The sequence below is a fragment of the Panthera onca genome, chromosome D1, assembly GCF_046562875.1.
Source record: "Panthera onca isolate mPanOnc1 chromosome D1, mPanOnc1 haplotype 2, whole genome shotgun sequence".
In the NCBI taxonomy this organism is placed as follows: Eukaryota; Metazoa; Chordata; class Mammalia; order Carnivora; family Felidae; genus Panthera; species Panthera onca.
Window position 1 is genome coordinate 18,584,051 of NC_138348.1, and position 65,914 is coordinate 18,649,964.

General features: G+C 53.8%; 1 protein-coding gene across 1 annotated transcript; it reads left to right on the forward strand.

The window, feature by feature from the left end:
* Positions 1 to 10,088: 10,088 nt before the first annotated feature.
* ALX4 (ALX homeobox 4) lies at positions 10,089 to 54,893 on the forward strand. The gene is made up of 4 exons (XM_060606444.3): positions 10,089 to 10,552; positions 42,730 to 43,040; positions 48,800 to 48,928; positions 51,278 to 54,893. Exons 1-4 carry the CDS (start codon positions 10,090 to 10,092, stop codon positions 51,605 to 51,607), a joined length of 1,233 nt encoding a protein of 410 aa, XP_060462427.3. The 5' UTR covers position 10,089; the 3' UTR covers positions 51,608 to 54,893.
* Positions 54,894 to 65,914: the final 11,021 nt, after the last annotated feature.

Genomic DNA, 65,914 nt, shown 5'->3' on the forward strand with positions numbered 1-65,914 from the left:
CATCCTGGGGACAGAGCTGAAAAAGGAAAATCGGTCCTCTTGAGGTGATGAAAATGTTTTGGAACAAGACAGAGGTGGTGGTTGTAAGACATTTCGAATGTACTAAATGCTGCTGAATGGTTCCCTTTATAACGGCTAATTTTATGTTATGTGAATTTCACCTTAAAAAAAAAAAAAGGAAAATAGGCATCAATTCTACTGTGGGTGCAATAATTAGCAAATTTTTATTTTATTTTATTTTATTTTGTTTTATTTTATTTATTTATTTATTTATTTATTTTAATTTATTTATTTATTTTAATTTATTTATTTATTTTAATTTATTTATTTATTTTAATTTATTTTATTTTATTTATTTTATTTTATTTTATTTATTTTATTTTATTTATTTATTTATATTATTTATTTATTTATTTATTTTTATTTATTTATTTTATTTTATTTTATTTTATTTTATTTTATCCCCCAGAAACTGAAACCATGTCAGTTAGCTCAGAAAGGGAAAGGGTGAGCCCCGCGAATTATTTTAAAGGAGACAAATGTTGAAAGGATTTGACTGGCCACACTTAGGGACCAGAAGAGCCATTGAAGGGCGAGTCCTGTGGCCCCAGGAGCAGGGCAGAATGAAGAACTCCAGGAACCCAGCGACCAGGTAACCTGAATGTGATGGCACACTGAACTGTGTGTTCCTCCAAGCCCCGCAATCCTGCCACCGTCAGGATGCAAATGAGAACTGGGGTCAAGGAATCGCCTGCCCACGTGATCTCTTCCCTAGGAAACAGCAGTAACCACCGCCATTTCACAGATGAGGACACTGAGGCACAGAGAGAACTGACTTGCCCACGACTGCACATCCGCACCCAGATCGGGGATTAGCAACCAGTTCCGCCCGGCTCCAGAGCGCGCGCGCATTTTCAACTACCCCCTCGGACAAACTCGACTCCGACCTGGAAACGAATGCAATTTAGACAAAGTAGCTAGAAGCGGGAGCGCTCCCGAGGATGGCAGAGCAGCTGGGGAAACAGGCTGAGAGGAAGCTTGCGTCCGAGGCCCCACAGCGCGTCACTCACTGCGCAGCAGCCGCTTCGAGGACCGAGGGGCCAAAGCCTGTCCCAGGGCCCACTCTGCGGGGGTTTATTTCCCGTGTATTTCGGGCGGGTGGCTCCTCACCCTGGCCTCGCTCTGCCTCGCTCAGTCTCCAGCCCTCGGGCGAGGACGGAGGGAGAGTGCGTTGCTCGGATGCACAGAGGAGTGCGGGACCTGAACAGGCACCCAAAAACTGAGGGAAAGTGCCGCCACCTCGGGGCCTCGCCTCTGTCCCCTGGTGGCGGCCCAAACCCGGCGGGAGACTCTAGATGTGTTGTGTCTTTTATCTCAACTGCCTTGTAGTTTTCCAAGTCGGCACACTCCAGGCCCGGGGCAACCGGGAGCCCCGCTGCCATAGGCTCCCCCTAGGGCTGGGTGTTCGGGAACCACCTAGCAGGAGCAATTCCGCCCTTACCTCGGCAGTCAAGGCCCCTTCTTCCCTTCCCCCCCCCCCCCCCCCTTCAGCTCTGGGAGGAGAGGTCGACTGGAGGAGGTGTAATCCCAGTTTGCCCACAGATGTGCGCTCTGGGCCGGCTCCGGCCCCTGCCAGGGGAGTGCGGGGAGGCCAGCTGTGCTGTGCGCCCACAGGTCCCAGGGAGGGAAGAACAGCAGGCAGCATAGGAGAGAGAGAGAGAGGGTCCAGGTCAGACCAAGGTCCTCAGATACAACCCTGCGGGATGGAGAGGGTAAGGAGGTTGGGAGGCAGCTGGTGAGAGCAGGAGGCAAGAGAAATAGAACCACCACCACCACTTACTAAGCACCTACTATGTGCCAGGCACTGTGCCAAGCTCTGTAGCTGTTTCTGCTTCTGCCTCCGGTTTCTAGGGTTGCTCAAATTTTTCTCTCTGGGATTCTCCCTCCCACCCTCCTTCCCCTCCTCCGCCTCCTCCCTGCCAATCACAAGCCTCCGGATTATGGGATCAGAATGTGCGCTCTGGCTGCCGCCTATGACAGGTGCTAGGGCCAGGATCCCTCCCTCCGGAGGCAGGCCTGAGACTGTCAGGGTGGGGGGTGGGGTGCAGGCCAGGGATGTAAATGCCAGACCCCCTCCCCCACCCCCACGGTGAGGCCCCAGCCTGCTATGGCTGCCGAGCCAAAAATACCAGGCCTGGGAGGGAGCCCAAAGCTCCCAGTATGAGAGTCAACTTGACCTCTGCGGGCAATGTGACTCCTGGCAAGGGGGGTCACCTCTCTGGGCTTCCATTTCCCAGGCTATAGACAGGGATTCACACCCCACCTCATAGCACAGTGAGCTCACAGAGAGAATCAAGGGAGGTGAAGTGCCAGGTGGGGTGGAGCTGGGACGTGGAGGGCAGCGCTCCCCTCCTCCCCTCAAGACTCCCCCCACACTCACCCCCCAACACACACAGCACACACCCTTCACCAACCACTGGCACCCACTGCAGGAAGGGCAGGACCCTGGGAGCTACGAATTCCTTCAGCCTTTTCACTCCTGGTGCTTTGACAGGAACCTGACTGATCCACGGAGGAGCTATGGTCAGAGAAGAGGATGAATATGACCCATTTCCCCAAAGGTGGAAGGACAGAAACCCCAAATGGTCATTTCCGGTGCTCTAAGGCTGGGCTATGATGTTTAAAATCACAGGGTCTCCAAAATGGAAAGGAGGTGATCACTGTTGTTACCGGAAAATGCTTAAGCCTGTGTGAGTATGATCTCACTTCATCCTTACAGCTATTCTATGAAGCCGGTACTGTTATCCCCATTTTGCAGAAGAGCAAACTGAAGCTTATGAAAGCTGTCACTTAGCCCACACTACACGGCCCCAAAGTGGCAGAGCTGGGATTCAAACTTGCATCTAAAGCTGGTCTCCGGACCACTAACGGAATTGCTGTCAGGGCACCTTGCCGCCTCCTCCCTCCCCACCCACCCCGCCTTTTCCAGCCCCCTCCCCATTGCCACGGACAGGCAGACACGATGTGAGGGAGGCCTCCGATCCCCCTAGCCGTCAACACTTCTCCACCGTTGCTCATGCCTCTCTCTTCTGATCAGAGTAATGGGCACAAAGTTCCTAGTGCTTCCCTGGGTTGGCTGAGCAAGGGCAGATCCTCTCCTCCCAGCAAGCACCTCAAGAAACTGAGACCTCATTTCTGCCCTTGAGATGCCTGGGGACCCCTGTGTATATGAGGCGGTGTGCTTGGGCCTCCGTCTTCCCATGGCCAGTCTTTCCCAGCCACTTTTTGAAACCTTAAGGACTGCCTTTCAGGAGAGAAAGGATGGGGAGAAAAAATGCACAGGGAGCTTCAGTCTAAACACCTGGCTGGGGGGGGTTGGCGTTTGACATTATCTGTAGATTTAAATTATCCGTGTCCTCCTGGGCTGTAACCAATATTCAGGGGGTGCCCTGGATCAGAATTCGGCTGAAGACTTCCGGTTCTAACAAGGTCCTCTCCGGCTCAGGGGCGAAGGCAGTCGCCCCCAGCAGAGTGCAAACCCCCTCTCGTGAGCTTTTTCCCACGGGGCTCCCCAGATGCCACCTGCGCTGGCCCTCAGAGCTCTCTTCCCGCCTGGTGCTCGAGAGGGGAGGGCAGGGAACCCGGCTGCGTGGCGGGGCCTACGCCTTCAGACGGACCCGCAGCCCCGCGCGGGGAAGTGGAGACACCCGGGGCCCCGAACGCGCGCGGGGGACAGACCCTGGAAGCGCGTCTGGATGGGCAAAGGTGTGCGGCCCCGCGGGCGCAGGCGGCGGGGTTGGTCCTTTGTAAAAACCTCCATCCCTCCCGCTTTGTACTTCTTCGACGCCCCAGACCGAATTGAATCGTGTGTGACAAGAACTCTAGAACGACTGGCTTCTCCGTCCGCGCCACTCGCGTATTAATGCAGAAAGCTATGCCCCTGGATGCAGGCTTCCTTTCGACCCCCTGGCTCCCGGGCCTTATTAAAAATAGTGCAGGAGGTGACAGGGAGGTGGTTGCCCTCGAAGGCCCCTCCCCGCGCCGAATTCCGAATTCCCGAGCGTGCGCAGCCTGGGACCGATGGGGGTCCGGGACATCGGGAAAGGCTAAGCACTGAAACGGGGTAACAAGTCCTGCCAAGCAGGAAGGGCAGGCGGGGACCTGGTCTCGCGCCCTCTGGCTGGATCCTCCCGCGGGTTCAACGCTCCTAAGAGACCCCCACGCCTTTCGCAGGGCAGCTGGGCGCACTTTGGCCCCCGCCTGCCGAGTCCTGCGCCCCCCTTCGCCGCGGCCTCGGAGCTTCTGGAGAACCTCGGAGGGACAGTGCCACCCTCCTTGCCTCCGCCCGATAGGGGGCGCGGCTGGCCCGAGGGCAGCGCCGCCTCGGGAGCGGAACGCGCAGGTGCCTCGGTGTCCGCATTCGGGGAGACTGGGGCGGGGTCTGGGAGGCTGGATGTCGGTGGGTCGGCGCGTGTGGCTGGGGCTGGCGATCGCGCTGAGACCCGGCCCGGCTCACTTCTGTCACGCCCGGCACCTTCGGCACCGGGGAAGTGAGAGCCGCTCGGCGCACCCTGCAGGCCAAGGGCTCGGGAACCAGTGGACCCGCCCGTCCCCAGAGATCTCTGAGAACCAGACTGGGTTACAGAGATCTCTGACAATGCAAAGCGATCTGAAGCACGGGTTCTGAGGTAAGATCCCTGAGTTAGAATCCCAAGTCCTCTGCCTTGCTGATGACGGGAACCAATTGCTTCACTTCTCTGTGCTTCGGTGTTGTAATGACTGTAAAATAAGAATAATAGTACCACCATGGGGCTATTGGGAGGACTGCAAAGATCTCAGTGTGCAAGAACTTACTTGTAACAGTTGTGCACCACATTGTTGCTAATATTGGTATTTCCAGAGCGTGAGGTTTGTGCACAGGGGTCTGCAGGGCAGGAAGGGCTCCTGTGCAAGATTTATAAGAGTCCTGTCCTCCCCAGTTTATAGCTTGACTCTTCCTGCCCATTCTGCAGGTGTCCAAAACGTCCTTTCGTCGGGCCCCAAACTTCCAGTGTTTGTTGCCTCCTGCCACTTACGGAGGAGGGGCAACTTCCAGCCAAGTAGAGTAAACACTCACTGAGGTGGGTATGGTCCTCATTTTACTCACACTGGAAGTTGAGGCTTGGGGCAGTCAGAAGTCACATAGAAGATAAGCCAGTCTGCCAGCCAGGGCTGAAGTGCCCAGGCCCTGAGCTCCACTGTCTGTCCAGTGGGGTGAGAGTGCAAGGGTGAGGGCGGGAGGGGGCGGTGTGGGGGAGAGCTCTGACCAAAGGAATGGCTCCAAATCCACCCTTCCCTCGGAAAGAAAGGTGTGTCTGCTGTGCCTTCTTCCCCCCCCCCCCCCCCCCAGTCCGGGACCTTCTAACCAACTCATTCCTACATGCCTGATCTCAAGAGTTCCAACCTTGAACCAGCGGGACTGGGCAGCTACCCTCCAGTCCCGAAGCACACTCTCCTGCTATTCATTCCTTCATCCATCCATCCATTGGTTTATTCACTCCTTCAGCCATTCATTCGAAAGATATGACTGAGCGGTGCTGTGTGTGAGGCACAGTACTCCCAACTGTCGGAGACAGTAGCCGTGAACTCACGTTCCAGTAGGAAGACAAACAATAAACCAAGTAGATCAACGAATGTGGGGATAATATCAGCCCGGGATAGATACTATGGAAGAAGTAAACAGGCAAATGTGACAGAGCAGTAGCTGGGGTGGTGAAGGAAGGTCTCCCAGAGGACCGGGCACTGGACACTCAGCCTTGACAAAGAAAGGCTTTTCTTCAGCATTTCCCTTCCCCCAGTTGTGTGCAGAGTCCTCAAAAGAGGGGAACTGCTTCCAGGAGGGCTGAGCGGGAGCTGCAAAAGGGAGGGAAAGGGGACGGCGGCGGGGGGGGGGGGGGGGGGGATGTGCCTGCCAGGGGTGGGGGTGCAGGACTTAAAGCAGAGGGCCCTGCTGACCCCCATCATTCCTGGTATGCGGTGAGGTAACGGGAAGTACAGAGATATGGCCAAGCCAGGGTGTCAAGGGCAGCTGGGGCAACTTCAAGACAAACAGCAAGCGAGGGGGAGTGTTGGCTGCAGGAGAAAAAACTCACCGGGAGAGCAGAGGCTGGGCCAAAACCTGGCTTCAGATGGCTGGCAAGCCTCTAGTGGGGGAACCGAGTGGCTTGGCTTTTAGCAAAGGAAGGATGGATGGATGGATGGATGGATGGACGATGGGCAGATGGGCGGGCTGGTGGACGCACAAATGATTGAATGCACACAGACAGAAACAACCAGCTACTCTTATTAGTGTTCTCTCCTGAAAGGTGTGTTTGTAGGGACTTGAGAGAGCGGGTCGGTGATGGTTTTCATGAGGGAAACCATATTGTCACCAGATCCCAGGCAAACCCACACACAGGCACTCGCTTCCTCGCTCCCAGCCAAGTGCTCACTCTTTCTGAGTCCATCCATAAGATACAATGTAGAAAGGTAGAAGGCAGTGGTGCCGGTTCCAAGAAGGAGCTCGGTGCCTAGGAGGGGCTCCAGCTGAGGGCACCATATGCTGTGTCCCGAGTGCTCAGGGTTTGGAATTCCCCAGGTAGCCGAGGAAAGGGCTGAATAATGAGGCAGTAATTCAACAGGTAACAAAAGCGCAGGTGGGTAGGTGGTGAGAGGCAGCGCCCACAGAAAGCTTCCTGGGACTCGGGTTTTCTGGCACTGAGAGCATGCCGTGGGGCAGAGGTTACCGGAGAACGTCGCGGTTACACCTGTGCCTGCCTTGCACCCATGCATTTCGATGCTCGTGCTCTTCTCTTCTTCATGCCTGGGCCTGGAATCTTGGGGGAGAAGTGGAAGAGGTTGCTGCCACCATGTAGGTGTCCAGGCAGCTCCTGGGTACATGGACGAGGGCAGCCTGCTCCTTGGGCACTCCTTGGCAAAGATTCGCCAGGACGCTGCTGGACCGCATGCCGTTTTCGATGGTCCATTCAACACGCATTTTATGAGGACCTACGATGTGTCAAGACCGGTAGCAAACAAAACAGGACGGGCCCCTGTGCTGAGTGAGCTCACTATTTTCGTGCAGCCTCAGAGGGGCCTGCTCTTAATTCTGTCGCTTAATTCCTGAGGAGGGGGAGGGAGAGCAACTGATTGCTTTTGGCTAAAGGAAACCAAAGACCTTGAACTAGTAGGAGCTAGTATGGCAAAACGGGCAGTGGATGGAACCCTGGGTCCACAGCTCGGGCTTTAGTATTTTATTTCACAAATATCTGTGCAGCACCAGGCGTGCTCGAGGCTGACCTCTAGGAGCCTCTGACCAGTGAGGTCAAGATTCACACTGACCCAGGGCGCCTGTGTGGTTCAGTCTGTGGAGCGTCCGACTTCGGCTCAGGTCATGATCTCACGGCTTTGGGTTCATGGGTTCGAGCCCCACATCGGACTCATGCTGACGGCTCAGAGCCTGGAGCCTGCTTTGGATTCTGTGTCTCCCTCTTTCTCTGTCCCTCCCCCACTCACATTCCGTGTGTGTGTGTGTGTGTGTCTCAAAAATAAATAAACATGTTTAAAAATTTTTTTAAAAAGATTCACACTGACCCGATCAAACTAGACAACAAGGTCCAAGAAAGAGACTCAGCACGTGGGAGAACCAAATCCCATTGGGTGGCGTGGGAAGGCTTTCTGGAGGAAGGGACTCTAGCTGGACCCCAGATCATTAACGAGACAAAAGCACAGGCTCCAGATTGGGGAGTTCTAGGCAGAGGAAACCCCTAAACTGCTGTGCACAGGCAGAACTTGGCAGTTTCTAAGAACTGAAAGAAATTGGACAGGAACATATGGGACAATGGGAAGCTCATCCACTTCTTACTATCTGAGGCTGGAAAATCAGACGGTTTCTCTGAATTTCAGTCTACTCATCTGCAAAATGGGTAGGACAAGGTGAGCATTGCCACACACTGTTTGGGGGTGGGGGTGGGGATTGGGGCATGACCTGCGGATGGCTTCTGGCACAATAGGTGCTTAATAAATATAAGATGACTTATATCTGCATGGCTTACGTCTGCGGGCCAGAGCCGCTCAGGTCCCCATGGGCGGGGGGAGGGGGAGGGGTTCGGACCCGCGCACCCCTGGCCTAGGTTTTCGGAATATCTTTATTAACGAGCACTTCAAGGTAAGCCGCGATGGAAACCAGATGTGGGATTGAGCAGTCGGCGGCCCGGAGGCAGAGCAAGGAGCAGAGATACCAAGGGAGTGGGGTGGGGGTGAGGATTAGCCCGGATGAGGTTGGGAGTAGAGGCACAACCCCCCCCCCCCAGGTCTTTTTTCTTTGGGATATGGTAGGTTCAGAAAATGGATTTCCGACCCACGTGCCTGGGTTCACGATGCTCAGGCCCTCTCTCGTTTTACTTTGCCCCTTTACTGCTCACCCCATCCCCAGCCTCCCTTGAGGTAAGTCCTCAATCCGCGGATTTTTCCCTGCAGTTTGTCATAAGCTGCTCTGAGCCGTCTCCTTCAAACTGACTCATTCCCCAGTGGGAGACCCGTCTCCTCTGCGCTTGGCGTTTTCGCTGCCCCCGATGCCATCCCTGGACCATGGAGGGACTAGCCACAGCGTGGTGTCCAAGGCGGGCCTCAGCCAAGTGACCACACCTGTCTGAGCCTCGGTTTGTTCATCGAAAATTGGGGGCCCCAACTTCCCACCACTCACGGTTGTTGTGAGATACAGTCGATGACTAACCCTGGGGAAAGGGCTGGACGCACCTTAAAAGTTCTTTTCCCTTGCTGTGACTGGTCCCAGTGTGCCCCGCGTCGCCTAGGGAAACCACAACCCATCAAATCCAAGCCATCGGTCTCAGGTCGGAGACAGTGAGTGTAGAGAGAGAAGAAGCTACCTCACCCTTACCCCAAACCCCGAGCAGGTGACAGTGTAAAGACCAGGTGCAGCCAGCAGGTCTCCCAACCCCTTGCTCTCAACCCCAGACCAAGACCGGAAAGTCCCCTGGGTTTTTGCAACCCCTGGGTGCAGTGCTGGGGAGAGAAGGGCTCTGTCCCAGGAGGGGAGGGAGGGGACCGAGCTGTAAGGCTTCCCCAACTTGGCCCATGGAGGGTCTCTCCGGTGCTTGAGTGAACACAGGCCCCTCTGCACCCAGACCCAGCGCCCTTCCAGGGGAGGGAAATAGTTAATAAGACAGGAAAGTGCCCCCCCCCACACGGACTAGTGCTTGGTGTGCGTGTTAATTTCACGGAGGGACTACAAATGGGGAAGAGGGGTTGGAAACAGAGGAAAAGGCACCAGCGGGAAGGCCCAGAGCTGCACCCACAAATTTGGAGGCAAGTGTCCAAAGGACTCACCCATATCGGGAGGCTAGAGACCCTTCAGACTCCACGTGAAAACCTGTTGGGTGTTTTTGTTTCTTTTCTTTTCTTTCTTTCTTTTAATTTGTCACTAAAGTTTTGCCTGCCCCCCTCCCCTAGGCCAAATCATGGACCCACCAATTCTCTGCCTAGCCTCAGGAGTCCTGGGGGTCCCGTCACCTCTCCGGGCCTAGAATCCCTAGAATCCGAAAGGCCCTCGGGTGCCTCCAGGTTTAATCCCTAGCGAACCAGTTAGTAGCATCTCCTTAAGAGAGAGGAAGGGAGGAGCAGGGAGTGGAAGGAGAGTAGGGGTGGAGGGAGAAGGAGAGAAGGAAGGAGAGAGTCTTGGGGGGTGGAATTCACTCTCCCCCCCCCCCCTTCAAAACCTTAAGAGAGTTTGGGAGATCTGGTCAACTTTCCCAAACATCTGAATCTTTTTACAGCCCTCGGTTCTTTCCCTGGGCCAGCTGTGGGGAGAGAGAAGGAAGAGAGAGGAGGAGGAGGGGGGAGAGAGAGAGGGAGAGAGAGGGAGACATAGAGAGAGAGAGAGAGAGAGAGAGAGAGAGAGAGAGAGAAGCGCAGGGGAGGAGGGAGAGCGAGCAGGCCGGCGCGGAGCGCAAGGCCACCGCCTCCTCGCCTCTCCAAACTCCCGGCCAAGGCGCGCGGTGGCGTCCTCGCGCTCTCGCTCGCGCCCCCGCCCGTCGCCCGCGCAGGCCAGGCATGAATGCTGAGACTTGTGTGTCTTACTGCGAGTCGCCGGCTGCTGCCATGGACGCCTACTACAGCCCGGTGTCGCAGAGCCGGGAGGGCTCCTCGCCTTTTAGGGCATACCCCGGCGGCGAGAAGTTCGGCACAACTTTCCTATCGGCCGCCGCCAAAGGACAGGGATTCGGAGACACCAAGAGCCGGGCCCGCTACGGCGCGGGGCAGCAGGACCTGGCGGCACCCCTGGAGAGCGGCGCCGGGGCGCGGGGCTCCTTTAACAAGTTCCAGCCCCAGCCTCAGCCGCCGGCCCCGCAGCAGCCGCAGCCGCAGCCGCAGCCGCAGCCGCAGCCGCAGCCGCCCGCGCAGCAACCGCATCTCTACTTACAGCGCGGCGCCTGCAAGACGCCCCCGGACGGCAGCCTCAAAATCCAGGAAGGCAGCGGCGGCCACAACGCGGCCTTGCAGGTCCCCTGCTACGGTGAGTGCACGTGCGGGGCGCTCAGGGCTGGGGACCCCGGGACCGAGGCTTCGGAGCCCTTGAAGCCCACTTGGCTTTCGCGAGGCCGGACTCGGCGGGCTGGGGAGGCGCGGGGCCGAGCAGCGGGGCGGCTCTGGGTCGGCAAATAGGAACCGACTGCTCCGAGGGGACCATGGGATCCGTCCTGCCACCTTCGTATCCTCCAGCCGAGGGCTCGGAGCGTTTGGGCTGTTAAAGACGACCTGGAGTTTGTTTCTCCCCGTCTTCGCCGAACCACTCGCTTTGCGCTGCTCTCGGGGCCGCCTCTGAAGCGGACGCTTCGCCGGGGCTCCGGGCGCGCCGAGGCCAACAGTCCCGGCGCAGCGCTCGCGCGCGGGGCTCCGGGGCTGCGGAGGCCTCGCTCCCCGCAGGCCTGGAGGGAGGCTCCTCGGGCGGCGCTGCAGGTGGGAGCGTCGCAGGTGCCGAGCCCTCTGGGAGCCCGGGGCGCAGTCGGCGAAGCGCGCCCGGGATGCCCTGGCACAGGGGGCCACACGGGTGCTGGGCTCCCGACGCCCGGAGTCATCGAAGACCCCAGTTCGCCACCCCACAAACCCACACGCCCCGCAAGCGCGGCTCGCCGCGGAGAGACAGGCCGGCTCACGCTCCAAGCGTTTCTCCTGTGGCCAACCTGGGGGGCGACTGGCCTGGGAACAACGGTTTAGGACCGACCCTCAAGAAGTCAGGGAACTGCAGACCCCGAGGCGGGGAGGTGCTGGGGGAAGAGGGAAGGTTCTGGGTCCTGATTTGGGCCCCCAGGGAACCCGAGGCCTAAATGACCTCCAAGCCCCCTTGAGCTCACAGGCAGGACGTCGCAGGCCTGGGCCCCCAGAGGGTGGAAGATCGGGCTGCCTGAGACCAGAGCAGCTCAGGAGCCTATAGGCCTTCTCTCCCACGGAATCCGGATTGATGAGCCCCAAGCCAGCAGAGAAAACAACCCAGAAGGGAGGGACAGTTTTTCCCTGGGCTAGGAACCCTGGGTACACACTCTCCCTGAGACCTTGGCCTTCAGGCAGGGCCCTGGAGCTCAGCTGGTCCTGACAGAGCAATGACTTTGGTTGCACGGGCCCAGGCTGGATGGAGGGACCAAGGTTGGATGGAGAGACATAGGACATGGTGGAGGCCTCGGTGACTAGAACAGCCTCAGGAAAACAGCCCATGGCACACACTTTCCTACGTTCAAACTAGCTTTCCCAGAGGCTCTGAACCAGTTCCTTAGGTGGCTATTGACACAAACATTTTTACACAATCATACACTTGAGTCTGCGCGCACACACAGCCTCTTCCTCGTGAGCCAACATGGTCACACACAAATACACTCACTCGTGTGGCCTCACACATAGTCACACACTCCCAAACCCAAAGGACAGGACTGAGAGCAGATTTAGAAAGTTCCGGTGGCCTTTCCCCACTTCCTCCACCTTTCCTCTCCACCTTCCTGTTGGAATGAGATCAGGCACTCAGATCACAGACACTCACAGCTCCACACAGGTGCTCCTTCCACACTCAGGCAGGCAGGGGCTGTCAGCCCTTGTCAGCAGGCACCCGCCTGCCAGCGCCTCGGCTCAGGCTCCCTCCTCCTGGCCTTGCCCAGGCCCCTCCTGGTCTCTGTCGCAGAGGACTATTAGGCGAGAGCAAATCACGGCCTGGGGGACCCGTGGAGGTTCACTGTGCAAAGCCAGGGGCCTGATGTGTTTTCTCTCCCACTGCACTGGATTTGCATGTTTTCAAAAATTCACCAGTGAGGCTTCTGAGGAGGAAGAAGCGTTACATAAGAAGAGGTCCCAAGCTGCCTCCAGCCTCTTCTTTGGAAGATGCCTTCAGGTCCAGGGGGGAGGGGGGGAGGGCTGGCCCCCTCTGGACACCCTCTTAGAGCCCTGCTGGGCCCCCACACACCAGCCTGGCCCTTCCTCTACTTGCCTTAGCCAGTAGAGCAAGTAATTCCTCTGAAGCCCTTTTCCTCATCTGCATCACAGGGAGAGAATGTTGATAACTTACATCACTGGGCGGTAAGTGCCCCCCAACCCCGCAAGGGAGCAAGGGAGAGAGCAAGAGTGTAGTGTACCCTCCTCCAGGTTTCCATCCTCAGCCTCTGTGCTGTTGGGAACCTGTGAACACCCAAGTCTTTGCCCCTGCTCTGGGCAAAGCCATAGGCTGCAGGCTGGCACGAAAGGCAGCCCAGCATCAGCTACAGGACCCCCATGCCCCTGCTGCCTGAGATGGAGGGCAGAGCCACAAACAACACACAGCTCTGTGTATTCTTCCCTGGCCAGGAGGTTTCTGGCCCCTATAAAAAGGAGATTAGGCACATTAAGTCCGAGATGGGAAACCTAGACACCCAGAGGTGAGGCTCTGCCCTTTACAGAGGCTGCTAGGAGGAGGGCCTCTAGAGATGGCTCTGTGGGAAACTGAGGCACACCTTGGGGACAGTTCTCTCCCACGCTTGGAGGGTGTGGACTCAAAAGGGGGTAAATGAGGTTCAAAGAAAAAAGCCTGGGGATATTCCCAGGAGCTCGGGAAAGGCGGAAGTGGTCAAGGCCTCCCGCACTAGGCTCTACCGCGGTTGCTGTCGGGCTGACCGCGGGTAGCTTGGACTTGGAAACCTCCCTCCCCGCTCTGTTGGTCCCGCGGCTGGAAGCCGGATTCTCGATCTGCATAACTGCAACTAGCCGGAGGCGATGCTCGGGAGGCCTCCTCCGGGACCTCAGCCCCGGGAACCACTCCTCGCGTCCGAGCGCCCCTGGGCGAGTGAGGTGCGAGCCTTGGGGGCTGCGCTAGGGCCATGCGGAGAGAGCGCGCGGCGGCGGCGGGGAAGCCGCCTCCAGTCTCCGCCCGCCCGGTCTTCTCGGAGTTGCAGAAAGTGGAGGTGAGAATCCTCTCAAGCTGCAGGCCTGAGATGAACAAGATGACTCCGCAGTCCCCCCGGGTGCAGGGCACAATTTCGATTTTACGAACGCGCTTGCTGCAATTACGACCTCGCCGGGTGCGCACTTCGGCCTTCGAAGTCCTTGCTGGTCCCTGGCCCGTCCTTCGGCCCTTGGGCCCCAGCAGACACGCCAAGTTGGAGACCCTACGTTTCCCAGCGGCACAAAGAACTTCCTCGTCGCGAGAGTGAGGTCCCCGGCGCCTCGCCCCCAAACCCCGGGCCGCCTCCCCGAGCCGCGGCCGGCGCGCCAGGCCTCGGCCACGCGCCCCGGGACGCTTCGGGGGAGCAGCCCTGCTCCCTCCTTCTCTTTCGCTTTCGATTCGGTGCACGAAGGTTTTCGTTGCTAGCCGCTACCTTGCCATCCATTCGGCCCTGGCCCCGGCCCCCCGAGAGAGGCGCACGGAGCTCAGAGGTCGGGAGACGCGGGCCAGGCCCGAGACCCCTGGGGCGCGGCCGAACCGCTGCTCCGGATTGTCGAATTAGACGCAGCGTTTGACTACTAAGGGTATTTCTTTCCCCGCGCCGACACAGTCCACACAGCACCAAATGTGTAAACTCCGCCCGGATCGTATTCGAAGTTAGTCAAAGGACCGGCGTGCGGTTTTGTATAAGAGAAGCCCAAAATCAGACAGCGAGAAATGGAAGAAGCAGTTAAGAGCCCTGGGTGATTGTAGGGTGATCGAGAAAAAACAGCACCCTGGGAGCTGTGTCGTTGCCGACCCCCGCGCCCTCGTCAATTTTGGAGGAGGTTGAGAAGGAAAATGCTTTTAATGTTTTACGTTGTTAATTTCTATAGCCACCAGCGTGCCTCGACAGTCGGCCTAAACACACATGAATTTAAAGAGAAAAACAGAAGACCTAGATTAAAGGGTCAGTAGTTTAAATCAATTGATGTGCAGTTTTCTTTGTGATAATTTATGTGCAGTGCAGAGGAAAGTTCGAAGAATTGTTCTGTCTGTCTACGCTGGTGTAACTACCATCTGAATCAAGATACAGACATGCATATGGACACGAAAATTTGGGGGGGAAACTTTTGTGTGTGAGTTGTTTTAAGAAAATTTCAGAAGAGACTTCGGAGAGCTGGGCAGCTCCCCTCCCCATCCCCCCCGTTCACGACGGTTGTGTTTCTTGAGTAGGGTGACCTTGTACACCCGGGCATTTGCACCACCCGGACTGGAAAACTTACCGGCTGCACCAGAAACCTTAATGCAGCAGCGGGGCTATCCCAGGGTTGCCTAAGCCCCGGCCCCGGCGGGCTCCGAAACAGAGCCGAGGTAGGGAAACAAGTTACAATACCATTGATAAAATTTCGCCCAAGTCTCTAAGGACTTTCGTTTTGGAGAGCAGCTGGGCACACTTTTCCTGGGACCTACCTTTAGCTCGGCCTCGGCCGCTTTTTTCCTGCGGCTCTGTGCGTGGCTTCGTTTTGATGGCAAATGGAAATATGAAATGGAAAATGGAAATAGGGAGACCTTTGCAGTTATGGGGGTGAGGGCGCCGCTCCTCTGGGTTCGGGCTTCTCCGCTGGCCCTTGGACCAGGGTGCTTGAAGCAGCATGCGGGAAACCTGGCCAAGCGCCCGAGGGAGGGTCCGGGGGCTTGGGTGGCAGAATGGGGAAGCCGTGCTTGGTGGTGAGTGTTTTGCTGCACAGAAACGGGAGAAGGGAAGACGGGCTGTGACCGAGTGCTTGGCTAGAGAGAGCTCCCTGTACCCGAAGTCCGCTGCCACGACCCTTCCCTCCCCCACCCCCTTCTAGACCCAGGCACTGTTTTGGGTGGGGCAGTGAGAGCTCGGTTCTGCGTCTGGGACGCGCCTGCCAGGCGCCATCTGGCCACGTGCTCCTGAAGCTACGGGGTTCCCCAGGCTTCGCTAAAGTGACAAAGCGGGTCACCAGATTAGGAGGACAGCTATGTGCTTACTGCTCCGTGAATTCATAGTTTAAGACACCGGGTTCCCCTTGCTCGGGGGCTCCGGGCACCACGCGCCTTCCGCCGGGCTGGATTAGACAGAAGGGACCCTCTTCCAAACAGTTCCCTTTTGCGGAAGAAAGAGGCACCTCTCTCCAGCCAGCAATCCCTCCCAGACCCCGGCTTGTGCTTCTCCGGGATCAGAGCTATTTGTGGCCACCAGGCACCTCCCCTCCCGAGGTGCAGCCCCCCCTCCTTCTTCTGTGGTCTACAAATGTGCAAATGGGCCACACCCCCACCTCCTTGCAAAAGATTCTCCTTAGGGTACAGGGGTCAAGGTAACCTGGGTCAGCAAGTCCTCCGTTACCTGAGAGCCAGTTTCCCTATAAAGGCTGACTCAAGGGTTTCATAGGAGCTTCCAGTGTGTCCAGAGAGGTGTTCTGGGGGCCCCAGACACCAGACCTGCCCACCCACCTCCCATGCCCAGCACATTATGTCACCTTAGCAGAGACTCTCTTCTCTACCCCCATCCCACCCGGAAGCCACCACCAGCACCAAGGAGGAGAGGGAGGGGTGGAGGCTCAACTCAAGAGTTGAGGCTTGATTGAGGGGAGGTCTGGAGGAGCAAAAGGCTGGGGATCTGGGTGGCAATTCAGGGTAGCGGATAGTTTCAGGTTTTGGCTCCAGAGGCAGATAAGAGGGTCACCGCGGAGCTCCATTGCACCCAGAGTGCCTTTTTGGAGAGGAGGGTTTCTGGGAAATACTAGGGTGTGTGTGTGTGTGTGTGTGTGTGTGTGTGTGTGTGTCTGAGACAGAGAGTGTGCGCGAGAGAGGCACCACCACCTGCCAAGTACCTGTCTTTCCCTGCCACTGCCGGGTGCCTCTGCTTGAGAACGCAGGCTCAGCTCAAAGATGCTGGGTGTGGGCGTAGCTGCATGTTCCAGAAAGAGGGAGAGCCGGTGCGCAGTTCATTGGACTCTTAAAGCAGATTGCCTTAAAGCGGATTCTCCTTCCAAACTCGGGGCTGCAGAGCATGGGCGTCAGCCCCAGGGCCCTTGCAGATGGACTGCTGGCGACCGGGGTCAGGGCAAAACAGCTGGTTCTCTGCGCCCCCCAAGGGCCCTGGTGAAGATTGAGGGTTTGTGGAGGTTTGGGTGGGGACACTAAGGCCCAGAAGGGTACACATGCTGGGTAGGGTGATGGGGTATACCGGGGCGGGTCTCCACTGCTGTGTGTTCTACAACCCGCATGACTTTGGGAAAACCCTTACCCATCCCCTCCTGGGTCTGAATTTTTGAAATGCAGGAGTTTGGAAAATTTCCAAAAGCCCTCTAGAGGTTTCTGTGATGGTCCCAGTCTGGACCCGCCTTCGCCCCGTTTCCCTGCCCTCCCCTCCCTTACTTATGTTTTTGTGCAGGAGAAATTGGATACAGTGGACAGAAAAGACTTCACTGGAAGCACAAACGGGTCTTGAGGGTTCCCTGAAGTGAGCTAAGAGGTAGGGGACAAAGTGAGCAGCAGTCCCCAGGATAAGTGGGCTGGTGGTCCTGGAGGGCCCGGTCAGATGCAGGTTCTAGACTCCAGGTTGTGTTTAAATACGGAGAAGAACTAACTGCAGAGGGTCTTTGTATCCACAAGTGGCCAGGCTGAAACTGAGGCTCAGGGGTTCCTAGCCCCTCCAGTCTGCTCATGTCCTCTGTCTCCACTTACCTTCCTTCTCTCCACATTTACTGAGCACCAACTAGGTGCCAGCCTTTCTCCTAGGAGAGAACAGAGCGCTTGCCTGCTGTCTTACAGCTTAGATCCTTCCAGATGTAGATCTGTGGGCATGATAAATGTTTACCGGCTGGGAGGATGAACAGAGAACTGAGGTCTCATTACGAGTGTTTCTCAAGCGAGGATAAGCCACCTGTGAGCATATCCCAGTATCTTTGCCTGTGTGAGTGGAGGCCTGGGGGGTTTATGAGCACGTGCACAGTGTGAACTCGGGCTGGCGTGTTCCCCTGTATCGATTGGGTCTGAGTCCTGCTGTCCAAATGCGTTTCAGGAAGTGGCCTTGTGGACTAATTTGTGTGCACTCCTGTGTGAGGGACGTGCATAGACTTCCTCCCACACTTGCACCTGTTGTACGTAGGGGAGCTGCATGCGTGGTAGGGGGAGCCAGTGTGCCAGTCAGGGACACCCCTTAGGGCCTCTTGTGTCAGGCATAGCCTCTGTCGCCAGGGTCACTTGCTGGGAGACAGTTTCTAAGCGCCTGTGCCTCAGCCACTGTTCTCAGCTTCCCAGGAAGGCTGACTCACTGGGTGGCAGGAGAGTCCCCATGTGGCCAGGAGACACAGAGCCCTAGAGTCTTCCTGGGGCCCTGGCAGGGTCCACCATGAAGAGACCTCCTCCAGCCCTTGAGTATACTCTGTGTTCCGGGTGGCTCGCCGTGGAGGAGAAACCATCATGGGTGACATCTTTATGCACGTTCCCATCCCATTTAGCAGATGAGCAAACAGAGACCCGGGGAGAAACGAAGCCCTGTAACCAGGTTGGTGGGAAGGCAGAATGCACCGCTGGGTTTTCTCCCTTCCCCTGCGGCTGTGCTACTAGGGGCCGGGGAGGCAGGGGCTGTGCTGCTAGGGGCCGGGGAGGCAGGGGTTGAGGGAATGCCTGCTGGGCTCACCCACTCTCTTCCTCTGCTGTGGCTCCTCCAGAAGTCACACACACTCTCTGTGTGCAGCAAATAGGGCAGATGCTACAGCCCCACTCTCCTGAGAAATGAGGTGGCCTCCACCCTGAGAGCCTGGGGAGTCAAGGCAACAGGAGAGCACTGGTGGAGGTCCCTTTGGGACTGCAGGGACTCATCTCATACCGCCTGTGTCCTGGCTGAAACTCCTGATCTCTGCAAGCTTCGCAAAGCCAAGCTTTCTTCCCTAAGCGGGGGAAACCGTGTGGATTAGAGGGTTAGCTGAGGCCACCTGGCCAACTTCCTCCTCTCTCGGATAGTCACCTGCCTGGCCCGGGGCATTGGTCATGTCCAGGAGCTTTGGTACTCCCCTGCCGGGCACAGTGGGTCGTGGTGCTGGGGTGGGTATCCCACTCGGTGTTGGAAGAGACACCCAATGTCTGCTGGCCCAAATGTCCTCTTTCACAGACGAGGGGACGGAGATGCTGATTCCAATTACGGGTTGCTCACCAAACTTTGCCTGTCACTGTGCCGGGCCTTGGCGGGATTCTGAGAAGTGCTGGACACAGCCCCACCTTCAGGTCTGGAGTGGGAGAAAGATCTATAACTTGGCAATTCTCATTCACTGGGGCTGGGGCTGGGGCTGGGGCTGGGGTGGGGGTGCCCCGACTCAGGCTATGGTGTGTGCATGGCAGGAAGGGCTGTCCACGGGGTTTGCAGCTCATTAGAAGTCCCCAACCCCACTCCCAGGTGGGCCTAACCTCGCCTGGTAAGGGGAGGGCTCAGAGAAGCGCAGCGAAGTAGGAAGTTGCCACAGACTCCCTGAATCTTCTCTGGAAGCTGAAAAGCCCGAGGCTCCTTCTTCCCTCCCTTCTTCTCTCCCTCCAGCTCTTCTCCAGAGAACCAAGAGACCTGGGTTCTAGTCTTGGCTTTGCCATGGAAATGTGCTTTTGGAACAGTACCCTTATTTCCAGGGTGCTACTCAACCTTCTCACTTGTAAATTGGGGCTCTTTGGGCCTATTCTGCCTGTGAGGGAGGAGAGTGTGGGGGCTGTGAGGGTGCAGAGCGATAGAGTGGCTGCAGGTACATCCCGTATGGCCAAGTTCTCTGCCTAGGACGAAGAGCCCCGCCCCCTCATGTTACCCAAGAGCCCCACCCCCTCGTGTTATCCACCCTTGAGGGCACTAGGGTGATGCCGATGGTGGTGGGGAGGTGGGGGGAGGGGCTCTGATCAGGTTTCAAACCTGAAATGTGCAACCCCCCCTCCCCCACCCCAGTATCCAGGGATCTCCCTGGCCAACCATCCGTCTGCATGGCTTTGCATCTGCCCCAGCTCAGTGCTGGGACAACTCCACGCCCCCACTGCCAAGAAGGAGCAGAGAAGACAAGCATGCACACAGGTCCCCTGCACAGGTCCCCCATTCTGGGCCTTGGTCTCCTGTCTGTAACCCCCCTGCATGGCACCAGGTGATTTCTGCAGCCCTGGGGTTTTGTGCTATTCCAGACCCGGGATCGAGGTGCTGGGAGAGAGGTGGATGGCTCCTCCGGGATCCTCAGGAGGCCTCCGGGCCCCGCCACGCTGCCAGATCCATTGTACTGAGAGAGGCCCCTCTGGCAGCAGAAAGCTAGTCCAACTCACTGAAGGGGAAGGTCCGGCATGCCTGGCCTCGCTCTCTGCCTTAGTTTTCCCATCTGCAGGACAGGGACAGTAATGAGGTGAGTCTGATGGAGGGTGAGGCAACAGGGGGTTTGAGTTGGCAGGGCAGAGCCTCTGTGCTGCTGACACCAGGGGACAGCCCGCTTTTCCTGAGCACTCCTGCCCATGCAGCAGGCAATGTGCCGAATGTGACTTGAGGCCACACTAATGCTGTGAGATTGGAAGACTGGGCTTTACAAACATGGCTTTCAAAGAGCTCTTCCCTTCTCCACATCTGGGGATCCAGTGGGTGGGGAGGTCCAGGGTGGCCTTGGTGTCTGGCAGGTCAGAGATCTAGACCTGACTCTGTGACCTTGGGCACGGCTCCTTCACCTATTCGAGCATCCTGCTGAGCTGCGGGGAGAAGCGGGGGACCGCGTGCATGACACAGGTGCCTCAAAATGGTATGAGGGATTTCTCCTTGAGTTTCCAGAGGCCCGGGGAACATGCCCCAGAACGTCCGGTCAGGACAGGGTGGAGCTGAGGACCATGTGTGGGACCAGCGATGGGGAAATACTTTCATCGTTTGTCCACATTGTTGTACGCTGTTTTCCCGAGAGCCTGAATCAGGGCTTGGTGTATGTCGTAGGTGCTCCATAAATGTTGACAGACAAGTGAATGAATGAATGAGTGAATGAATGAATGAATGAATCATTGAATGAAACAGGATGTGAACATGCTAGGATCTCTAAAAATCTTTCTATTCTCTTTTCTTTCCTCCTTCCTTTGAATCCAGGCCTGGGATGAGAACCCCACGTCTAGTTCTCTTGCACCCTGGTGGAAAATAGTTTATTCCCCACAGAGATCCCTGTGGAGTATGGGGTGTGGGAGCAGAGAGGTCTTGGGTAGCCCTATTTTGTAGGAGCCTCGTGCCCTCTCGGACTCCATAGTTGGAAGAACGCCCTTTTGCCCCCACTGCTCCCCTCCGGCTCTCATCTCAGGGCCACAAGCCGGGGTCCAGCTGCTACATCTGGGCTGGCTCTAGCGAAATGGGTAACCTCCCTCCCTACCCTGCTCTTCTCCCCAGGTCTCCCCATTTCCTGCAGTGAGTGCTAGGTGCTTCCTGTCTGCAGCCCCACCCCTGCCCGCTCCACTCTGGACCCCTTGTTCCTTCCTGCTGCCTGCCTGGCAGGGCCACCTGAGAGCTACTAATGTTCCTGCCTGGGTACCGCATCTACTCTGCCTTAGCCTCTTGGGGTTCTGACACCACACACACACACACACACACACACACACACACACACACACGGGATGCAGCCCTCTGTTCTGGCAAGGATGCCATCCTGAGATCCCAGCCCAGACAGGATGAAGCATTTAGACCTGAGCCTGGGATGTAGTTAGCACTGGGGCAGCAGCATGTGCTGGGCCCTGTGGGGGACGATGTGGACAGAGAGGCAGAGGGGACTCTGACGGAAAGGCTCCCTCCTCCCTCTTGAGAGAGGGAATACTGCGTAACCACCGCTGTGAGGAGTGCCCTGCCAGAGGCTTCTCGGCCCCACAGATCCTGCAGGTTTGTGCCCTGTGGCAGGGAGGTGTAGGGCATTTGGCAGTGAGCGAGTTGATCCGCAACCTCAGGGAGCTGGATGTGCGGAAGTGAGAGTCCCCAGGGAAAGTGCAAATGGACTGGGGCTTTGTGGGTATGGACTTTCGAGGTTGGACTTTGGAGGCTGAAGAGGAGCTCACACTGAAGGAGCCAGAAACGGCCCCCTTGACTCAGGAAACAGCGTTGCCCAAAGGTTTGGGTCAGGAAGATACCGGCAGTGTTCGGAAAAGAGCAAGCGTGCGGCGTGCAGGGGGCACACTGGATACAGGCGAGATGGGGCCTGAGGAAGGGCAGAGGCAAAGCCAAAAATGATGTGCAAGCTCCGCTGAAGGGTCTGGACCCTGAGCAACGCGGTGAGAGGCCATGATCCCAAGCTGAGTGTTCTTAGTGCCTACTCAGGTGGCCTTTTTAAAAATTCAAACTCTCTGGGGCGCCTGGGTGGCTCAGTCGGTTGAGCGTCCGACTTCGGCTCAGGTCGTGATCTCACAGTCCATGAGTTCAAGCCCCACGTCGGGCTCTGTGCTGACAGCTCAGAGCCTGGAGCCTGTTTCGGATTCTGTGTCTCCCTCTCTCTCTGAACCTCCCCCATTCATGCTCTCTCTCTGTGTCTCAAAAATCAATAAAGGTTAAAAAAAATTTTTTTAAATAAAAATTCAAACTCTCTGTTTTAAATAGGGGTGATTTTTTATTTGTGGTAAAATAGAACATAAAATTTACCATTTCAACTAAGTGAGCCATTCAGTGACAATTAGTACCTTCTTCATGGCGTGTCACCATCACCACCATTTATTTCCAGAACTCTTCATCCCAAACTGCTCCATTAAACACTAAATGGCTCCCCTTCTCCCTCTCCACCGCATTGCTGGAAACTTCCGTTTTACTTTCTGTCTTTGTACATTTTCTTACTCTGGGTACCTCGTGGAAGTGAGGCCATACAGTATCTGTCCTTCTGTGTCTGGCCAGTTGAACACCTTCTTTGGAGAATCGTGTATTCACATCTGTTGCCCATCTTTTGGATTGGGTCGCTTGTTTGTATGTTGTTGATTTGCAGGAGCTCTTTATATATTCTGGCTAATAATCCCTCATCCGATAGATGATTTGTAGATATTTTTTCTCATTCTGTGGGTTGTCTCTCGCTCTCTGGATAGTGTCCTTTTGACGCACAGAAGATTTTAATTTGGATGAAACCCAGTTTATCAATTTTTTTCTTTTGTTGCCTGTGCTTCCGATGTCACATCCAAAGAAGTCATTCCTAACTCATGTGTCATGAAGAATTTCCCCCTGTGTTTTCTTCTAAGAGCTTTATCGCTTTTGCTCTTAAGTTGAGGTGCATTTGGAGGAAGGATCCAGCTCTATTCCCTCGCATTTAGATATCCAGTTTTCCCAGTGCCATTTGTTGAAAAGACCGCCCTTTCTCTGTTGAATGGTCTTGTCGCCTTTGTTGAAAATCAATTGGCCATATATTTAAGAGTTAATTTCTTGATTCTCTATTCTGTTCTATTGGTTTGTCTGTCTGTCCCCGGTGTGGCTTTCTGAGGTGAAGTTCAGAATCCCAGAATACAGGGAACTTCAAAAGTCATCCTTCCATCCCTTTTCCTCCAAGCTGATGACTAACCAGCCAAAGAGATCCAGCTCAGGGACACATTTGTTTTCCAGGAACCAGAGCTGGTAAGAAGGGGCGGGGGGGCAGAGCCATTGGCAAGGGTGCCAGAACTGTGCCCTTGGTCTCTGGCTAGGCCCCTGGCTATTTAGGAGCTCCAAGTATGTGATCTGACCCTCCTGTGGGGACACGGCCTTTGAGAAAATTCCCATGTGTGCTTAGGGTCCACACACCATTGGGGCCACTCCTGAGAGGCCCAAATCTGGGACCTCTTCATTCAGGAAGATGATCCCAGAGCCCCCTCCCCATGGACCAGGTGGGAGCTCCAGGAGGGAAGCCCCCATCCACCCTAAACCAGCTTCACGCTGTTGGCCCTGTGTCTTGAATATTTTCTGCTTGATTCCCATGAGAGGGACTTGCCGCCCCCTGTCTTCCTACCCCAGCCACCCTAAGTACTGTCTGGTGAACACCATACCCCGGGGTTGAGGCTCCAGGGCTAGAAGTGATTCTGCGCCCCCTACAGGTGACCAGAGAGGAGGGAGATGCAAAGCAATGGCGGTCACTGCTGGTGGAGGGGCTCCCTGGTGAGCCCAGTGCCTCTGACCTTGAAGTCCCCCAGCCCCAGTGATTAAACAGAGACCTGCTTGAGCCTGGTCTCCTCACCGGGTGCCTGAAGACGAGGGACAGGCACACTCTCTAGTATTCTGGGATCTTGTGCAAACTGTGTTCAGCCCACAACTGGGTTCACAGGCAGCCTGAAGCTTAAATGCCTTTGGTTTGGGGAGGCTGGTATATCAAGACCTGGAAACAGATGTCACCCTGTACAGCTGAGGGACCTGGGACAAATTAATCGGCCTCTTTGCCCCAATGTTCCTTCTCTGTAAAGTGAGGATAAGAATACTATCAACCTTTTGGGAATTCTGAGAGAATTAAATAAGAGAGGGCAGGTGCCTAAGCGGCCCTGCTGAATGAAGCCAAAGGGCCTTGTTCTTCTCCATTCCTCTGCTCTTAAAGCTAATATTTGTTGCTTGGTGACCTCATGCCTGTGTATCTGTGAGACACCATCAAGCATGTGGGAGAGCTCAGTACATTGTGGAGTGGGGTGCACCTGGGGGCATTCAGGATACAGCACACCGTCTTCCCCTCACCCCTGCGATGATGACCACACTCCTTGACTGTCCGGGCCTCATTTCCCTCCTGACAACCAGGCCAGCCCAGCCCGGGGTCCCCCGTGTGTTGGGTGCAGCTCCATGGGTGAGGAGGGAGGAGCCAACCAACCCCGCCCCCCTGCAAACTCATGATAACTGACCACACGTGGACCGGCCTCCTCGTTTGCTTAGCATCAGCATCTGGACCAGGGTTGAGGAGAAAAGTTTCCTGGGGCGCCTGGGTGGTTTAGTCGGTTAAGCATCTGACTCTTGGTTTCGGCTCAGGGCATAATCTCAGGGTTCGTGGGTTCAAGCCCCGCATCGGGCTCCACACTGATAGCACAGAGATTCTCCGCTTGGGATTCTCTCTCTCTCTCCTCCTCCCCTCTGCTCCCTCCCCGCCATCCCTGCTTACACTCGTGCATGTTGCCTCTCTCTCTCTCTCTCTCTCAAAAATAAATAAGTAAACTTTAGGGGGGAAAGTGTCCTGAGCCAAGGCAGGTGAATGGTCAGTGAGGGCCGGGCTTCCTTCCCCAAGGCGTTTTCCTGACCCTTGCTTTACCTAATGAGCCTTACAGGACTCAGCCTCTTGGAGAAGATCCGAAGTCAGCTTTCTGCTACACAAAGTACATTCTCACTGTTTTATGGGATGCCTCCTCCTGAGAAGTAGTAGCAGGTGGAAAAGAGATGAGCTTCTCACACATCCTCTGCAGATGAAGGTTTTCTAGGTAGAAGGCACACACTATACATTTTAAAGCAGAGACTGATTTGAATTTTTTTTTTTTACTCCAGATGAGCAAACGTCAACAAAAACACCATTTTCACCCAACACGTAAATACTGGAATGTTGAGGATTATTTATACTTACATACCCATGGGGTGGGCAAAACACTTGGAACCCATCTGCTCTAAATCTCAGCCATTTAGATGGAAACTCTAACGAAGAGCTTAGATACAAGTATGGTCTAGAAATTTTGGAAATTTAGCCATTTGATAGTTATAAAGGTGGAATTTTTTTAAGGCTAAAATTGAATAGTCTTCTCCATCTTTATCAATCTCGAAAAATTGTAACTGGTAGCCTTCCAATTAATCCAGCCATTAGGGGCGCCTGGGTGGTTCAGTCGGTTAAGCATCTGATTTTGGCTCCGGTCATGATCTTGCTGTGAGTTCGAGCCCTGCGTCAGGCTCTGTGCTGACAGCCTGGAGCCTGCTTCAGATTCTGTGTTTCTCCCTCTCTCTCTTTTTAATACCGATGCCTGTGTCCCACCGGGTCACAGTGGGCTGGGTCAGAGGGCAGCCTGGACGATGGAATTAAAAAGCCAGGTTGATTGCAGTGTGGGGCCACACTTGAGGCTTGCTCCCACAGCCTCTTGTTGAACGACTAGAGAATGATCGGTACTAACAGAACTCCTCTCTCTCTCTCTTAAAAATAAATAAACCTTAAACAATTTTTTTTTTTTTAAATTCAGCTACTAGTTTTCTCTTCTCATCCCAGGGGAGAAAAATCTTGCTTTTTCAGCTTAGAAAAGATTCGTTAGGTTTGAATAAACACATTTGGAGAAAGAAAACGCTTGATTTGGGTGAAAGAAAGCAAATTTTCTCCAGGCCCACGTGGTCCTTCTGCAGGCTCAGACATTCAGTTATTTAACAAGATTAATTCAGTGCATCAGGTAGTCAGTTGGGCTGCAGCTTGGGTAACGGAGCTTGGCAGGACACCCCCCCTGCCTGTGGTAAGGGGATTGTCCAATGGCCAGGGCTACTGATCTACTCTCGCAAGGCTTTGTGATGAGCGATTTAATCACTAGGGGCCCTTAAGGGAACTCCGAGGAGGGTGTGGCAGGGAATCCACAGGCAGGAGCTGAGTGAGACCGGCCTGGGAAGGTGACCTGGGGTTCACGAGGCGGAAAGGGCCCTACCTGGCCCTGAATCAGCGGGGTTAGTTTCTCTATGACAGCAGCAGCGGCGCATTTCTGGAATGGCCTCTCTCTCCACTGCCCACCCCAGATGCCTTTCAGATGGTACGATGGGTGGAAGGCACTGGATGTTCCCACTGCGAAATTCTTGAGCAGTTAAACATTGGGGTGCCTGCATAAGCAAGTCGTCCAGATGTCACCAAGAGCGTTGGTGGCAGCGAGGATTCTGGAAGGAGTTCACGGCGGACCTGAACTTTGTCAGCTGCTTTGTGATTACACTGCCACCAGTGCGGTGGTTGCAGTTACGGTTCTCCTTTCCGGGTTATGCCTTCCAGGTGAAATGCACCTTAGGCTACAATGTATTTAATGGAAGCGTCTTTTCTTTAAAACGCACTAAAGTTTTAAGCAACCATATAACAAACTAAGTGTAACGTCTCATTCTTACAGTGCTTTCAAGTGTTACGTATGTGGGAAACGGGCGATTGGATTGGAAGGGGGCGTTTGCAGGTTGAGTGACTTTGCTTTGCTCTTGCAGCTGCCTTGGCCTAGCTTGACCCCCAATAATAACCGTATTAGTTTATCCAGGGGGACTCCCGCTGATGGAGGCACAAAGAACACTCAGCTTGGGATCGTGGGATATATGCATCCTTGCATGCTGCGTCCTTCAGAACTCACAGACATTCTGGGATGTGGACGTTCTCAGCCCCACTTTACAGATGAGGAAACCACAGCACACAGAAGCTAAGTCATACCCTTCAGTGACAGAGCCCCTGGTGGCTTGGGAACCTCCTCAGTAATCTTCCTTAGACTCTCCATTTCTTTGATAGGGAAAACTGACATTTCCTCATCTTAGGAAAAGTGCTAACTAAGCACAGCTTCAACACACCCCGCCAATCAGATTGTTGCCTCAGAGCCCCTCCTACAGAGAGATCTGGATTTGCTCCCTAAAAATACCACCCTCCACTTCGCCTGGCTTAGATGGCCGTGCTCTGTCCAGCAATCTGCACCATAACCACTGCCTCCCTCATGAAGGTGGGCCTTTTGAAGAAAGGGGCCTTTGTTGGGCTTTGTATTTCCACCACCTGAAACTTTGCCTGCACATAGCTGGTGCTCCAGAAATGTTGCTGAATGAATGAATGAATGAACGAACGAATCAAACAAGTGGCGGAATTGGAAATCAAGTCTGTCCTACTCCAACGATTTCTCATTCATTTCATTTCACCTAGTGCAGGATTTAAGCTTCTCTGTCTTGTCTGCCTTGGGTCTGAAAGTGCCATTATAGTGCCTCCGTGGGGGAGACTGCGGATTCGGGCTTTCTCCCTGTTACAGAGGAGGAGTAGAGGCTCAGAGGACTCTGTGGGAGGTGTTTAGGGACAAGCCCAAGGCCGCATGCTTTGGTGGAGGCAGAATGGGGCAATGGGCAGAAAAACCACTTGAAATCAGGAGACAGAGGTCTCCCACTGACAGGCCGTGTGATCGCTCGGGACCTCCGTATCCTTCCTGTAGGGGAGAGGGTGGCCTAGTGTGGTCTCTGAGTTCTGAGGCTTCTTGCCAGGGTGAGGGGTGGGTTTGGGAGGCTCCTTCTGCTTCTCCGGCAGCAGACCCGGCCCCGGCCGGCACCCCTTCCCCTGTAAGGTGTCAGAATCTCCTCCAGCCATGGGAGGCAGAGCTTGGAGATGAGACCTGGGCTGGGCCTGGAAGGTAGGAGCTGGGGAGCTTCCAGTCTCCTTGAGGAGCAGCTAACAGGGGGGTGTGAGTTCTTTTTTTTTTTTTTTTTTTTTTTAAATGTTTTTATTTATTTTGAGACAGAGAGAGGCAGAGCATGAACAGGGGAGGGTCAGAGAGAGAGGGAGACACAGAATCCGAAACAGGCTCCAGGCTCTGAGCTGTCAGCACAGAGCCTGACGCGGGGCTCGAACTCACAGACCGTGAGATCATGACCTGAGCCAAAGTCGGATGCTTAACTGACTGAGCCACCCAGGCGCCCCAGGGGGGGTGTGAGTTCTGATAGAAGTCAAGACCCCCACCCACCCTAGTAAATATCAGGAGGTGATGTCCAAATGTTCCATCATAAGTGGGGCTTTTAAGGTGATCCTAAAACTCGGTTTAGATTAGTCCTCTGAGGTGGGAATTACTCCTATGGCTCAGTTGTGTCTTTTGGTGACAGGATGAAGCCTGCCTTCACTCCCTCCAAAAGCCTGTGTGTGTAAGAAAGACGACCCATCACTGCCTTCAGAGGCACCAGGCAGGACACTGGGCTGGGAGCTGGGCCATCTGGGTTCCAATCCCAGCTCTACCCGCCCCCCCCCCCCACAGCTGTGTGATCTTGAGCAAGTTGTTAAACATCTCAGGACCTCAGTTTCTTTATCTGTAAAATGGGGGTGACAACACCAAGCTCCCGGGAATTGGGAGAATCAAATGAGATAGTGGATGGGTCAGCACTGCTCAAAGGGAGTCTGTGCCTGTTTTCCCTACTGTCACCAGCCCTGGTGGGAGGCCCCTGTCTAAGGCTCCTCCTTGGTAATTAGGACTCCATGGTTGGGAGAGTTGGAGGCGTCCTGTTTTACCATAAAGTCTTGCCAAGACTTCTTTGGTTTTCAGTAACTCTGTTCAAGCCCATGCCATCACTGAAGACTCCCCTGACTTTTTCAAGCAGAACTGACCACTCCTCATTGTGGACCCCGCTGTGCCCGGGACACAGTGCTCTTGCCCTTCAGGCCCTGGGACAGTTGACCGCTATTACTTGCCTGTCCCCTCCATGAAGCTGTGACCAAAGGGAAGTGCTTGACGAACGGACGCCCGAGTGAACCAAGGAGCGAGGGTGTGAGCGGATGCAAACCCAGACACAGCATCAGGAGAGGACGCGGAAAAGAATTTGGGGGTGTAGGCTGGGAGGTGGAAGGGACCTAGCCCTGGAGACAGTGGGCTGAAGCTAGGACAAGGGCCCCAAGGGACACTGGCTTGTGCACTTTCTTTCCTTCTTCCAATTTGTTTCATTGCGATAAAGCACACATCACATGACATTTACCACCTTCACTTTTTTTAATTGAAGTACAGTGAACATCTATTTTTCAGTGCATAGTCCAGTAGTATTAAATACAGTAAAAGGTTGTACAACCATCACCACATCCATCTCTAGAGTTCTTCTCATCTCGGAAAACCGGAAAACCGAGATCCTATACCCGTTAACCGCTAACTTCCCATCCCCCTGCCAGCCCCTGGCAACCACCAACGACTTTCTGTCTCTGTGAACTTGACCGCTCTAGGTACCTCATCTGAGTGGGGCCTTTTTGTGACTGGCTTTGTCAGCATGTCCTCAAGCCGTGCCCATATTGTAGCATAGGTCAGAATTTCCTTCCTTTTTAAGGCTGAGTAATACTCCGTTGTACGGATAGATCACGGTTTGCTCATCCATTCATCTGCCGTGGACAATGACTTGCTCCCATGTCTGGGCTATTGTCAGTGGCTTTCTTATAATTCCTTTTTTTTTTTTTTTTTGATATAGGAAACTTCACTCACTCTAATTGTAAGAAAGCTGACATTATAATTGCCTCAAAAAATAAAGTACCTCTTAGAAATGCTGCTGGAAGCATCATGTGTTCCGATTGGGTCATCAGTCACTTCTGATGAGGGTTTTCAAAAGGCTGGGAAAGGAAGGTTCGTTCCCAGAGCTGGCATCCGCCTTGTGATTTTTTTTTTATTATTTGAGAGAGAGAGAGAGAGAGCGCGCACACAAGCAGAAGAGAGAGAGAGAATCTTAAGCAGGAGTCACACTCAGCCCGGAGCCCCATGCAGGGCTAGATCCCCTGACCCTGGGGAACTAGGCTCGAACTCACGAACTGTGGGATCATGACCTGAGCCAAAATCAAGAGTTGGAGACTCAACCGACTGAGCCACCCAGGCGCCCCCGCCGTGTGATTTTGATATCGGCGTGCAGGTGCATTTGTGAAGGCTGTGGATGGCAGTGGCTGTTAACTACACTCCAGTACAGGCCCCTGTTCAAATTACTACTAACACCGGCTTCAGAGCAGGGATTCCTGCATAAAGCGGCTTCTTCCCATTCATACCCACATGCTTCTTTTTTTGAAATCCTAATCTTTTTTTTTTTTATTTATTTAAAAAAATTTTAATTGAGGAGTGCCTGGGTGGCTCAGCCGGTTAAATGCCTGACTTCAGCTCAGGTCATGATCTCGCAGTTCGTGAGTTCGAGCCCCATGTTGGGCTCTGTGCTGACAGCTCGGAGCCTGGAGCCTGCTTCGGATCCTGGGTCTCCCTCTCTCTCTGCCCCTCCCCCGCTTGCACTCTGTCTCTGTCTCTCTCTCTCAAAAATAAATAAACATTACAAAAATTAAAAAGATTTTTTTAGTTGAGGTCTAATTAACATATAACATATTAGTTTCAGGTGCACAATGTAATGATTTGATGTTTGGATATGTTGCAAAATGACCACTGCAATAAATCTAGGTAACATCCGTCACCTTCCATAGTTACAAAAAGTCTTTTTCTTGGGGTGAGAACTTCTGAGATCTACTCTCGGGTGACTTGCAAATATACAGTACAGCACTATTCACATACTTCTTTTTAAAACCTTTTTATTTGGACACAGTTTCAGACTTAGAGCCAAGTTACGAGCGGAGTACGAAGAATGCCCAGATTCCATTACCCGAGTCCCCGGTTCACCTTTTGCCGTATTTACGCTCTTCTCAAGGTCTCTTGCAGGCTCTCGTCTGTACATGCACCTACTGGCTTATATGCAGGTGCACGTGTACGTGTTGTTTCCTTCTGTGCTGCGGATGTTCGATGGAGTTCTGTCAGGGCCGGCACTGAAGGCGGGACACCCAGGGGCCCGCTGCAGAGACGTCTGAGAGGGGCCACTTCCTGAGACTCCCAGCCTTGTTCCTTGCTCTTGACCCTGTCTCCCGGCTGCCCCATCCCAGCCCCTCACGGGGCCTCTGCCTTAGGACGGTGCACGGAAAATGCCCCAGGCTGAGGTTCAAACCTTAGGCCTCCCACCTTTCCTAAGTTCTCAGACAAGTCATTGGCTCCCCCCGCCTTGGTTTCTGGGGGTATTTCACACAGTTATTGCACAGCCGTGGAGGCGTGACGGACGTCCTGGTCCTGGGCAAAGCACAAAGCCCACAGTTGCTGGATTTCAGTGAGCGTGCTGCTGGTTTCTTTTCCTTCCTTGGGTCTGGGAAACACCCTCCGTCCTCTGGCCCCGAAAAGGACCACCTCCACCCCATGTGGGAAGGACAGAGAGAGCTTCTGTCTAAGGGGGGGGGCGATGGTGGAGGGGTTGCAGCCCCTGCCTCTGCTGATGCCCCCTCCCCCCACGAAGAACCCACAGAGGGGTTGGCAACATAGAAAGCCAACCGGGAGAAAATACCGGAGGTCGTGGGGGGCGTTGGTCCGGCTCATTTGCAAGCAGCTGGAGGACCAGGGATTCCCAGGGACTCCCCACAATTTTGGGGAATAAAAATATCTCAGGTCGGGCCTGCCACTCAGTTGCTGGTGACATTCAGTGAGTCCTTCCTCTCTGAGCCTCAGTTTGCCCATCTGTAGAGTGAGGATGTTCAGGAGAGCCACCCTGTGGGAGTTTTGAGGGGGTTGAAATCAGTCAATGTGGAAACTCCTAGAACTGGGGGAGGAATGAGCTCTGTGGGGAAGGGCAGAGACCCACCTCCCTCATCTCGGTGTCCCTTGCAGTTCTAGGACAGTGGCAGACACATAGTAGGACTGAATAACTGCTTGTTTGCAAACCCTCCCAGGTTGGACCTCAGCCTTCAAACAAACTTCTAGAAACCTCATCAGGGCCTGGGGCCCTGGGGACCACCATCCGCCCTGAGGAACTTAATTGTGACTGCAGTGCCTCCTGGTGGCAAGATGGGCAACTGCAGCCTTGATCCTGGTCAGCTGGGAGTGGGGCTCTAGAACCTTTGGGCAGGCAGGGGCCAGGGAACCCGCCCTGTGGTTGACCATCGTGTCCGGGGCTCTGTTGAGTCCTCAGTTGTGGTTTCCCATGGTAACCCCTTCCCCAGTCCCTGGCGGGGATCCGGGCTGTACTTGTTGAACCGAGGAAACAGAAGCCAGAAGGTTTGTGCAGGGTCATAGCAGCAACAGGGCCACCTTTGGTCCTTCACGCCCTGCCCTGCGGCCACGTGGGCTTTTGGGCCCCCTCTCCCACTCCCATGCCACAGCCACCTCATCCATACAGCAGTGTTTGCTACAGGTGCCCTTGGCCACCCTCAGGAGGACAGACAGAGCCACCCAAGGCAGAAGGAGCCCATGCCCGGCTCAGACCCCAGCAGGGCATCAGGGAGGCCCCGCTCTGAACTACTCACACTCAACTGGGGGGGACACTCCCACACACAAGCACGTGAAAGCAGAGAATTCAGTGTTCAAGGGGTAAGCCCAGCCCGGGGTTGGGGGGGAAGAAGGGGTCCCCCTTGCACCGAACCTTGGAAGTCCAGTAGACGCAATTCACAAAAGAAGGAATCTAATACAAGATTTAACTTCACTAGTAATAGAAAAAGTCAGTTCAAAACAGATCTCACTTTCATTTATCACACTGGCAAAGATTTTTTTTTTTTTTGAGTTTATTTTTTTGAGAGAGAGAGAGAGAGCGAGCGTGCATGCCCGCACAAGCAGGGGAGGGGCAGAGAGAAGGAGAGACAGAATCCCAAGCAGGCTCCGTGCTCAGAGCCTGATGCCAGACTCGAACTCACTGAGCTACCCAGGCGCCCCCAAAACTGGCAAAGATTTTTAAAACACTATGACTGGCACTGGCCCTGAAGCAATAGGCATTCTAGCTGCTGAGGAACGTGGCATGTCTTTGGAAAGATGTTTGGCCATGTTTATCAGAGACCTTCAAATGTGAATGTGATCTAATTCAGTTTTTCTAGTTCTTAGAGCTTCTAACATAATCACCATAATGTAGGGATTGAACAGCAAGGATGTTCATCACAGGCCTATTGTAGTTTCAAACCATCAGAAGCCCGGGTGCCCAGCAGTAGGAGATTGACTAAATAGAATTTGTCCCTGTGATGGGATAATATGTAGTCATTAAAAATGATACATAAAAATGATGTAGGGCGCCTGAGTGGCTCAGTTAACCATCCGACTTCAGCTCAGATCATGATCCCACAGTTTGTGAGTTCGAGCCCCACGGCAGGCTCTGTGTTGACAGCTTAGAACTTGGAGCCTGCTTTGGATTCTGTGTCTCCCTCTCTCTCTGCCCCTCTCCCACTCGCACTCTGTCTCTCTCAAAAAAAAAAAATTGTTTTTTTAAATTTTTTAAAATGATGTGGTAGCGGGGCCTGGGCGGCTCAGTCAGTTAAGCATCTGACTCTTGATCTCGGCTCAGTTCATGATCTCACAGTTTCATGAGTTTGAGCCCCACATCGGGCTCTGTGCTGAGCGCGCAGAGCCTGCTTGGGACTCTCCCTCTCTCTCTCTCTGCCCCTCCCCTGCTCGTGCTCCCTCTGTCTCTCTCAAAATAAATCAATGAACTTCAAAAAAATGATGTGGTAAAAGAATATGGGATAGCATGGAAAGATGTACAGAATATGGTGTTAGGTTAAAAAAAGTTTATGAAATATTGTGTCCGTGTGTGTGTGTGTGTGGTTTTCTTCTCTTGGCTTATCTTCACTTAGCTTATTGATTCTTAACATTTTTCCATCTGGGACACAGATTATTCTGTGTGATGAGAAAAAAGGCCACAGAAGTTATGGAGAAAGATATGCAGGTGCTAGCAGGAGGGCTGATGTAGGGGGGCCAGGACGTACCAGGGAGCAGGAAGGGAGCAGACAGAAATGCGGAGACCCGAAGCCGCTCGCGTGTGTTTGTGTGTGTGTGTGCGTGCGCGTGCGCGCGCACGCTGTGGGGGTGAAAGCGGGTCTATGGGGCTGGAGGTGAGGTGGAGGGGGCGGGAAGATGTAAGTTTGTGAAGCAGGCAGGGGTCAGTTCCGCCTGGGAATCCTGAAGGCCACGGTAAGCCTGATTTGTAGGGCTGGCAGATTTAGCAAAAAAAGAAAAAGAAAAAAAAAGCTAACCATAAAACCAGGACGCTCAGTTAAATTTGAATTTCGAATAAACAATGAATCAATTTTACTACAAGTATTTCCCATGCAATATTTCGGACATACTTATACTAAAAATTGTTTGTTGTTTCTGTGAAATTCAATTTAACTGAGCACCCTGTATTATTTTCCTTGGCAGTCCCAGCGTGAGCTCTGGGGACCGGTGAAAGCCTTTCGAGAGGGTCAACGTACAATCAGACGTGTGTGTTTTACACAGCCTGTCTGGTTGTATTTGAGGGTTGTGGGCCTGAAGGCAGAGAAAGCCATTAAGAGGTGAACTTAAGCCTGTGGCCTGAAAGCTTCCAGTATGTCAGAGTCATAGGGGCCCCCGTTTGTGAGGACAGGAGCCAATCCCCCACCACAAAGGGGGCTGTTCTCTGAAGCATCCCTACCCTTCCTCCACCCCCACCCCACCCCTACACCCAATGCTCTTATCTCCCCAAATCTCACAGTAGAGTCCAGCACCCTAGCAAAGCAGGCATCATTCGAGATCTAATCGCCGCTTTCAAATAGCATCTTAAAATGATAAGAGCAATTCTTGTCTATGGTAGAACAAACAGAAAATCAATTCAGGGGCACCTGGGTGGCTCAGTCGGTTAAGCCTCCAACTCTTGATTTCGGCTCAGGTCATGTCCTCAGTTTGTGGGACTGAGCCCCGAGTTGGGCTCTGCGCTGACAGCGTGGAGGCTGCTTGGGACTCTGTCTCCCTCTCTCTCTGCCCCTCCCCCGCTCTCACGCACGTGCTTGCACGCGTGCTCTCTCAAAATAAATAAATAAGCTTAAAAAATTTTATTCACACCAAAAATAAATAAATAAATAAATAATGAACAAAATCAACCCATATACCTGCATTCCCAGCTCTGGAAACTTCCAGAATTTTCTAAAGACAGGTACTCCCCCCCTCCTCCACTTTTTTCAAAGATGAGATTTACTTACCACAACTCAAACATCTTTCTGGATACTAAAATGCTATTCTTTTGTAATATCTGTTTCATTCATTTGCTCATCAAATGTTTATTGAATACCTACTATATTCAAGCCACAGTAGTAGGCATTAGACAAGGGTAAACAAAGGAAACCTATTCAGATATACTCCCTGTTTTACCGGAAGGCAGAGAGAGACAATAAGCGAAGAGAAAAATCCCAAATAGATACATAACAATGTGTGCTAAACGCCAAAAAGGAAACAGTTTGCCGAATAAAGACTATCAGGGAGGATCTTCTATTTATGGAAATATCAATCTTTATTTAACCAATCAATCTCCTATTACTGTCCAGTAATTGGTCATTTTGGTTTTTCTGTGTAATGATGCCATGATGAACTCTCTCCCTAGCTGATTCCTTGTGCCCTTCCATAATCGTTTCTTTAGGATAAATTCCTGGGGAGTGAGATTTCTGGGGAAAGACATACAAACTTTTTATTAGTTTTTCTTTAGTATATGTAAACACAGTTTTGTATTTTCCCTATAGTTTACATATCTTTCATTTAAGAAATAATATGCTGCAAAATTCAAATTTGGGGCTGTATAGCTTTATGAATTTTAACACATTCCTGTGCATGACCCACGTATTCACCACGACGACTGGGGTGCCGGATAAGTCCACACACCAGCCCTTTATGGTCAAGCCCTCCCCCTCCTCAGCCCCTAGCAACCGGTGATCTGTTCTCCATCCTGATCCCGTTGTCTTTCCCAGAGTGTCATATGATAAATAAGTGGAGTCATACATATGTAAATTTTGAGTCTGGCTTCTTTTACGGACCCTTACGCTGCTTTTGAGAGTCTCGCCTGCAATTGTCTGCGTAAGAGTTCATTCCCTTTATCTCTGAGTAGCATCCTGTTGCGTGACTGTTCCAGTTTGCTTATCCAGTCACCTGTTGAAGGACATGTGGGTTGTTTCCAGTTTGGGGTGATTAGGACCCAAGCTGCTATAAACATTTGCCTGCAGGTTTGGTGTTTTTCCCCAGAAAATAAGTCCTCATGTCTTGCGGGTCAGTGCCTCGCAGTGGAGTTGCTGGGTCACGTGGGGAGTGTATGTTTGATTACGTAGCTGCTGCCCTGTTTTCCTGCCGGTGGGTCACGTGGGACACTTGCCATTGCTCCCTGTCCTCGTCATCACCCGGTGTCGCCAGGTTTTCCACTCGTATTGCAATAGGTGTGTAGCAATATCCCACTGTGGCTGCATTTTCATTTCCGTGGTGGGTAACACGTCAAGGGCGTTTTCTCCTGCTTTTTTGCTGCCTGTCTGTCTTCTTGGGTGAAGCGTGTACTTAGGTGTTTTGTCCACTTTTTTTTTTTTCTTTTTGCATCTCTGTCAACTAAACCCCGCGCTTTATTCAGATTTCACAAGTTTTTTTCCCAACGTCCTTTTACGGTTCCAGGACCCTATCCGGGACACCACATTTAGTCCTCAGGTCTCCTTAGCCTCCCGGGGTCTGTGTTAGTTTCTTGAACTTTCTTTGTTTCAAGAAGCATTTGGAGGGCTTGTGTTGGTGGACAGGGATGCCCACGTCCCCTGCGGGTGGCTGGCCCAGGCACCTGAACTTCCATCCCCCCCCATCCTCTGCAGATGGGCAGCTCCTGGACACATCTGCCTGTCCCTGGTGAGCACAGGTATCGGTTCACTGCGCGTTCCCTGAAGCGTCACCCCAGTTACTGCGGCCCCTTCGGCGTTATTTATTGAGCCTGGAACTAGACAAGGGACATCCAGGCTGAGCTCAAGACAGAGCCCAGTGGCAGATGAGGTGGACCGGGGATGTGATCAATGGCTAACCTTTAACCTTCGCCCCTACCCCCACACGACTGTTTGGACAGCGGTAGGTTTAGTCAGTGCCCTTTAAATAGCATGAAAGGGCCTCACGCTGGCCTGTTTTGTTTAAGGAGATTACATCGGCGCTGTGCACTCTGCCACAGGGTGTGCAAGGCCAGCTCACCCGAGAACAGAGAGAGCGGCGTGTCCCCCACGAAGCAGATGTTTGGAGGAAAAATAGATGTAATCAAAACCATGGAGGATAAAATTACTCAGGCCCCTTAGACATACGCTCCATATGCACGGGCCTGTGCACAGCTACACAAACCCCTCCCGTGTCCATACCCACCCACGTGTATCTGCCGAGTGACGGTCACTCACCCAAATCCCCGTGCACCACAGCACGCATCCTACTTGGGGGCCTGCACGCAACCCCACAAGCCTGCCCATCCATAGACCTGTCCGCAGGCAATGACACATATGTTCCCCACACCCATTCCCAGCGGCAGGCTTGTGCCACGGGCCCGAGGGGGCACGTCCCTGCACGCAGAAAGAATGCACGCAGAAAGAATGCACGCAGAGAGGCCTCCGCACCCTCCCGCAAGTGGCTTCAGAAGTACATTCTCTTGTGATCCTAGCCATGAAAAAAAAGAAAGCACAGTCACCTTTGGAAATCTCCCAAGGACTTTCATATCAAAAAAAGGTTAGACTAGGCTAGAGTGACGCCACTGGGTTGAACGGGGACAATGAGCAGAGGGTGAGGGAGTGAAGAGAGAATTTCTATTTCTTGCATTTCTTGGAGTTCGGGCAGAGGTTGGAGGGCCTTCTGTGGCTCCTGATTAAGACCCCCTTTGGGGGCGCCCGGGTGGCTCGGTTGGTTAAGCCATTGACTTCAGCCCAGGTCATGATCTCGCGGTTTGTGGGTTCAAGCCCTGCATCGGGCTCTGGTGGGGCGGAGCTTGCTTGGGGTTCTGTCTCGCTCTCTCCCTCTCTCTCTCTCTGCCCCTTTCCCACTTGTGCACACTTTCTCCCTCTCTCTTTCTCAAGATAAATAAATAAACTTAAAAAAAGAGTATATCCTTGAACCATATGCTTCCACTTCATGAGAAGTGGTTGCTGGAAATATTTACCTGGGATTGTTTGAAGGGATGCCGTGCCATCATGGCCGCCATCGCCATTGCATGCATACCCCCGGTGGGGCAGGCACTGACTGCTGTTGATGTTTTATGTGTGCACATTACTTGATTCCGTTGGGTGGTCGGGGGCTTATATCCAGATCAAGACATTCCACTGGGGAGCTGCAGCTTGGGATTGTATTGTCTTGGGCCCCAGAGACTGGGACCAAACCGTCTTGAGGACCCCTCCGCACTATGGGAGGGGCGTCTACATGGCGCCTGTCCCGAGTCCGTGTGGAAGGAAGGGCAGGGGAGAAGCCAGACCTGCAGGAGGGTGGCTTAGACCAAGGGGCGGGGGGGTCCTGCTGCTTCTCAGCCCCATGCAGTGCCAGTGCTGCGGCCTGAAGAAGGCTGGCCCAGAAGCAGGGCAAGCCGAGAGTCTCCCAGTGGCCTTTCCCCAGTGTGGCAACATGGTGGGTATGAAGCCGACTCCCAGAAGATCTTGGACTGGGTTTCCTGGACGTTTAAATCCTAGAGCCCCTTCCATGAATCCCAACTCTTTGCTTCTCCTTCTGCTTCCCTGGCACCCCCTGTTTCCCTCTTGCCCCCACACGGAGACACCCTTCAATGTCTGCGTTGGTCTTCTCCCCTCCCCCCTTCCTCGACTCGTCTCCCCCCATTGTTGCAGCTGTCAGCTGTTCACGGAGACATTAGTGATTGCAAGCCTCTTTTCCACGGATCCTATCCACCTTTCTCCTCCTTGTCTAGCAGGAGGAATTGATCCATTTATTTGTTCAACAAATGCTTTCTGCCTGGACCTATAGGGCGCGTAGCTGCACACAGTAGGCACGTGGAGGCAGCTGGACAGAGTGAGAGCTCAGTAGTATTTGGTTATTGGAATTTGTTCTTTATCCTTCAGCAGCTTCTTACTGCGCGTCTGCCATCTGCCCCACCCTGGGTTAAGCCCAAGGTCAATGACATGAGGTTCCAACCCTGGGGGAGGATTGTATACCAGTCAGAAACACAAGCAGTAACTGGAGAGGCTGAGCAGAGGACAGAGGGGTCTGTATGGTTGTTGCAGTCTGGGAGGACTTCCTGGAGGAGCTGGTGCTCAACTGGATCTTGGAGGTCAGCTGGAAGGAAGGGCATTCCAGGCAGGTGGCTGGAGGTACGATGGAGAGGAACAAGGAGGTAACCTTTAGTCAAGACTCATTCAGCATGAGCAGCGGGGTCCTCTGTTTTCAGGGACTGTCTTGTCGAGGGCACTGCAGGACAAGCTTGTCTTGGGCCACCCAGCTGACTCGCCACCTAGCTCCTCAGGATCATCTAGTTGGAGAGCAATCTGCTGGCTTTGCCCCAGGGTCCAGCACCATCACCCAGCCCCTCCCTGGGGCCCAGCTGTCTCAAACAGTCTTGTTAAACTTGGGGCCACCTGAGGAATAGTGGTGGAAACCACAGTTGTTTAGCCAGGAGGGCAGAAGACTCTGGGAGGTGTGGCCGCTGTCTCTGGGAAGGGCCCTGGGTAGTTGGAGCCAGGACCAATAAGCCCTATGTCTAAGAGACAGACATTGGCCGGACCTCGGGATGAACGGCCCAGCTGTCCTGATGGCAGTGAGCTCCCTGCCACCACAGCCCATCTGGGATCTGTGGACTGAGTGCCTGAAAGAGCCTTGGCTTGTCATTCTGACCAGCTGGATGGGCCACCAGACCTTGGCGAATTATTCTTTGTTATCTGAATTAGAGACTCAGCCTCCAACGTAAAGCAAAATGATCAACGGTGAAGACTGAGGTTAGACAGCTTGCTTCCCTCTTCTCTGAGAAGCCAGAACATCCGTTTGCCAGAATCCCGTCCATCTCTGGGCCTTTCCAGTTGGCCACAGTTTGCCTGGACACAGACAGGTTCCTCTTCCTTCTCCCCTCTTCTCAGATCCTAAGAGAGGGTCCCGATGGTGACTGAGGCAGGGCGGATACTCCACCGGGCTGAGGCAGTGACACACCCCTGCCTCCTCCCCCCACTCCAGACGGGGCACGGCTGCTCCCTTTTGCAGATGAGACTCTGAGACTCTGAAGAGATGTCATCTGCGGGCCGGGGCAGATGGTGGTAGAGCTGGAAACGAGAGCTGATCTCCCAACTCTTGGCCCGGTGGTCTTTGTGCACACCGTGCTGTCTCATTTCACCCCGACTCGCTCGGGCTCAGTGGGTGGCTGGAGGTACCAGAAACTAGATCCTTACTTCTCGCCATAGAAGACTGGCTGTTCTCTGCTGCCTCCCCACTGGCTAAGCCTAGAACTAGGTCGACACGAAGGGCCTTCTCTCAGAGGCCACGTCTTTCCCCCCTCATCCTCAGAGGCTGGTCCTTCTGCCCCCCAGGATGAGCCAGCAGGACTCCTTGATGATGAGAGCTCCCTGATCCCTCTGGCCCTCCCCCTCTCTCCCTGGGAAGAGGCCCTGAGCCCACAGGGTAGGAGGGTAGGAGTAGAGGACTGACCCATGAGCTAGGGGCTCACTAATTAACACACATTCCCTGCCCTCTCTCTCCCTCCCTTTCTCTCTCCCTGCACTAGCCTCCTCCCCCAGTTAAAACTAGGAGTTTGGGCTGGTCCCTACAGCCCTCGGTTTCTGTGACATGTGCAGCCCGGCCCCTCTTGTTGTGCGGGGTGGTCCCAGTCCCAGGCTGGATGCCAGAGGACACTCTTAGGGTCCGTGGGGTCATGGGATGGAGCCTGGAGATCAGTGCTGGGGCGGGAGGGGCAGGGTCTGCCCCCCCCCCCCCCCGCCCCCAGTCTGGCCTCCAGGAAATTGCATAACAGAGATGTTTATTTTTGGTGAGGCTGGGTGGGATTTCTTCTCTAAAAAAAAAAAAAAAAAAAAAAAAAAAAACCCAAAACATAAAACTTGTTTGTCTGCCAGGAAGATAAATATCTTTGCTGAAAGCTCTTGGCCTGGCTGCCAGTTGCAGTTTGCATAACATTGTCACCGAAGCCGTGGCAGTCTGCGTGTGCCCAGGCTCACATGGGTGTCATGCGTGATGCCCGTGGGCCGTCCCCCCACCGTGGCCTCGGCGCTGTCAGTGGCCTCAGGAATGGCCTCCCGACACTGCTTCAGGTCCATTGTGGGCACTCACCTCCACCCCCTTCATCGGAGCTGTGGAGAGAGAGGTGGGGACGACAGGCAAATGTCCCTCTCACCTTCCCAGCGTTGAGAGCCCTCAGGGCACACAGAAAGCTAGGGAGGAGAGCCGCCCTGACACCTCAGCCCCCAGGATATGGATGGAGTCAGGAGACCTGAGCTAGAGGCAGTGTCCCGACACGTCACGCCCACGGCTTGGACCTGTTCCCGAAAGAGGTGCCCACACCCACCAAGCGTGCTTGTGCCAGTCAGCTGGTACGTGGGAGGCCCTCTCACGTGCTCCCCCTTATTAATCTGTACTTGGCGTCTGGTGCCTCATCTTACCCGCAAGAGTCCCAGGCAGGGGAGTGTGGCTCAGAGGAGGGCTCACACGGGTCTCCTGATGCCGGGCCAGCGCCTGCACACGCTCCTGCACTCAGACGCGCGGGGCGGGGGGCCTGCCCGCCGCGAGGGCTTCTCGGGGCTGAGTCCTCTGCCGCCCCGAAGACCATAGCGGAACCGGGAATAACAACCCCGGCAGAAACCTCCAGAAGCTGGGACTGTGCCGAGGGCTCTGCATGTCGGCCTCCTTAACCCCACACTACCCCGTGAGGAGGATCCTACAGATATCTTCATTCCCGTTTCATAGAGGGGGAAACCGAGGCACAAAGACGTTAAGTGAACTGTCGAAAGCACACAGCTGGAGAGAGGTACATGTGGGATTCACTCCTTCCACTGGCTCCGGAGCCCCTGCTCTAAACTTGACTCTGAGTATGTCCGCCCAGGGTGCTAACTGGGCCATCTGGACGTGGACAAGTTACTCCCCGCCCCACTGTCCCCTCTGGCCTCCGCCTCCTTATCCTTGACTTACATAGGTCGACTGGTCCTTTTCAGCTCTGGGCGTCTAGGAATCCACCAGCAGAGCCCCATTCCGTCAGATGGCGATGGCTGTGGGCCCAGGCGGAGAGCTTCGTCTAAATCTACTGGGGCGCACACGGCAGCATCCTGGGGATGTGGGTGTCCTCCCAGTGTCCCCAGTACATGCAGCACTTGCCTGGAGCAGGCAGGACCCTGTGAGGACAATAGGTGAAACCTGCAGAGGGCAAGAGTGTGACCCCCCCCTCCAGGCTGGATTCTTGGTGGGAGGGAAGGGGTCTCCACAGCTCCTGCTGAGCCCAAACAGGACCAGGCCAGGAGAGGAGGGCCATTCCTGTCTGCCTCGACACTGCCCTCCTCTCTGCCCCTGCCCCGTTGGGCCAGACACGGCTGCTGCATGAGATTTCCCTGCCCTGGGAGTCTGAGGCACTGGGTCAGCATTCTCGATGCTCAAAGCAGAGTTGTGGCAAAGGGGATCCTTCTAGAAGGGAGAGCCCAGGGCCAGTGGGGGACGGGGATTAAAGATCTGAGAGATCAGATTGGCTGACCAGAGTCATGTTACATCGGTGCTGAAAGGGGTCCGTTCTGAGCTGACGGCACAGAGGCTCCCTCAGAGAGGGAAAAGGACTTGCCCGAGGTCACACAGCACTTTGATGGCGAGCCAGGATTAGAACCCAGGCCTCCTGACCTCACATCCCGTGTGACTCTGAGACGGGGCAGGTGGCAGGGGATGGCTCTTCCCGTCCCTCCCTCTCCTCTCGCTCGGCTCAGCCATTGGTTTCTGACTTTGTTCCCCTCCCCACCCCCCAGCCAAAGAGAGCTCGCTGGGTGAGCCAGAGTTACCGCCTGACTCTGACACCGTGGGGATGGACAGCAGCTACCTCAGTGTGAAGGAGGCCGGGGTGAAGGGGACCCAGGACCGGGCCAGTGCCGACCTCCCCAGCCCGCTGGATAAGGCCGACTCAGAGAGCAACAAGGGTAAGAAGCGGCGGAACCGAACCACCTTCACCAGCTACCAGCTGGAGGAGCTGGAAAAGGTCTTCCAGAAGACCCACTACCCCGACGTGTACGCACGGGAGCAGCTGGCCATGAGGACAGACCTCACCGAGGCCCGCGTGCAGGTCAGTGAGGGCGCCCGGGGAGAGGGTGGGAGAGCGGGGCCTGCCCTTGGGCCGGTGGCCCAAGCTGGGGCCGCCTGACTGTCCCTCAACCACACCAGGGTTTTCTTTATCTCAGTCCAAGGAGAACCCGCCCCTCACGCCCCTGCTTCGACCGGAGCAAGGCTGCTTTTGTCCACCTGAATACCGGGCCTCTTGCCCTGGCGGGAGCAGGGACAGAAGGGGAGTCCCCAGTGGAGGCCAGGAAGCCTGTTAGCTGTGTTTCTGGTTCCTGTGTGGTGTGAGCATCCAGGCCTTTTCACAAAGGAGGTGACCCGTGTCTGCTCTCGAAGGCCTGTCTCTTAGGACCTGAAGACAGCTACGGCATTCCAATGGGCAGACGCAGACAACAGCCTGGCTCTTCCTTCTGCCGGGGATGGCTGCCTCCTCATCCATCTTTCAGCTCCCAACTCAGTAACCTTCTCTGTGAAGTCTTCCTGACGGCCGTGGCTAAAGCGGTAGCCCTCTACCACCATCCAGCCGCCAAAACACCCAACCCAGCCCAGCCCCGCCCAGCAGAACCCAAACAGCACAGCCAGCCCAGCCCAGCCCAGCCCGGCAGAACCCGACACGACTCAACACTACCCAACAGGACGCAACCTAACACAACATAACCCAAACCAACACTCGATGCAACACAACCCAACGCATCCCAAACCCACACGACACAAGCCGGGTCACCTTCTACCACATCACCCTGTTTTGTGAGAATTTACGAGCGGCTTAAACTGTCTTATCTGTCTCCTCCCACTACACTGTGGGCTCCTGGGGGCAGGTACTGTCTGGCTGTTCATCCCTGCGCCCCTACCAATTAGAGAAGGCTGAACTCACAGCAACAAGGGCAAACAAGACATATTTGTGGATGGGTGGACCTCCTTTGTCCAGAGAGGTGTGTCCTCCCTCCTTGCATGAAGTTACAGCAAGAAAAGAACCGGAGAGGAAGCAAAAACCTCTGAGGCCCCAAAACATGGCTGACAAAATCCCTGCACTGAAGCTCAGGCTTCAGCTTCACACAAATAAATGTCATGCTCGGTCAGCTTTTCCACCCCAGAGCCTGTTAGAAATGGCAAATAACGTATTGTCAGACAGTTTTTGTCCCTCCCGTGGGCTGGGGAAGTCCACGGCCTGACAGCGAAGAGCAGTCTGGCTTTTTTTTTTTAAGGCGGGACGGCTCAGCTGGGCTGGGCTCAGCTCAGAAGTGGGTTCAGTGCCAGGACAAAGAGCCTTCCCTCATCAGCAGGCCCCAAGGGCGCCCCCTGCTGCATCAGGGTGTTTCCAAGGCATCAGTTAAAGGTTCATCGGTCTCAATCATGTTCTGTTTAATCAGGCAGAGGCATCCTTAACACAGTCCAGAAACGTTTTCATTGGAAATGGATATTATGAAAAAGGACCGGCAGTCACCATAAATATGTAGCCATCCAGAAACTGCACGTACCCAAAGTGACTGAAAAGTCAGGTTTTGAGCCACAAGTTCCCCGGGTCCGGCTGCCCCTTTTAGTCCTGCCCAGTGCCTGGTGAATGGCTGGGGAAGGAAGACGGGGCAGTGGAGGCTTTACTGTGATTCTAGAAACCTTCACACCCCAACTATCTTATCTGAATCAAGATAAGCCACTATGTGACCTCATATGCCTCAGAGTCTGGACGGGAACCCCAGAATCTGGCCTCAGCTCTGCCAGTGGATTGCAAGGAACTGAAGGAGCCAGTGGAGAAGGGAGAGGCCAGTTGTGGGACATTCCTGTAGGCACCGTGTCAGTGAGGGTTAGACCAGTTCGTCTTCCGTGTAGTATGTGTTCCTGACAAATGGCTGGGAGTGCCCAGGCGTAGAATCCACTCAGTATCGGAGGAAGGATGGCTCCTATAGTACGAAACATGGACATGACGCTGGGGCACATAGGACATTTTTCACGTACCATGATACAGCTAAAACAGAACGTCCCCTCTGTACACGTGTGTGCGAGTGCACACACACACACACACACACACACACACAATTTATGCCTACTTCTAAAAAGGAGTTGAGGCAGCTTACAATTCATGATTTATCATTTTCATCTTAGAACAAGAACAACGTCCATGAAATAGGAAGATAATTATGTCAAACACCTAGGCTAAGAATCCTAGTTGCCACCGAGCACAAATTTCAACCCTGAGCTTCCCGGCAGCCAAGGCAGAAAGGGAAACCCTGATGTGTTGCATATCTTACCATCTAAGAGAATGATCATAGGGATATAGAATGTTAGTGCCGGGAAGGATCATCTGGTCCTCTCATTTGATAATAAGAGGAGGACCACTGGTGGTCAGATGACTCAGGAACAGTGACTCAGTGGCAGAATCCAGGACTCCTGCGCTCCGGCCTGCTGTTTCTTTTAGTTTAGCTTGCCGTGCCAGGACATGGGCCATATTGTTCTGAGACTTTTCTTTGTATAAAGGCAGCAGGGTGGGTGGGATCGTTATGTGCGTCAGACCTCTGGATCGAGCCTGGCAGTGCCCTGAGGTTTGGGGGAGAGTGGTGAGGGAGCCCCCTGCCTGCCTCTGCTGAGTTTGTTCTGGGGCCCATCCTCAGCTGGTGGGAAGCCAGGTGCCTGGCGTGGAGTGGCGGTGGGGACAGGGAGGAGGTGGGGGGCTCCGAGATGGACCTTTCCCGGGAAGAAGCTCAGGGTTTGGCCTTGCTCCAGGGGGCTGCAGGGGCCTCTCTCTGCTGTCTGGGATTCCGATCTCCGCAGCTGGTGTCTGAAGACAATAAGACAGAGGCCTCCCCGCCCTGGGCCACCCCGCCCTGGCCCCAGATGGGCTGCGGTTAGTGAGGCCCCCGCCAAGACGGTTGGTTCCTTGGGGAGAGGCCTGTGCTGAGCAGGCTCAGGCCGGGGTGGGCCGGGAGCGGGGTGGTCCTGGGGTGCGACACGCAGACTGGAAGGCTGGACCTCGTGGTCCCCTCTCCCCCTTAGGGTTGTCCCGTGGAGACAGGCTGGGGCCACCGAGCCCTGAGGCACAGAGCATCTGTGGGGAGTTCTCAGAGCGCCAGGCTCCAGGGCTCAGAAATGGAAGGACAGACGAACCTAATCTCCAGGCCCTCCAACGTGAGCTCCGAAGGGGCGTGAGGACGCCCTGCCACCACCCAGCTGATGCGCGGAGGAGCCGGCAGACCCGAGAGGCTGACTCAAGCCGGGCCTGGGCAGAAGAGCTCCAGCCTTGCTCAGGAGCAGGGCCCAGGGCTGCGGGCCGGGGAGGAGGGGTGGGGCAGTGCCGCTGCCCCACAGCCTGGCCTCCCCTCTCAGTCTTTAACCCTCCGGTAAATCCCTGGGCCTGGCCCTCTCCACTGACTCCGTGGTGCTCCCCGCTCTCCCCCACTGCTCAGCTGTCCTCCCAGGAAACCCCGGCACCCCCACCGTGCTCTCCACGCCCAGCTCCAGCCTCCACATTCCATCGCCCCCGACTCTGCTCCTCCTCCCACTTCTTGGACCCAGCCACCCCTTTCCCAGTGCATCACCCCCCCCCCCGCCCCCCACAGCCCATCCAGAGCCTGCATGACACCTTCACCTGCCGCTCCCACCCCGGGGCTCCAGGGAAACCCCCCTCACCCGCCCCGCAGCATCGGCCACAGTTTCCCTCCCCTTCTCCCCCGCCCCCCCCAAGAAAGAACGGAGCCATATATCTTGATGCCTGCAGTGGGCTTCTCCCCTCCCCCTGGCTTCCCCCACAGAAAACCCTGGGAGGCTGAGGAAGGAGCGGAAAGACTGAGCTAAGCCTGCAGGAAATTAAACATGAAATGAAAACAACTTCTCTGATTCATTCTCTCATCCTGCCCCCCAGTCCCCCATTCCAGGCCGCTGATAAAGGGGGATCCCGTTTCAGCGGCACAGAGTGGAGACCCGATCCGCCCTTGGCTCTCGGCGGGCGGCCTGGGCCCGGACCCCAGGAGCCCCTGGAGGAAAAGGGGCCCAGGAGGCTGTGGGGCAGGGGCTGAGTGCTTCTCTTATACCAGAGTCAAGACAGGGAAGAAGGACTCTGAAAGCAATGCCGGCCAGTGTGTGTGTGTGTGTGTGTGTGAGAGAGAGAGAGAGACACTTGTGCACACACACATATCCTTGGGACTAGGGAGGGACACTGAGGTGCAGCCCCGCACTCCCTCCCTGCCCCCACCGTCCTCACACTAACGTGAGACACACACACACACACACACACCCCAACTTTTTTGTCCTCTTTCCTTTAGCAAAAGACAGCAAGAAAGGTCAGGAGCTCTCAATAAACAAGTGTGAAGTATCTTAAAAACTAGGACATTTCTCATCCGTCTCACCTGTTGCTCTGTGAGGCACAACCCCTGTGAGGACGTCAGTTCAGATATTGGCCCCATTTTCCAGATACAGAAACCGCGGCCGGTGGCAACGCCCAAATGGGCACCGTGTTGCCCAGCCACACCAGGAGCCAGAGCAGGCTGAGCAGACCCCGTGCTACCCTGGGAGCCCTGGGGCCCAGCTCCTCCCTCTTCGAGGATGCCGGCTGCCAGTGACCTGCTGTTGGTGTGTGCCCACCTGCACCTGCATCGACCGGCAGGTGCACTTCTAGCTGACAGGAACCTCTCCCCGGGGATCTCCGAGGTCTGCCTTTGACGACTGGGCCCGAAGCCTCCTCACACCCTCTTCCCGCCGGTCTCTGCCCCAGATCCCAAGTCACAGGCAGCAGTAGCAGGCCTCAAGTCCGGCTCTCGTCCGTGAACCTTGGGAAGGGTCTCAGCCTGCCAGGGACTTTCCTGCAAAGGAAAGGGACCCGACAGCCCCCACCCGCCCATCAAAGACCACAGCTCACACGCCTGGCTCAGAGACCACGCTCCCCACCAGGTCCCCGCTCAAGCCGACGTCCCACCCGCCCCTGCCCAGTGACGGGTGGGCCCTCACTCCTCCCCAGAGTCGGGCCACCCTCTGCACGAGACCTTGCAGTGGCCACTTTTACTGACCACACCAAGGGCAAACCCCTCTACTAGGCAACGAGGTCCTCCACAATGTGACCTCGGCGTCCACGATTCTTTCTCTCCCACCGCCCCCCAGCTGGGCAGCATGGTCTCCTGGGGTTGAGGATGCCCTGCTGTTTCTACACTCAGGCCCAGCCCCAGCCCTCCCCTCCACGAAGCCTCCCCTGACTGCCTCTGCTAACCCAGCAGAACCCCTGTTCTCCATAGAAGCTTTAGCACAGACGTCCTGAGTGGGGAGGTTTTCCAACAAGAAGGCTTCAGAGGGTATTCAGACAGGTAGGAATTCTGATGCTGGGCCAATAGGCCCCAAGGGACCATGGACGTTTTGGAAAATCATGGCAAGCCTGTGTGCGTGAGCGGCTAGGGGACGAGTTTCTAGAGGAGCGGTCACAGCTTTTGTCGGGTTGCCCACAGGAGTCTGTGGCCTGCAGCAGGTTCGGCCACATGGCGCTGGGGTTGGTTAGATGACCTGGTAAGGTGGCCGGTGATATGCTGCGTGTGTGTGACACTTGCCTGCTCTGGATTCTGAAGCTTGGAAAAATGAAGTCTGGCCCAAGATCACACTGTGGTTAGTTGGGGGTACGCTGCCTTCCTGACTCTCAGCACTGATCATTCTAGATTATAAGCCTTGAGGCCAAAGACTGAGGCAGACACTTCCCCGCAGCCCCGTGGCCCTGACCATGCACTGTGATGGGTGGGGGCTCGAGGGACCAGCTTGCACTGCGTGACCCCTTGTGGCAATTGCTCTGTCTTGTAGGTCTGGTTCCAGAACCGAAGGGCCAAGTGGAGGAAGAGAGAGCGTTTTGGACAGATGCAGCAGGTCCGAACCCACTTCTCCACCGCCTACGAGCTGCCCCTCCTCACCCGAGCTGAGAATTACGCCCAGGTAAGCCCCGGCTCCGAGCCGCCGGCTCCAGCCCCCCAGGCTCCTGGGGCTCTGGGAATGGGCACCTCAGAGGAGGGCTTGGGTCCCCTGAGATGGGACACATGAGGCCCGGTCCAGGTGTGTTCATACCTGAATGTGGGAGGCCCAAGGCCTTTTCTGCCCAACGTTAAGTGCTGGCCCAGGCTTGGCTGGACGTGAGGGAGGGGCAGGTTGGGACAGAGAGGACAGCTTTCCCCTCTGCCACTTTTGCCGTTTTTGCTGTGGATGTCAGATCCGGGGCAGGCTGCCGACCAGGGCCTCCGGACCATCAGGAGCCGCTCGGAGTGTTTCCTAGGGAAGCAAGCCCCTGAAACCTGGCGGGCGTGACGCAAGGCTGTAGCGCGCATGGGAGTCTGAGTCCCGAGATGGGCTGTTCTCCGGCCCCAGACCTTTCTCACTTCAGACAAGCCACGAGCTCTCTGGGCCTTGGTTCCTTCACCCAAAAACCGACACGATAAAAGGACCCTCCCCAACTCTTTCGTGAGGTTGTTGAAAGGCAGAGATTAGACAGCGCAGAAGTACTTGGGGGAATGAACAGCCCGATAAAGGTCACGCTACAGCCCTCAGCTCTCCCAGGCGACTGTGTCCCATCCTCCCCTCCGTCCCGTCCCGTCAGCCAGCCCCCATTCTAGTGACACTGGAGTCTTCAGTGGGAGGCAAAGGGACGAGAAGAGTGTGAGTAGTGGCCGGCACCCGGAGCTGAGATGTCCCTCTGGCTGAGTCCACTCCTCACACCCCTCAGTCTGTCTGGTGGAGGTGACCGTTCCCTCCCCTCGGGCCTCTTGATGCTGGTGGCAGCATGGCCTCTGCCTTCAGCTCCGGGCCTGGCCCCACCCGGCAGTAAGCCAGGCCTTCCTGTCTCCTTTAAGACTCTCCGTCAGGGCCCTGCTGTCCCACAGCCCCTGGGCACCCCTCCTGGACCAGCTCTGCCCCTCGGCCTCCCAGGATTCAAGTGAGGGGGCAGGGGGCAGGGCTGGGTGAGGCTGAGGAATGTGGGGTCTCTCTCTCTCTCTCCTTCTCACACACACACCTCGTCCTCAGCTCCTGCTGCCTACTTTGATCTTTCCCCTCCCTCTGTCCCGGGAGGCTGGGCCTCCAGCCTGGCTCCTGGGCCAGTATCTCTGCTGCCCGAGCTCTCTCCTGGAGGGGGGATGGGGGGCGGACAGCCCAGGGCGGCCTCATCCCTCCCACCTGCAGCACCGCATATCACACATCAGCCTTTTGACCGAGGGGAGGGGCGAGGCCCCTGATTCCTCGTCACCCCAACCAGGAGGAAGGCGGTCAGGCCCATCTGCCAACAGTTCTTGTTGCCATGGCAATGCCCCGTGGAGATTTGGGGGCAGCGATCTTTCCTCACTTGGCTTTGGAATCCCTGCCCCGTGTGGACTGCAAACACTGGGTGGGGAGGGGAGACGGCCAGCAGAAGCTGCCTGAGGGCCACCAGGAATCCCCTGCACGTGGCTGGGAGGTCACCATCTCCTCTGGTCCTGCTCACCCTGCCCCTCCACACCACAGGCCTGACTCCAGTCTACCCCCACCTGCTGCCTGAGCACCCCCGCTTCTCTCTCTCTCTCTCACGCGCACACACACACACACACACACACCCTGGCACGTGGGCAACCAGCCTGGCTCCGTCCATCCCCTCATGCGCACTCCCAGCCTTCTGAGGTGGCCCCGTCCATCCTAAATTCTGAAGCCTCAAGGACACAGCCCTTGGACCCTTAACCACTGGTCATGCGGGAGATTTGCACCCCCTGCCTGGCCCTGCCCCCTGCACACCACGGCCCGCACGCCCAGAGCCCATGTTCCCAACGCCAGAGCTCTCTGGGTTTGGGTCAGCTCCCATTTCTCAGGTACCTGGGATGCCCCAGGCCTGACGAGGAACCACAGGCAAGTAAGACGCTGTTACTGACCTTAAGCAGCTCATGGAGGGAGAGACAAAGTCTGCAACTGCATCTAAAATTTGCACGTCAGCTGGCTGAGGCGGGGGCTGCCCTCAGCTGGTTAGCTGTGCCGGGAAGGTCCCTGTTATTGGACCTTTGATGAAGTTTGAAGTTCAGTCCCTAAAACAGAATTTCTCTCTACTGGGAACAAAAGAGCCAAAGCATAAAACCCAAACCCTCCTAGGTCTGGATGGCCGTAAAGGTTTTGAGAGACTCCCAGGTGAACACTCAAGAATGATCTCCTCGTAAGGATGGGCCCCTAGGCGGGGACAGGTCATCTGGGGGTAGGAGCAAGCCCCTTGCATACCCGCCACCCCCACCCCTGCCCCAGCCAAGCCTGTGACACCTCTCCCTTCCCTCTCCCCAGATTCAGAACCCATCCTGGATCGGCAACAATGGGGCCGCCTCACCGGTGCCAGCCTGCGTGGTCCCCTGCGACCCGGTGCCTGCCTGCATGTCCCCTCACACCCACCCCCCTGGCTCGGGGGCCAGTGGCGTCACCGACTTCCTGAGTGTCTCTGGGGCCGGCGGTCATGTGGGCCAGACACACATGGGTGGCCTGTTTGGAGCAGCAGGGCTCAGCCCGGGCCTCAATGGCTATGAGCTCAACGGGGAGCCGGACCGCAAGACCTCGAGCATCGCGGCCCTCCGCATGAAGGCCAAGGAGCACAGCGCGGCCATCTCCTGGGCCACATGACAGGGCCCCTCGCAGCCCATCCCCACGCCCTCCCCCACCTCGGGGCACTGGCCACGCCCATGCTTTCCAGGCCCCCAGCCTCCCATTCGACTTTCCTCTTAGGAACCTGGCCTGGGCCAGGGGCCTGGCCCTCAGCACTTTCAGCCGCCCCAAGTGTGAGGCCCCACGGACCGCTGGGAGGGAGGGGGCAGCAGGCCCCGCCCTCTCTGGCACTGAGGCCGAGACCCCTGCTCCTGGCCAGAGGCAGCGGAGGAAGCCAGGTGGCCGAGTTTTGCAGCTTTGCATCCATTATAAGCTGAAGACCCTTTCTCCCCACCCCTGCTCTTCTGCCCTGCCCGGTTTGAGGGTTGAGTCAAGGATAGATTCCCATCCAGACCGAGCAGTGGCCACGTGCAGTCATGTCCGTCCTTCCCTCTGCTGTGTGGTCCCCTGGTCACCAGGCCAGTGAACGTGTCTGAAGAACAGGCCGCCCTACAGAGTTGGCTTCCTGCCCTCCCATCTCCTCTCCTCCCAAAGCCCACAGCATCCGACCTCCTGGGCCCAAGGCACCACCTCGCCTTCACCCACCCTGGCTGTCCCCTGTGCCGGACCCACCTGGGGGGATGGACAGAACAGGAAAGGAGCTGGAGCTGAAGAATCCTGCTGTCATCCAGCGATGCTGGCATCTAGGACAGTCCCTGAGGGGGCCTCGTCTGGCTCCCTTGCTCCCGGAGACCCCGGATCTGGGTGAACACCGCAGGGGAGCAGACACAGACCACCCAAGATACCCACAGTGCTAGAAGAAGAAAAGCTTCTAGAGAGAGGAAGAGCTGCGGGCAGGGGTCCGGGAGGGGACAGGGACTCGGGCACACACTTGCGCTCTCCTTGACGGTCCAACACCCTGCAGCCAGCAAGGTGCCTGTTACAGTGGGCAGGTCTGGGCAGCTCTGTTCTCCAGCTAGCCAGGCCCCTCCAGGAGGACCTGGGGACGCTTGTCCCCTCCCCCACCCATTCTGGTCTCTCGCCAGGGCTGCTGAGCAGTGCCCCGGCGTGGAAGGACTTATACCTCGGAACACACAAGCTAGGGACTGGAGCCGTGTTGGCCGGGGGTCAAGAGCAGCGTGCGGAGTTTGCTAATGGATGTGTGCGCTCGGCCTCTCGGCCCTTACGCTGCCTCAGGCTGCCTGTCCCTCACCAGCCATCCCTGGAGCAGCACCAGACCTGCCCAGAGCCTTCCGCAGGGGCAGGGGGCGGGGGGTCCCAGTTCTTCCAGACAAAGGGAAGACAGAGCCCTCTCTTGTGCTTCTTCCCTAGGGCGTCAGAAATCTCAGCCCCTCTCTCCAGCCTCTAGAGGGGCTCATGGGCCCAGCCTCTCTGGGTCACTTGCTCTGCCCCAGATGTGGGAGACAGGATGCCTCCCGGAAGTGGGTTTCCCTGCCTGCGGAAGGGGCCTCCTTCTGTGGGGGATCTCTATCCACGTCTGCCTGACTGGAGACTTGCAGCTCGAGTTTCGGCACCAGGTCCCAGCCATCACCTAAGCCTGTGGTGCACAGCACCTGTCCTCTGAGGCCCCTCCAGCAGGGCGGCCCCTGGGGAGAAGGCCCCCACCTTCTCCATCAGGGAGGAGGGCCAGGTCTAGCAGGCTCGGGGACCTGCCCACAGGACAGCCTCTTGGCTTCGGTGGAGGGTGACAGCCTCTGGAGGTTATAAGGAATCACAGTCCCCACCTCTGCCTTGTGTTCCCATCTGCCCCGGAAACAGGACTGGGGAAGGATCTGGCTTCGGCTCCCTTCGTTAAGAGTCAGACCTCTTTGCAAACCGTGGCTCTAACATTTGCTCTTCTACAAGTGAAGGTACAGGTGATGTTCTCATTGGCTCAGCTTTAAAGGTTTCTTATATCTGAGGATCTGGGAATGCCTCTTCCAGTTCTGAGGTTCACTGAAATAACTCAGGCTCCCCAAATCTAGGAAGGGAACGAGGGAAGCATGAAAGGCTGGGAATAGTTCTCTGTCTTCCTTAATGGCTCTGGTGGCTGGGAAGGACATGGGAGGACCCCTTGCCGTAGGTATGTTCTCACCCAGGAGGGAATCAACAGAGAGAGGAGGAAAACCAGGAGAGCGCCAGAGGAGCCAGGGGAGGGAGAGAGGGGGCTCTAGGTGGATCCTTCTGGAAGGGACCCCTGGTGCTCAGTTCCTCTATCTGACTGCTTTCTGGCTGGGTGACACCTCAGTCGGACAAATTTCAACCAAAAAGCTTGGGAAGAAAAAGCCTCTGGTAGAGGAAGAGGCTCTGTGGCTCTGGTTGTCCTTCCCACCAACACGGCCAAGTATTTATGTGTCAAACGTCCGTGTGAAATGTGCCTGTTCATCTCCCCACAGGGAGGTCGCCCCACCTGCCCCAGGCCTATCTTCACCCTGTCCCAGCTCCCTAGGGCTGGCCCAACACCCTGAGAGTCATAGAACCCTTGAGCTGGAAGGACTGAAAGGCCCTCTACTTAGTACAGTCCCTTCACAATGGAGAACGAGAAGGTCCCAGCCCCGGGGGTCGGGGCAGGGGCAGTGAAGTGACTGCCCTAAGCAGCGGCCTTAGCCCACATGTTGGTGGGGGGGGGAGGGTGTGCCTCACACGGCATCTCCGCTCTCTGCTGGAGGTCCTCCCTCTCTCCTGAGCCTACCCTCTGGTTCCTTCCCAGTGGGTGGCTGGGCCCAGGCCTCCGAGGGCGGGAGGTGTCCCCGCAGCAGCTCCTGCGAGGGCTCAGCAAGCTTGGGTGACGCGCCGGGGCTGGCTGGCTTCCTCGGGAGCAAGGTCTCAGGAAGGCGGGCAGAGAGGAGAGCCAGCCTGCTCTGAGGGTCACCGCTAAGCGAATAAGCTGTAAGGGGTGAGGATTCCCTTTGGTTACTTGCCTAAGATCTCAGCAGATGTGGCAAATGCGGACCACTGGGCAGCCTCTTCAACACCGAGAGCCTCCGATCCCTGCTGGGGACACGGCCAGGTGGCCAGGGCTTGACACGAAGGTGCCGCCACCACCCTCAGATGCCCTCACACTCCCGGGGCCCGGGAGGAGAGGGCACTGGCTTGTCCCCAGGTCTCCAACAGCACTTGGAGGACACGGGCTTTGTAACTTGTCTTGAATCCTTTCGACTATACTTGATTCTCAGCTCTCACTACCGAGCCTCCAGCTCTGGGAAGCATGGTGGCCAGGTGAGTTCAAAGACACTGCTAGGGGACGGGGGCAGCAGTCGTGAGGTGGGTCCCATCAACACACCGCAGTGGCCACACGGGGCCCAGCTCCAGAGCCCCCGCCTGCCCTCTCCTTGGCTGGGTAGACGAGAGGAGTTTTTCCACGAAAGCTACCAGGGTATCTTGCTTACGCAGCCGTTGTCTCTCTGGGCCAGGTCGTGGGGAGATCATCTCGCGGGACACCCCGGGGCTTCTGGTCGGCTTGATGGCCCTGTCAGGTGCAAAGGCAAGTAAGACAAGCTGGGGGAGGACGGTTGGCAAAGCGACCCCCAGGATAATAATCCATGGCCATAAAAGAGAAAGAGGAGAAGACAAGAACCCTACTGCCAGAGTTCCCAAACTCCACTTCACCTTCACCAAGGATGCTGCAGGGACAAGAGGCATTCTGGTGAACCAGACGTTACCTAAGCTTGCCCTCCCCCCGCCCCCTCCACGTACATACATAGAGCTAGGCCTTTATACTACTGATTTTGAAGGACAGTTTTCAATGCCTAATAGTCTGTTTGGATGTGCAGTGGTTGAAAAGCGCTGAGTGCTAGAAGGAGCATGAAGCTCAGCCAACACTGACTGTTCTCATTGTAAGATATTTTTAACCCTGTATAAACGCAACTTTTCCCTTTAGCTTAATGGCCTGGGGTGGAATATTAAAAATATATATTAAAAATACATTAAAAACTCAGAAAAAAAATGTATTAAAAAAAATGAGGTCAGTTCCATAAAGTTTTACTGCCTAATACCACCATGTAACGACATTATAGCAAACTATTAAAAGAATCATTCTTGCCTTTTAAAGTAAGTTATTGCACTTACATCTTCTTTGGGAGGGGAGGAATATGTGATGAGAAGGGGACTTAGGGCCCAGGCACGGGGCCAAGTGGAGGGCGGAAGCAAATGGACGCTCCGGGGCACCCTACGCCGGGCACGGCCCAAACTGTCTGTTTGCTTGGTGTTTGCAATAAACTCCTTCTCCTTCCTCCTCTCAACTGGAACCTGTCTGTTTTGTTCCTGACTTGTGACAGATGAAATGTGATCAGAGGGGCCTCTGAAATCTCACATTAATTGAAGTCGGCAAAAAATACTAACAGTGCCCTTTTGAACTGCTGACACAGTACAGAATGGATTACCAGGGCTAGATTAACAACAGGTGGCCGGCCAGGGCTCCTGCCACAGAGAGGGGGTGCGTGGCCTGCGAGGGTCTGGGACGGCCCCCTTTCATCCCAGAGGACCTGCCCGCACGGCAGGCAAAAGAAGTCGGCGGGTTGGGGGACCAGAGTCTGCCTCTCAGGCAGCAGAAAGGGTCCCAGTGCATCTTGGGTACGCCCAGCATTGCCCATGCACGGAGGTCTTCAGAGAGGCACAGCCAGCCCATTGGTCACGGAGTGCCAGTCTGCGTTTGCAGGGGCTGTCCTGAAAGCAGAGAGAGCCGGGACACGGAGGGCCGGGGCAGGGCCTCGGGGCACAGAGGGTGAGACAGGCCTCCAGGAGAGGCAGGCCCCAGGCCTGGCTCTGCTCCTCGGTGGCTGAGGGAACTTGCAGGAGGCGTGACCAGATGGTCTTTAAAGCAAAGCTCTAAGAGCAACTTAGGAGGCAGGGAGGGCCCAGGTTCTGCTACGGAATAGGCACGTCCCTGCTTTCCGACGTGAAGGTGATTTGAGGACGGGCTGCTGTGTGGCGAGGGGACTCTGCTCTCACATCATTGTGGCTCATAAGCCTGTGCCTAGGGCGACTGGGTGACTCGGTTGGTCGAGCATCCGACTCTTGATTTCAGCTCAGGTCATGATCCCAGGGTGGTGGGATCGAGTCCCGCGTTGGGCTCTGCATGGAGCCTACTTAAGATTCTCTCTCCCTCTGCCCCTCTCCCCGGCTCGCATGCGCTCTCCTCTCTAACAAATAAAAATAAATAATAAGTCTGTCCCGGACTAGTTTACCAACTTGGGGGAGGATGATACGGATAGTACCCATAGTATCCATGCACGGGCCTTTGTGAGCTGGTGTGGCAATAGTGATCTAAAGAGCAATGCTTATCCCCCAAAGAAACACCTCTCCCTCTGGTTGCCAGCCATGAGTCTCACAGCAGTGTCCTTTTCAGCCTCTCTTTCCAACTATTTAAATGTTACTTTCTTGGAGCCACATCTCCGATTCGGTACCTGTGATAAGTTCTTATTCAGTATAGACCCAGCCGGGTTTTAGGTTGGCCTGGGCTGGGAACTTGGTTTTTTTTTAAAAAGACACCTGTCAGCTCTTGGGACTCAGGGTCATGGTAGCACTTGGAAAGTCCATCCCAAATCACTGCCAAGTCCTAGGGCAGGAACCGAAGCAGAGAGAGGGAAAGGCCTCGTGCCCACGATGCTGCCTGCCTCGTGCCCCTGCTCTGGTCTGTGGGAGCTGAGCAGCCCCAGCGTCCCGGAGTCCAGGTGAGTGGGACTGCCCGAGTGTGGGGCTGCTTCACGGGGTCGTTCAGGCCTTCCTGGTGACCCCAGTCACCCATCCCTGGGACCTGTGCCTCTGAGTAGCACTCTGGGAGACAAGGCCAGCAAGGCTTCCTCCGATATCCGCTGTAGCTCAGCCCTTCCCTATCTGGCCGCCAGGACGGCTCACTGCTCCCCACACCATCTGGGGCCTTTCACTTGGCCGCATTAATGGACGTGCAATCCACTTAGGACGCCTGTCTGCCCCCTGCCAGCTGCCTGCACCAGGAGAACTCCTGTCGGCTTCGTTCTCTAAGGCTTCCTCCAAATGGCAAGACCCTCTGTGAAGCTCTTCCTTAAGTCCAGGCCCCCACCCCTACCTCCACCCGCAGTCAGCTGTTGGCCCCTGTGTGCACCCACAGAGCTGTTTGTAATACAATTTCAGCACATAATCCGCGTACGTTATTTATCTGCCTGACTGCCCCACAGGCCTAAAAGGCTCCAAGGAGAGACAGGCCAGTTCTGTTCACCGGATGTTTCAGGAAATACTCGGGTAGCTGAGGGAACAGATGGGAAGATGGGAAGGAGGCAATGCTCTACTTGGTTCACGATGGGACCGGGAAGGTCAGAGAAGGGATTCAGGTAGAGAGAGCCGGAAGTGGGTTCAGGCCACGAGGGATCAGCCAGGAGTGAGCTCAGAGCCGCCACCTGGCCGCGGGCCTTGCCCACCCTGTTCCTCCAGGGCTCGTGTGCACTGAGCCAAAGCCAGGACGCGAAGCCTGGCTGCTCTGTCTGGTGCTCCTGGGGTTGAGCCAGCACGAGGCCGGCACCCCAAGACAGCCCGAGAGGTCTCATACCCCAGAGTGCTCATCTCAGACCTTTTCTGCGGAGTCTTGGGCTCAAACCCGGAGTCATCCCCAAGAGTCCCAATGCCCCTAAGCCCTCTGCACCTCCACCTGCCTCGGGGCGGGCTCCACGGTCAACCCGGCAGAGGCTGCTCTCACCTCCGGTTCCTCACCAATCCCACTGCCCCAGGTCTTGCTACAGAAAACAGTGGTGCCCAGGCACCCAGCTGGCGTTTATCAGCAGAAACCCCGGTAGCTGCTGGGGGGCGGGGTGGCGCCTTGGTGGTGGTCTTCTCCCCGCACAGGCCCAGACTTGCACGCTCAGCTGCTGAGGAACAATAGGCCCTCCACAAACAGCCCGTTCCCCCAAATAGGGCCATCGCACACTTTGCGCGCAGAAGGGAGGAGATGCGTGCCAGCTCCAGAGACAGTGGGGTGTGAGAGTTGACATTTTCCCAGGAATTCTGTGATTCCAAACAGACTTTTTTTTTTTTTTTTTTTTTTTTTTTTTTTTTTTTAGCTGCACACAGACCAACAGGCTTGAGGAAGGCAAACTTCCGAAAGAAACTCCAGTTTATGGCCATGTGTGCACCATGTGTTAAGTAAGGTGTTGCCTTAAGTAGTTGGGAGCAAACCCACTGTGGGCCCTGGGTGACATCTCCCCGGAGCCCCGGTCGGAGCGCACTTCAGAGGCACAGGGGCGATGCTGTTCATGGCACACCCTCTGGGGGCTCTCCTTTGGTGGCGTCACAGGCCCCCCACCCCCGCTGTCCCTTCTCTGTCCTCTACCCACAGTGGATCTCTGTGATGCCCAGGCTCTGTGAGAAAGACAGGACATTAAGGCCAAGCTGTACCGCAGAGACAGATGAAAAGAAATGAATGTGTGTGTGTGTGTGTGTGTGTGTGTGTGTGTGGTCGGGCGGGCGGGGGAGGGCAAGGGAAGAGAAGAGTCTGACGAAGGGTGAAGTCTCCTCTCAGAGGTAGCTTTGGACAGACAGTTCTGTTCAGACAAGAGCGTGGAAAAGGACGGGCCGGGAAGCCACGTGGTGAAGTGGAGGACAGGAGACCTGGGTTTAACAACTGATTTTACGACCTATCAGCTTCGTTATCTCAAGCAATCTCTGACTTTCAGTTTCTTCATCCGTAAAATGGGCACAACCAGCTTATCTCACAAGGCAGTTATGAAGTCCAAGAGAATGAAAGCATTTGAAGCTAGTGAAGAGCTGTACAGGCAGGAGAGATCTCGCATGCTGGGGTCTGGGGAGGGCCATTGGGCTGGCCAAATGGCCAAGGGACAGACGCCAAAGCCTGGGGTACTGCTTCACAAAGTGGGCCACCAGCCTGGGAAGCACTGAGCACCCCTGATCTTATGCTTACGGGATTGAGGAGGGGGTGGTGAGCAGTGTAGGAGTCAGAGCAAGACGCCATCCACTGAGGGGCTTAAATAATGGTTATTGTCTCACAGCTCCGGAGGCTGGACGTCCATGATCAAGGTTCTGGCCGACTCAGTTTCTAGTGAGGCTTAGCGTCTGGCTTGTAGACGGTCACTTTCTCACTGTCCTCACACTGCCTTGGTCTCTGTGCTCGTGCCGAAAAAGAGTTCTGGTGTCTCTTCCTTTTCTAAAAGGACACCATGGGGAGCCTGGGTGGCTCAGTCGGTTGAGCGTCTGACTTCAGCTCAGGTCACGATCTCACGGTTCATGAGTTCGAGCCCCTCGTCAGGCTCTGGGCTGATGGCTCAGAGCCTGGAGCCTGCTTCCGATTCTGTGTCTCCCTCTCTCTCTGCCCCTCCCACATTCATGCTCTGTCTCTCTCTGTCTCAAAAATAAATAAACATTAAAAAAAAAATTAAAAAAAAAATTAAAGGACACCAGTCCTATCGCATTGAGACCCCACCCTTAGGACCTCACTTAACCTTTATTACCTCTTTCTAGGCCAAAGCAGTCGCATTGAGGGGTCAGGGCTTCAGTGGGGTTTTGCAGGGGACACAATTCAGTGTGTAACAAGCAGCTGGTGTGTGATATACGAGTGAGGGGAAGGCACAGAAATAGACCAGCACTGCTCTTCCCCATCCTCCTTTCCCAGAGGGCCTCAGCAGGTGCCAGCAGTTCCCACACGTGCCCAGCAACCACTTGGTGCCTTGTCTCTTTCCACCTAGGCCACCGCTGAGTGGTCACGTGCCATTCCTAGTCCCTGCCCACTCCACCCATCACCAACACCAATGCCAGATTGACTGCCAAAGACCAGCTCTGATCACATCCTTAACTAGAACAAACATCTGAAAAGTCTCTGAAGTATCTACTCACTGACATTTCGGCCCTTTTAATTAGGCCTAAACTCCTATCCAGTCTCATCTTTTCTTTTCTTTTTGAGACAGGTCGGGGGAGGGGTCGAGAGAGACTCCCAAGCATGCTCTGTGCTGTCAGCACAGAGCCCAATGCGGGGCTCGATCTCATGAATCGTGATCTCATGACCTGAGCCGAAATCGAGTTGTATGCTTAACCGACTGAGTCATCCAGGCGCCCCTAGCCTCAAATTTTCTAACGCCCCAAACTGGATGCACTGTTCCTGCAAACCCAAGTCATCCATTACACTTTCCCATATTTTTAAAATCACTTTATTTCATCATAAGTGCACTCTAATCCCCATCCCCTATCTCCCCCACCCTTCCGCCCACCTCCCCTCCAGTAACCATCAGTGTGTTCTCTATAGTTAAGAGTCTGTTTCTTGGTTTGCCTCTTTATTTTCCCCTTTGCTCATTTGTTTGGTCTCTTCAATTCCACATATGACTGAAATCCTATGATATTTGTCTTTCTCTGACTTATTTCACTCAGCATTATCCTCTCTAGCTCCATCCATGTCTTTGCAAATAGCAAGATTTCACTATCTTTATGGCTGAATAATATTCCATTATTTATGTAGACCACATCTTCTTTACCCATTCATCAGTCAATGGACACTTGGGCAGCTTCCATAGTTGGCTCTTGTAGATAATGCTGCAATCAACATGGAGGTGCATGTATCCCTTTGAATTACTGCTTGTATTTTTGGGGTAAATACCCAGTAGTGCAATTCCTTGATCATAAGGCAGTCTTATTTTTAATTTTTTGAGGAAACCCTCAGATTGTTTTCCACAGTGGAAATCCACCAGTTTGCATTCCCACCAACAGCGCAGGAGTGTTTCTCTCTCTCCACATCCTCGCCAACACTTGTTTCTTGCGGTTTTGATTTTAGCCATCCTGGCAGGTGTGAGGTGATACCTCATTATGGTTTTGATTTGCATGTCCCTGACGATGACTGATGTTGAGCATCTTTTCACGTGGTCTACTGGCCATCTGGATGTCTTCTTTGGAGAACTGTATGTTCATGTCTTCTGTCCATTTTCAAATTGTATTATTTTGCTTTTTTTGGTATTGAGTTCTGTAAGTTCTTCATATATTTTGGATACTAACCCTTGATCAGTTATTTGCAAATATCTCCCATTCCATAGCTTGCCTTTTAGTTTTGTTGTTTCCTTTGCTGTGCAGAAGCTTTTTATTTTGATGTAGTCCCAATTGTTTATTTTTGCTTTTATTTCCCTTGCCTCGGGTGACATATCTAGAAAACTGTTGCTCCGGGAGATGTCACAGAAATTACTGCCTGTGCTTTCTTCAAGGATTTTTATGGTTTCAGGTCTCGCATTTAGGTCTTCAATCCATTTTGAGTTTATTTTTTGTAGATGGTGAAAGTGGTCCAGTTTCATTCTTTAGCATGTGGCTATCCAGTTTTCTCAACATCATTTGTTAAAGAGACAGTCTTTTTCCCACTGGATATTCTTTTCTGCTTTGTCAAATATTAATTGACCATATAATTGTGGATTTATTTCTGGGTTTTCCATTTTGTTTCATTGATCTATGTGACTATTTTTGTGCCAGGACCATACTATTTCAAGTACTACATCTTTGTAATATAACTTGAAATCTGGAATTGTGATGCCTCTGTTTTTTTCACGATTGCTTTGGCTACAAAAGGTCTTTTGTAGTTCCATTCCAATTTTAGGATCATTTGTTTTAGTTCTGTGAATAGTGATGTTGGTATTTTGATAGGGATTGCATTAAATCTGTTGATTTCTTTGGGTAGTATGGACATGTTAACAATACTAATTCTTCCAATCTATGAGAACAGAGTATCTTTCCATTTTTTGTACTTTCTTCAATTTCTTTCATTAATGTCTTGTAGTTTTCAGTATGGGGGTCTTTTACCTTCTTGGAAAAATGTATTCCTAGGCATTATTTTATGGTTTTTGGTGCAAGTGTAAATGAGATTGTTTTAATTTTACTTTCTGTGGCTTCATTATTACTGTATAGGAGTGCAACCAATTTCTGTACATTGATTTTGTATCCCGCAGCTTTACTGAATTCATTGATCAGTTCTAGTAGTTTTGGGGAGGAATCTTTAGGGTTTTCTATATATACTATCATGTCATCTGCAAATAGTGAAATTTTTACTTCTTCCTTACCAGTTTGGAGGCCTTTTATTTCTTTGTTGTCTGATTGCTGTAGCTAGGACTTCTAGTACTATGTTGAAAAAAAGTGGTGAGAGTGGACATCCTTGTCTTGTTCCTGACCTTCAGGGAAAAGCTCTTAGTTTTTTATCGAGTATGATGTTTTGGCTGTGGGTTTTTCATACAAGGTCTTTCTTATGCTGAGATATGTTCCCTCTAGACCTATTTTGCAGAGGGGTTTTTGTCATGAGTGGTTGTTGTACTGTGTCAAATGCTTTTTCTGCACCTATTGAAATGATCATATGGTTTTTATCCATTCTTCTATTGATGTGGCATATCACATTGATTGTTTTGTGAATATTGAACCACCCTTGCATCCTGGGAATAAATCCTACTTGATGGTGGTGTATGATTTTTTTAAAGATATTGTTGTACTTGGTTCACTAGTATTTTGTTGAGGATTTTTGCATCACATTTTCCCATCTTCTTGTTTCCTTTCACTGCCCTCAGGTCAAAGTGCCTGCCCCAACTTCTCAACACATGCCTATCCACCTAATGCCCATCTCTACCTATTAATTCTCTAAAGACCACCTCAAGTGCCACCTCTTTTCCCAAGTCAAACATGATCACACTCTCCTTCCATGACAGGGAATGTGTGCAATTCACCCTTAATCATGCACTGTCTTATATAGTAGATAGGACTGTAAAGTGACTTATCTCCTGTATTCATTAATTCCATTAAAAGCTCTTTGAAGGTGGAAATGGTATCTTCCTCACCTATTTATCTGTAGCATCTGGCAAAGCATCAGAGTAAGCATTTACTGTTAGCTGGATGGCTGGCAAGTCTGCATTCCACATCAAGAACATACCAGAAAACACTAAATTGAAGCAATGGAACTGGAGGCAGCCTAGATCCTGAATCCTTAAGCAAACACCCAAGTTAAGAAGGGAAAGGAATACCAGTCCATAACAAAATTGAGGAGCTGTGAAAGATGACCGTGTTTAACCACCACTTAAAAAACAATCTTTATTGCGGTATAATTTACATCATCAATTTTAAGTATAATTAGAGGAGTTTGAGAAAATATGTATATATACACACAGCTAACCATCACCATATTCCCCAGATCCCAAAAAGTTCCCTGTGCCTCATCCCAGTCAATCCCCAGCCTCAGGCATTGATCTACCCTATCACTCCAGATGAGTTTTACCTGTTGTAAAAACTTCATAAAAGTGGAATGTATTTATATATATATGAGAATATATATTGTGTGTATGTACAGTGTGTACTCATTTGTGTCTGGCTTCTGTTCACCTGTTTTGGAAAATCATCCATGTTGTGTATCTCCATAGTTTGTTATTTTTACTGCTTAATTGTATTCCATTGTATGGATATACCACAATTCATCTATCTAATCATCTGTTGAACATTTTAGTTGTTTTTAGTTTTTGGCTACTGTGAATAAAGCTGCTATGAACATTTGTGTGGAAATATGTTTTCTATATGTATTTTTTAAAACATTATGTAAATTATACTTATTTATTCCTCTTCTATTTTTTGAGAAAAGTTTTTGTATAAGGTTGGTATTATTTCCTCCTTAATTATTTGATAGAACTTGCCAGTAAAAACTATGGGGTTTTCTCTGTGGGAAGTTTTAAATTATGGATTTGGTTGCTTTAACAGATACAGGACTATTCAGATTTTCTATTTCTTCGTGGGGCAATTTTATCTCTTTGTGCCTTTCAAGGATTGTTTCCATTTCACCTATGTTGCAGAATATATTGGTATGAAGTTGCTCATATGAATCCCCTTTTAATATTTTTAGAATCTGTCCTCATTTTGGCTCCTGATACTGGTAATTTATATCTGCATTTTTTTCCTTGAACAGTATAGGGCAGTTATTGATTTTCTTCAAAGAGCCAGTTTTTGTTTCACTGATTTTTCTCCATTGTTTGTCCATTTTCCATTTATTTCCACCCCTTTCTTCTTCTACTTTGGACTTTATTCTTCTTTTTCAAGTTTCTTAAGGTAGCTTCTTAAGCTTAATTGATTTTAGTTCCTTTCTAACATAAGCACTTCAAGCTATAGATCTCCATCCCACACATTTAGATCTACTGTTTCATTTTCATTTAGCTCCAAATATTCTCTAATTTCCTTTGTGTCTTTGTGAAGTCATATATCAATTAGAAATATGTTAATTTTCACCTAATGGGGACTTCCACAGATATCTTTTATTAATTTAATTCCACTGTGAACAGAGAACATAGTTTTTATGTTTTCATTTCCTCAAAAATTACTGAGACTTATTTTATGCTGCAACCCATTTGTGGTGTATGTTGCATGTATGCTTGAGAAGAATGTGTATTCAGTTATTAGTGAATGAAGTGTTTTATAACTATGAATTAAGCCAAGACAGTTGATAGTATTATTCAAGTCATCTATATCTTTCTTACTTTTCTATCGACTTGTTCTGTCAATTACTAACAGAGGAATGTTGAAATATCCAAATATAATTGTACATTTTCTTGTTCACGTTCAGCTGTTAGTTTTTGCTTTATATATTTTGAGACATTGATATTCAGTGCCTAATTTAGTATTACCTGTTCTGTCTTCTTGATTGATTCCTTTATCATTATGAACTATTGCTCTTCCGCCCTAGCAATATTCCTGTTTTTCTTTTTAAAGTTTATTTGAGAGAGAGAGTGTACATGTGAGCGGGGGAGGGGCAGAGAGAGAGAATCCCAAGCAGGCTCCATGCTGTCAGTACAGAGCCCAATGCAGGACTTGAACTCACGAACTGTGAGATCATGACCCAAGCCAAAACCAAGAGTCGGACACTTAACTGACTGAACCACCTAGGCACCCTTCAATATTCTTGAAGTTTGTCCTTCGTTGATATAATCATTCCCACTTTTCTTATGACACATGTTTATCTAGTATATCTCTTTCTACTCTAACTGTATTTTATAGTGTTTTCCTTGTAGATAGCATTTAATTGTTCTTGCTGTTTAACTCAGAATAATCTCTACCCTTTAATTAGAATGGTTAGGCCATTTACATTTAATGTAATTATTGATATATTTGGGTTTAAGTCTTCTTCTTCTTTTTTTTTTTTTTTTTGGTCCCATCTCTTGTTTACTTTCTTCTTTTTCTGCCATCTTTTTGATTAAATATTTTTCTGGTGTTCCATCTCCAATATTGGCCTATTAGCTATACCTCTTTTAAAAATGTTTTTGGTGGTTGCTCTAGGGTTTACAATGCACATCTTTAATTTATCACAGTCTAGCTTTCAGATATCTTTCAAGCTTTCTTCCTAACTCACCAGCAACTCTTCTGTCTCCTTTTCTGGGT

Coding starts and splice junctions, on each gene's coding strand:
- ALX4 (XM_060606444.3), top strand. CDS start 10,090: ATGAATGCTGAGACTTGTGTGTCTTACTGCGAGTCGCCGGCTGCTGCC. Junction 43,041..48,799: donor TCACCGAGGCCCGCGTGCAG/GTCAGTGAGGGC, acceptor TCTGTCTTGTAG/GTCTGGTTCCAGAACCGAAG. Junction 48,929..51,277: donor GAGCTGAGAATTACGCCCAG/GTAAGCCCCGGC, acceptor CCCTCTCCCCAG/ATTCAGAACCCATCCTGGAT.